The sequence below is a fragment of the Adiantum capillus-veneris genome, chromosome 13, assembly GCF_014529385.1.
Source record: "Adiantum capillus-veneris isolate H3 chromosome 13, ASM1452938v2, whole genome shotgun sequence".
Taxonomy (NCBI): Eukaryota; Viridiplantae; Streptophyta; class Polypodiopsida; order Polypodiales; family Pteridaceae; genus Adiantum; species Adiantum capillus-veneris.
In genome coordinates this window covers 103,604,105-103,676,193 of record NC_140943.1, presented here as the reverse complement: position 1 = coordinate 103,676,193, position 72,089 = coordinate 103,604,105, and the positions used below count along the sequence as shown (strand labels likewise).

The window sequence follows — 72,089 nt, the reverse complement described above, 5'->3', positions numbered from 1 at the left end:
TTGTCATCATCAGCATCCCATACCACTCGAAAAGTACTTGTTGTGCTAATCTGGACGTACTCCTGCCACAACAACAACGGTGCCAATCTGGGCGTCATCCTTACGCCACGGAAAAACAAAACTACAATATCCAGTTGGGCTAATCTGGGTGTACTCCCACCACAGCATCAGGGGTGCCATCTAGGGCGTCATCTCATGCATCGGCAACTGCTACATAATGCTAGCGCTAATAAGTAGAGAGACTTGTGAGAAACCATACCAAAGGTTTTGGACAAACATTCTTTCGTATATCAATCAGTTTAACCAGACATTCTTTCCTACTTCTCAAACATATGCCGAGTTTCTTGGGGTTAATTACCCCTTGGTTTCGGTCCGTGTTTTCTTTTCATAAGGTAGATAATACATTTCTATTGTCTCGTATATGCAATGATGCATAACGTGAAACTGCAATACTAACCTGTACCATAGCTTTGATTGATCCGATTGGTGGAGACATAGTATGTTTCGTAAAAGTTCCCCCGTTACTTGTACCGGCTTCATGATCATTAGCGCCTTGGGTTCGAGCATGCTTTGGATCCATTTTTTTGTACTACACTTATGCTATACACTTAGAACTTTAGATTGGTCAATTTCCCTAGTAATCTCCTTGTTTCCAAAGAGAGTCTGTAATTTGAACCCTCGCCAACTCGGATTCACACTTAGTGTTGTTGTTCTACATCTAGTTTCTATACATCAAATATTTGCGAATCTTAATTAATAAAAAATTAAGATTGTAAAATACGAGTGAAAGTTTAGGAATGCATTACTTTTATGCATGACATTTCGAATCCAATTCTAGCTTCAATTTCTATACTTCAACTAAATCAATTTTTAGTATTAGTCAAAATCCTACTTAATCTAATTGATAATAAAATTGGTGAATATGAATTTCATCATGTATAATAAGAATGTGATGAGTTCTCTTATGTATTAACTTTCAATTAACTATGCATAAGTTAATAGTGAATATGTACTAACTAGAGAGAGTAGGTATACTTAGAGAGATTAGAGTAGGAGAAAACATACACACACATATTTTCTAAAGTTAATTGAATCTTACTAATCCATTAGAAAGATTAGAGTAAAAGAGAACACACACACATCCTTTTCTAAAGCTAATTGAATCTTACTAATCTATTAGAGAGATTAGAGTGAGAGAAAACATACACACACATCATTCCTAAAGTTAATTCAATCTTACTAATCTATTAGAGAGATTAGAGTAAGAGATAGCACACACACACATATCCTTCTTAAAGCTAATTGAATCCTACTAATCTATTAGAGAGATTATAGTAAGAGATAGCATACACATAGACACACACATATCCTTCTTAAAGCTAATTGAATCTTACTAATCTATTAGAGAGATTAAGTAAGAGATAACACACACACATCAGTCCTAAAGTTAATTGAATCTTACTAATCTATTAGAGAGATTAGAGTAAGAGATAGCACACACACACACATATCCTTCTTAAAGCTAATTGAATCTTACTAATCTATTAGAGAGATTAGAGTAAGAGATAGCACACACACACATATCCTTCTTAAAGCTAATTGAATCTTACTAATCTATTAGAGAGATTAGAGTAAGAGATAGCACACACACACACATATCTTTCTTAAAGCTAATTGAATCTTACTAATCTATTAGAGAGATTAGAGTAAGAGATAGAACACACACATCATTCCTAAAGTTAATTGAATGTTTAATTAATATGCAGCTTATTAGTCCACTAGAGTTTTTGCTCTCTTAGTGGTTTGTGGATGTCTTCTCTCTAAGAGAAGTGGCAGCACTTCATGAGCGCTATAGAGACAATCTCTATGTCTAAAGTGTGAGCATGGATACTCTATTTATAGCAGAAAAAAAACGTCCAAATTTTTTCTCAAAAAAAAATCTTTTCTTAAAATTTTTAATTTTTCAAAAATTATACCCACGTTTTTGATACCTTTGTGGTACCCATTAGCTTGACCAATTTGTTATTATCATCAAGAGATAAGGCCACACAGCCCCCCCCCCCATTAAGATTAGCTAAGACTAGCCTCTCCTTTTCATGTGATAGTGTGTCCCACTTTGTTCCCTCCTATGTGAGTCCAGGTGAGTCCATGTGCTCTCATGTGTATTCTTTTGTCTTTATAATTATTTTATTTATTTCCTTAATGATAATTTACTTTATATTTTTAACTTAAACTTTACAGTCTTATACTAACTTCACAGTAGTAAGAGAAAATTCTACAATCAGTACATAAGTCTTGCAATAAGTTAGTTAGTGATTCATAGCTAAACATGTCAGAATTTTGTAGCGTAAATTTTATTTTCTAAGTTTTCTCAGTCTACGATTCATAATTTGAACTCGAATATCTTAAATAATGAGTGATGACTAAAACAAATTCAAATGCGTAATAGAACTTATGTGAAATTCGAAAGTAGAGACCTTACAATCTCCCCAACTTAGAATTTGAGATGCCCTCATCTCAAGAACAGTGAAGGGTAGTCCTTAAGATGGGTTGTCTCATCTTCCCAGGTAGCATCTTCTATAGGGAAATCCTTCCATAAGATAAGATGTTCTTTGATGGATGTATTCCTAAGCTTTCTCTCCCGAGTTTCTAGGATAGTATCAGGTTGGAGTTGTAAAACATCTTGAGTACGTAAAATGATTTGCTCATCATCAAGGACATGGTCAGGGTTATATACATAAGGTTTTAAAAGACTTACATGAAATACATCATGCACTTTGAGATGAGAAGGGAGCTTTAGTCTATAAGCTTGATCACTTACAACCTTGATTATTTCGTAAGGTCCACAATATCGGTAGCTAAGCTTCTTATACCTTCCGAGAGACAGATTTCTCTTTTTGGGCTTTACTCGTAAGAAAAATTTGTCACCTTCCATGAAAATCCAATCAGATCTTTTCAAATTGGCGTACTTCTTTTGTCGATCTTGAACCGCTTGAATATCCCTTCGAATAGCTTTGGTTTGAGCTTCCATTTCTTCGAGCATTTTCTTTGAGGCTTCTACCCTTATAGTGGGGTCAGAAAAGTTAAGAGGTGATAAACATTCTTGACCATAAAGAGCATTAAAAGGTGTCATTCCAATACTTCTATGAGTAGAGGAATTGTATGCATACTCTACCAAGGGTAGGTATTGAATCCACTTGTGAGGTTCTCTATTGTAGTAGGCTCTGAGAGGTCTTCAATTACTTGATTAACTCTTTCAGTTTGACCATCAGTTTGAGGATGATAAGTAGTACTAAAACATAACTGGGTTCCAATAGCTTGAAACAATGATACCCAAAACTTTGAAGTAAACTTGGCATCACGATCACTGGCAATCCTCTTAGGTAAACCATGAATTCTGAAAACATCCTTCACAAACAGACGAGCAATATCTGAAGCTGTAAAGGTTGTCTTGACTGAGATTAAGTGAGCCACTTTAGCAAGCAAGTCCACTATGACCATGATTGAATCATAACCAGCTTGAACAGATGGAAACCCGGTGATAAAGTCCATGCTAATGCATTTTCATTTCATTTGGGGAATATCTAAAGGATGTAGTTTACCTGGCATCTTTAGTCTCTCTGCCTTAATCCTTTGACAAGACAAACACTGCTTGACATAGCGAAGGACATCACCCTTGATACCTTGCCAATAGTAACTTCTGAAAATTGCATTGATGGTTTTGGCATAACCTGGATGTCCTGAAGTTGGGCCATCATGTGCTTCATATAGGATAGCATTCCTTAGGGTAGAATCCTTAGGTATGCATAGTCGATTTCTATAGTAAATTTTCCCATCTTCTAAGGAGTAATGTAGAAGTTTAGGCTGATTTGATGATACCCTCTCTTCACGTAGGATACTAGAAAGCATTCAGTAGTCTGCATCTCTGACAGCAGCATCTGAGACCTTGTCTAGAATAGGGCTGTTAGCCATGGAAATTGCCCCCAGAAAAGCTTTATAGCTTAGGGCATCTTCCACAACATTATCCTTACCTGGTCTAAATTTAATATCAAAATCATATTCGTGCATGATCTCTATCCATCTCCTCTGTCTCATGTTAAGGTTAGGTTGGGTAAAAATCCACTTAAGGCTCTTGTGATCTATTACTAATTGGAATTTGCATCCCAATAGATAATGTCTCCATAGCTTGAGAGCGTGAATAACTGCTAGCAATTCTAAATCATGTGTAGCATAATTCACTTCATGAATTGTAAGCTTCCAAGAAGTATAAGCTACAGGCCTTCCTTCTTGAGTAAGGACTTCTCCTAATGCAAGGTTACTAGCATCTATGATCACCTCGAATTCTTGGGTGAAGTCTGGAAGTTTTAAGAGAGGTTCTGAAGAAAGATACTCCTTAAGCTGTTGGAAGAAAGATTCATGTTTTTCTTCCCAAATTATCGTAGCTCCTTTCTTTAGCAGGTCGGTTAGTGGTGCAGCTTTAAGAGAATAGTCCTTTACAAAGATCCTATACAGCCATGTGATACCTAAGAACCCTATGACTTCGGTTTGTGAAGTGGGTTGAGGCCATTCCACAATATCTTTGACTTTGTCAGGCTCGACAGAGACTCCTTCAGGTGAAATGATAAACCCTAAGTAACAGACCTTAGGGGTAAAGAAGGTACATTTGCTTTTCTTTGCATTCAGCTTATTTCGGCGTAAAAGCTCTAACACTTTCCTAACATGTCCTTCATGCTCTTCCTCTAATTTGGAATAAATTAAGATATCGTCAAAGAATAGTAGGAAAAAACCGTCCAAGAATTCTCTAAAGATTTCGTGCATCAGACGATTGAAAGTTGCAGGAGCATTTGTAAGTCCGAAAGCCATCACTGTAAATTCGTAATGACCATAACGAGTGTTGAAACTTGTTTTGGAGATATCAGCCTCCTGGATTCGAATTTGATGATAGCCAGATCAAAGATCCATCTTTGTGAATATTTTGGCTCCATGTAATCTGTCCAGCATCTCATCAATACGAGGAATTGGATATTTATTCTTGATGGTAACCTGATTTAAGCCCCTATAATCTATGCAAAGTCGAAGAGAGCCATCCTTTTTCTTTTGTAAGAGAACATGTGCACCCCATGGAGATGTACTAGGTCGGATAAACCATTGCTCAATCAACCGCTTGAGATGCTCCTTGAGTTCTATAGCCTCTGGAAGTGACATCTTGTACGGCGCTCTTAAGACTGGTTCACTACCTGGAAATTTTTTGATTTCATGGTCTACCTCCCTAGGTGGTGGTAGTTCAGAAAGTTCAGCGGGAAAAACATCCGAAAATTCTTCTAGTCACGTTGGTTCAAGGTTGGAAGAAGATTTTTCTACTTTGTTTAGCTTGACTACAAAAATTTGTTGACCCTTGCATAACCCTTTCAAAAGACGATTAGCTTTGACCAAGTAAGCTTTTGGTCATCCATTCTGGCCTTGAATAGTGACTTCTTGACCTTGGTTGTTCACAAAAGTAACACTTCCTTGGGCACAATGGATATTGGCATTATGACTGGCTAACCAATCCATTCAAAGAATTTCGTCATAGATTCCTATGGGTAAGGTTCGAAAAGTAGCAGAAGTAGAGTATTCTCCCAACTTGAAATCTATTTTTCCCACAGTATACTGAGATAACACCTCCTTTCCATTGGCTAATTTAACTCTCATCTTTCTTGAAGGGTGTTGGTTAAGTCCTAACCTCCTTAAACATTTAGGTGACAAGAAAGAATGAGTACTACCACAATCAATAAAAAGCTCAAAGTTTTCAACTTGGTGATTTGCAGGTGTTTGAATGACAACATATTGTTGTCTTGCTCTTGGGTTATCAATTGCAGCATGTAGAGTTGCTCTTTCCTCTTGTTCTTCTCCCATTGTTGGTTCTCCTATGATAGCATTGACTCTGGCAGCCATTCCGCGCCCTCGACCTCTTCCTCCATGATTTATTATTTAGCCTCTCCCTCTGGCTCGATTAGGTATATTTGTTGTAGAGACTTGCCTAGGACATACATTCCTGAAATGTCCTAGCTCGTTGCATTCATAGCATCTAAGATCTGCATTTTGAGCTCCATTTGCTAAAGCTGCAACTATCGGATGAGTTTGGTGAACTGGGTGAACTTGCCTTTGGTTCCACATCATAGGTCGTCCTCTCCTTCCAGCATTCCTTATATTTCCATTTCGTACCCTTTGAGAGTTTGACATCTCTTTAGCTAAGGTTTTAGCTCTTAAAAGAGCATCTTGCAAATTTACAGGTCTCATGGCTTCTAGAAGAGTATTTAAAGGAGCATTTAGCCCTTGGAAAAATCGGGCTACTTATTGATCTGCGGTCATTGGCGGAGCATAGCGCCTAAGAGTTACAAATTTGGAGTAGTATTCTTCCACTGTAAGATGAAACTGACATAAGTTGAAGAATTCATTCATCTTAAGGGATTCGTGTGCAAGTGGAAGATAACGTCCTTTGACAACATACTTAATGTCTTCCCAAGTTTGAGTGTTTTGAGCTACTTGATTATCCTTGCAATGTTGTTTCCACCAAAGCTTGTCATCCCCCGTGAGACGAAACATAGCCAACATTGCTTGGTTATCGGGAGTAGTACCAGCAACAACAAAATAATCCTCCATCTCTTTGAGTCACACTTCTGCATCGCTCTCAACTAGGGCTCCTCCCTGTCCCCTTGAATGTCAGGCCAAGGGCCAAACCAAGGGGTCACGGACTCGGCCAAGGGCCGGCTGCCAGTGGGAAGGGGTCCGAAAGGGGCTAGGAGCCTATTAAAGGGAGGTTGGGCAGATGGACCAGGGATGGCAGTCCCTTGGTGTTTACAATGGTATCAAAGCTAAACATAGAACTGAGGCACGTTTTTGCTTTTGGGATGCATGTTGCATGCAACCTCAAGTCGAGGAGTGGAAGACGAAGCTGAAAAGCTCGAGCGTGTGCAGAGGTGCTAAGCCGGAAAGAAGGCCTCGATCGAACCTGCGTAAAATCCCTCGAATTCGGGCTTAGTTGGAGCGCAAGGGGAAGCTGCACAAGTGCCGACACTGCGACGCCCTCAAAATCGGGCCGAGTCGCGAGCTTGTTCCTCCTTCGTCATCGCGCAGTGACCCGCCCTCTGTTGCAGACAGAGAATTCGTCAATTTTTTTTTTTCTCTCTTCACTTGAGTTACCCTAAGACTCAGTGAAGAGCCTTTGCCCACGGGGTCACGGACCGGCAAGGCCAGCTGCCTTCTTTCGCGGCCCTCTTTTCCTCGGTGGCCATACATCACACATCGGTTGTGGATTCGTCAACAATAAGCAATCCGGTTGTGGTGCAACTCGGACTTATAAGTTTCCAAGAGCCGACAATTGTTTGTAATTTTCTCCGTTGTGGCTTCTTGCATACGATGCAAGCCCAATCGGCGGCAACTGCAACTTGATTTGTGTCTTCAAGTTTCTTCTTGGCTGCAAATTTTGTCACCAACTTTCTAGTTTATTTGGTGTATTGCATACGACGCAAACCAGACTATTGGCAAATCGAATTTGTTCCCTGCTTTCGAGTGAATCATCCACTACAGTTTTGCTCGTTGTTGTCAAGCTGATAGTGGTTGTGGATTGAACTTCATTTTCGAAGTCGACGTTCTTTCTTCTCAAAGGCGTAATTATACGATTCCTTGTTGCAAACGGCTATGAGCTCGTCGAGAATCTGGTATATTTCTTTCTTTTCTTGCACAGTACGTTCACAACATGGATTCGGACATAGATATGCATCATGCATTCGATTTCGAGCAGTCCGCACACGTTACGTCTACCGATGCCACGCGGACAGTTCCTCTCACGGAGAGTAATCGTGCCACAACGACGACAGACGATGCATATGAGTTGCTGGACATGCAAGATTTCCGTGCATTGCAAACACGCATGACTATGCTTCAAACAAATTTTGCACAATTAAATCAGAATGTCACAACATTATCCGATTTGATTAAGTTGCATATGCGGCAGCAGGCCATGGGCCCTGCTACATAGCCAACTCAGGAGCACGGCTCCACACCAGGCCAAGGGCCGGCTGCTGGGCAAGGCCCTCCTCCGGGACCGCTGCACTCTCTGACCCAAAAAGAGGTGGACGATTTGTTGAAAAATACAAAGCCACCAATTTTTCGGGGAGAAGAGCGTGAGCGAAACAAAGACACCATGAATATTTTTCTCAGTAAGTGGGATGGTATTCATGAACTTAGACGTACCCCGGATGCAGCCAAGGCGCTGCAGACAAGTCTGACTTTGGACGGCAAGGCCTACAAATGGTGGATGTCTCTCAAGGAGAAGAACATTCTACCATAGACTTGGGCAGCTTTTATGACTGTCTTCAGGAAGGAATTTCTACCTACCAATGAGAAGGATAGAAATTGGACCGCCTGGGACGAATGTTCTATGCGCCAGTATAAAACATTATTGGAATATATTTCCCATTATCGGGATGTGATCCTCAAGCTGGAAGGGATGGATACCTTTTAGCAGGTGCGTGGGTTCATCCGTGGGTTAACTCCCGAGCTTAAGAAGCACGTTAAAACCCAAGATCCACAAACACTTGAGGAAGCAATAGTGCAAGTTCACATCCATGATGACCCCGATGATCGGGCATTGCATAGTTCGCATGTCCATGGCACTACACCTATTTCAACACGTCCACAGCATGTGCATCATAAAAGAAAAAATTTCTCTACTGCATCAGAGACCTCCAAAAAGCCCAAGGGGTCTAGAGGTCCTCTCTCAACGGAAGAGTTTGAGAAAGACAAAAAAGAAAAGTTGTGCTTTAAATGTTTGGGAGCTGGACATAGCAAAAAGGATTGTCCCAAAGGGAAATCTGCTGCTCAAGATAAGGGGAAGGAAAAAGCAGTGCACATGGTGCAGCTTTTACCTCTTGAATCCTCTTCCCAGTTTGCTAATGTGGAAGTAACACACACCGAGGCGGTGCATGAGTGCTGTATCACGGCCTCCATGTGGCAGCAGACTTTTGGACCACATGAGTTGGTGCGTATGCATGGCTCTATCCAGGGGCATAGGGTGAGGATCTTGGTAGACGATGGTGCGTCGCACAATTTCATCAATTATAAATTGGTGAAACGACTCAAATTGCCCCAAACCCCGAGTTCCCATCGCTACAAGGTAGCAATGATTGACGGCCATGATGCTGAGATATGGGAAACTCAGGTTAAAGATGTACCTCTGTAAATTCAAGGATACTATATCTTTTTGGATTTCCAAGTCATGAATATGGAGAGGCGGATGTGGTTCTTAGTCTTGAATGGTTGCATAGTTTAGGATCATCCCTTAGACGTAGCTATGAGCATAATAGTCTAATGTTCGAATCCAATAGTGTGCACGTGCTGCTATTGGGAGAGAAGGATGTACCCTCCTCACCACTTATTTGTACAGTAGAGCTTATGAAGCTCGCTTCTGATGATGCAATAGAAGAACTCTTTTTGTGTTACTCATTGTGCCATTTTATTTCCAATGTGGATGATGTTTTTAATAATGATAAAGTTTTGAATAAAACTTCCTCAACGCCGCATTCTTCTCTCTCTCCTCTTCTAGCTATGTCTACTAATTCAAAACAAGCAAAGGTTGCTAATGAATTAAAGGAACTTTTAAGGGAATTCAAGGATGTTTTCCCAGATAATTTACCATCACAGCTACCGCCAACACGTTCTATGCAACATGGCATAGACGTGGTGGAATGCAGTAAGCCAGTGAGTAAACCGCCTTACAGAATGAGTCATTTTGAGGCTGTTGAGGTGGAACGTCAGCTTGCTCACTATCTCAGTAAAGGGTTTATTCAACCAAGTTCTTCACCATGGGCCTCTCCCATTCTCTTGGTGAAGAAAAAGGATGGTAGTATGCGCATGTGCGTAGATTACCGTGGATTAAATGCGATTACTGTTAAGAACAAATACCCATTACCACGAGTGGATGAGTTGTTTGATAAACTCACCCACGCTCGTATATTTTCAAAGATTGATTTAAGATCTAGGTATCATCAAGTACGCATCAGGCTTGCGGATATACCCAAAACAACGTTCCGAACAAGGTTTGGACATTATGAATTTTTGGTAATGCCCTTTGGGTTAACCAATGCTCTAGCTACGTTCATGACACTCATGGATAGTGTCTTGAGACCATACTTGGAAAAGTTTGTTATCGTTTTCCTCGATGACATTCTTGTATATAGTGCATCTGAGGAAGAGCACTTAGTACATTTGAAACAAGTGTTTCATTTGTTACGCCAAAATCAGTTATATGCCAAGGAATCCAAATGTGATTTCCTCAAGGAGGAAATTCACTACTTGGGGCATGTTATTTCGGCTGCAGGGTTACACATGGATCAATCCAAGGTGGATACCATTCGGAGGTGGCGCTCTCCCAAAAATTTAGAAGAGTTCCATATTTTTTTAGGCTTTGCAGGTTTTTATCGTCGATTCGTTAAAAACTATGCACATATTGTTGTTCCCATGATAGATTAGCTAAAAGCCAAGGGCAAGACTTTTCAGTGGGGATTAGAACAACAGCAAAGTTTTGACAAACTTAAGGACACATTAGCCACAACTCCTGTTTTGGCTATTGTGGATCCCTTAAAGCCATTCGTTTTGGAAACGAATGCTAGTAATCGTGCGATTGGAGCAGTCCTTCTGCAGGAGGGAAGGCCGATTGCATTTGAAAGCAAGAAGCTAGATTCAACACAGCAGAATTACTCTGCTTACGAACGAGAGCTCTATGCAATAGTGTCTGCTTTAAAGACATGGCGACATTATTTGTATGGTGCATAGTTCGAGATTGTGTTTGACCATGAAAGCATCAAGTGGTTTACACAACAAAGTGATTTGAAGGGTCGCAAGGCCAGGTGGGCTGAGATTCTTCAGGAGTATGAAGCCAAGATACGATATCCTAAAGGGTGGTACAATGTAGTGGCTGATGCTCTCAGCCGAATGCCAGAGATCAACTCTCTCCTTTTCACGGAATTGCGGAGTGAGTTTTTGGAATCTCTCAAAGGTAAGTGCGAGCATGATACTGCATACTGCAAGGTGTGGAGCTATGTTAGAAAGAGGGATCCTTCTCACTCCAATGTTGGTAGTGGTTTTGTTTCCTCCACACCCAATTCTCCTCTTTCGAGTGAGGAACTGCAGTGATGGAAGAATTTTTCCATAGATGATGGGTACCTACTCCACAAGGGGAGAGTGTGTGTACCGATGGACGCGGACGTTCGGCGCCAAATTCTTTATGAATGGCACGATAGTCCAAGTGCAGGGCACCCGGGAATTAAGAAAACTTATGCACTCGTAAGACGACAGTTTTACTGGCCAGGTTTGCATGGGTATGTTCAAGACTATGTCTTGCATTGCCAAAAATGTCAAGTTAATAAAGCAGAGCGCCTGAAAGCAGGAGGACTCTTACATCCTTTAGAGATTCCCAATGGTAAATGGGAAAGTATCTCCATGGATTTTATTGTGGGTTTACCAACCACTATTCGAGGACATGACTCGGTATGGGTGGTCGTAGACCGGCTGACTAAACTTTGTCGGTTTATTCCAACCAAGTCCACCATTAAGACTCCAAAATTAGCTAAGTTATTTGTGGATAATCTTTACTGGTTGTATGGATTTCCAAGTAACATTGTGAGTGATCGTGATCCCAAGTTTAACAGTCACTTTTGGAGGGTTGTTTTTAACGATTGGGTCCACATTTAAGTACGGCTGATCACCCTGAAACAGAATGAGCATACGTTAGCAAGAAGCAATCATATTGGGAAGATTATCTTCCTATTCTTGAGTTTGCATATAATAGTGCTAAGCATGTTATAACTGGTTTTAGTCCAATCATGCTTATGTATGGTTTTCAACCTAGATCACCAATGATGGTGGGGTTGGCAACTGAGAAGCTCCAACAGGTCAAGGAGTTTCTCCAAGATCATATGGAAATGCTGAGACTTGCTCGTCAAAATGTAGGACAAGCACAGGATCGGTATAAGAAGTATGCTGATGAGAAACGTCGGCAAGTTACCTTCACGGAAGGTGAAGAGGTATTTTTGCGTGTGCCAGAGCATTCAGAAAGTCTGAAGACTAGACCTACACCCAAATTATCTCCACGTTATTGTGGGCCATTCAAGATACTCAAGCGAGTTGGTGATAGGGCCTACAAACTTGAGTTACCTGCGCACTCGTGTGTCCATTGGGTATTTCATTTAAGTCGTTTACGTAAACGCTTGCATGGGGACGACAATGTTATCGGCCAGCAGATATTGGTTGATTTCACTGAACCTCCCACTCAACCGCATGAATCTGAACGCATTTTAGATTTTCATGAACTCCGTACTCGTCATCATGTACGTAGTGAAGCTTTAGTCAAGTGGAAAGATCGCCCTGAAGAGGGTGCCACTTGGGAAAACATTAGTGTTCTTAAGAAGAAATTCCCCACTTTTGTTTTCGAGGACGAAAACGCTTCTCCAAGGGGGGATTAATGTCAGGCCAAGCGCCAAACCAAGGGGTCACGGACTCGGCCAAGGGCCGACTGCCAGTGGGAAGGGGTCCGAAAGGGGCTAGGAGCCTATTAAAGGGAGTTTGGGCGGATGGACCAGGGATGGAAGTCCCTTGGTGTTTACATTGAAAGAGGGAAGTTTAGCTTGCTTGAGAAGTAGCTTTTTCTCTTGAATAGATGTGTACACCGCACTCGGTGCAATATAGATTAAGTGAAATTTTATTTGATATAGTAACTTTCATCCACTTTAAGACAAGACTTGATAAAAAAATAGTATAGGCAAAGTCAATATTGATCCAAACTTTATTCATATACACATTATTTGCTACCAAGGTTGGTAGTCTCTAAGTATAAGGCTTGTAATGTCTCTATATTTTGAGTTTAGTGACTACAAAAGGATAGGCTAAAGGATCAAAATAATAAGTTTCCTTTGACCCTTTGACGGGAGCAAAGCGAACCCCAAACCCGGACGGCCTCTAAAACACCGGGGACCGAATGGCGCGCCTCGAGCCTCTCATGGTAAAGCAAACAGGGGCACCACCTAGCTTCAGCGGCTAGGACGCAAACAACACACCACCATAACAAAGTTTTCATCCAAGAGAGATGGATGCTTGGGAGTAATGATGAAGAGGAAAAGGGATGAGATCAAGTGAGAGAGAGAGGGAGAGAGAGTGAGGGAGAGGGTATAGCGGCTTAGTACTTAGGCATCACAAAAGGATGGCGAATCCGCACACCCTTCACACATACACAAGCTCACTCCAAACACAAGATTAGGTGGCGATTCTGCACACCTCACATGGGAAAAACATTGCAAGAAAACATACTCACAAAACCTCAAGCTTTATTTAGAGAATAAGGCCATGAAATGGGGAGCATAGGGTAGGGGAATGAGAAGGGAGAGAGTGGTAGAGCACATGGTGGATAGGTGGGAGTTGATGGCAAAGACTAGAACGAGGGTTATGGCCATCATCCTTCATTTAGTTTCCCTTCATCTTCCATAGCCAAGGGTGTAGAGGTCATGCTCAAGACAAGCATGGTGATTGCGGTGATGGTGATGGTGTGGGTGTGTGTGTGTGCACTAGGCACACACAGTGCATAGTGTGTTCTTTGGTGATGTTGTGTGTCCTTAGTGTGATGGTGACCCCTCTTTATATAGGGGAGGAGGGGGGAGAAATTCTAGAATTTAGAAATGAAGAAATCATTATCTACATAGGCCATGTGATTGTGGGCCCCACTTGTCTGGCTGTGTGTATATGTGCCAGAACAGCAGTCTCATGAGAGAGAGACTAAGAGAGAGAGATGGGTTGATGAAAAAAAGTGAGAGGTGACATGGAGAATAAAGTAATTACAAGAGGGAAGAGAAGGGAGTGTGTTCAGAGGTGAATCTGTGTACAGATGTGTTTGAACAAAAGAAAAATCAGGTAACCACCGGGTGGGGATGGGTCTGTGGGCACCGTTTTCAGTGAAACTGAGTGTGTGTGAGTGTGGGGAAGGTTATTTAGCTACAAGACAAGAGACATGGCGCCCTTTAGAGAGAGAGGGGGGTATTTGGGTCATGGGATATGATAGGAGAGAGAAAGAGGGGGTGGGGTATACTATTTTGGAAGATAGGGTAAGTTGCATGTGAGTTAGGGTGCATTATTGGTGAGTTATAATGCATTATTGGTGAGAGGTGGGGTAGCTTGAGGGGAGAGAGAAAGGAGAAAGGATAAGGGGAAGAGAGAGGGGGTTGACCTTTTGAGTGGAGGAGAGGAAAAGGGACACCCGGCGGGGCAACAGTGAAGAAAAAGGAGGCAAGGTGGGGATGGGCTACCCCGCAGGTATGAGGTGGCCTATTTTACCTTTCTTATATATTTACATAATCATAATTTATTTTTTTTCTTACTTTTTCCAATGCCTTTTATCACTCCCTCCTTAAGAGGGGGTTTTCATGGGGTGGGGACGAGAGAAGAGGGGTATGGGAGCTTGGCTTGTGAAAAGCCCCCATCATTAGCCCTCCCCTTTTGCCTAGAGGCATTCATGTCTCTATCTCATTTGTTTGATCATTATCGTCGGAGGTGGCGGTTGATGGTGTGTCCTCATCTGGAATGTCAATTGGTGGAACCTGGTCAAATTGAAGAAAATAAGGTTTAAGTCGCCAACCATTTACCCTGGTTTTATGAAGTTTTCCATCAGCCTCCATAAGCTGGTAGCTTCCATTGGCATACTTTTTCCTGATGATGAAAGGGCCTTCCCATCAGAGCAGGAGTTTCTTATCCTTGCGCGTGTCGAAGCGATTGTCGTAGCGGAGCACCAACATTCCTTTCTTCAATTCTTTTTCCCGGAGATGCTCGTTAAAGCTAAGCCGTCTATGCTCTGCTTGTGCTGCATAATAATTTATTGCTTCTTCTGTGTCCAGCTGCAGCCTTTCCAAGTTGATGATGTGATCTCTCAAATGCATGTTGGGTTGTTGAAGGTGGCTTGCCATTACTCTGAGACTTTGTAGTTGCACTTCAATGGGCAAGATTGCTTCCTTACCAAATACTAGATGATACGGTGTGAATCCCAAGGATGTACGAAATGAAGTTCTGTAGGCCCATAAAGCTGGTAGTAGATACTTATCCCAGTCTCTGGGATGATTGTTTACCTGCTTGGTAATAATTTTAGAAACCATTCCATTTACCTTATCAACTAGGCCATTACATTGAGGGTAATATGGTGAAGAGTGCCTCCTTGTAATGCCCAGTTTTTGCATTAATTCTCCTACCAAGTCTGCTCTGAAACCTGGCCCTCTATCAGAGATGATCTCTAAAGGTGTGCCAAACCTACAGCATATGTGCTCGTAGATAAATTTAGCTACCTCTACCGCTGTGATTCTAGTGGTGGTTGTAGCCTCTGCCCATCTAGTCATGTAGTCGACCCCCATGATAATGTAGAATTTTCCTGAGTTGGCCCTAGTTAATGGCCCAATGGCATCGATACCCCATTTTTCAAATGGGCCATATGAGAGAATAGGTGTCTGTGGTTTAGGCATAAGTGACCTAGTGCTGGCCTTTTGACGCAACTTACACGTTTTGCACCAGTGGTGTACATCATGGTTGAGGCTAGGCCATATGAAGCCTTCCTGTAAGATTTTCCTACTTTTTATGTCTAGGGCAAAGTGACCACCACAAATTCCGTCATGACAACTAGCGATTACTCCCATGCTTTCCTGAGAGAGAGGGACCTTCCCGAGTATTTGGTCCTTACCCTTATAGTACAAACTGTCATTGATGAGTCGATACCTTGTGGCCTTCCGCGTCAGCCATTGCTTCTGTCCCTTTGTTAAATCTGATGGGCATTCTCCTGTTTCCAAAAAATGCATGATGTCAGGCAAGGCATCAGTACCTTGAAATAGAGGGAGCTTTAGCTTTATTGCTCCAACCACCACTTCCTGTAGTCTTTCACTTGCTAGGGCATCTGCGTCTTGGTTTTGAGCCCTTGGGATATGGTGTATTTGAACTTCTTCAAACTTACCCAACAAGGTTTTTACACCACTTAAGTGAGTCCTTAAACTAGGACTCTTGCATGTCCATGCTCCATTTACTTGCCTTACCAGAAGTAGAGCATCCCCAAATACATTAAGGCGTTGTACACCTTGTGAGACGCACCATTGTAGACCCTTGGTTAGTGCTGCATACTCAGCTTCATTGTTAGAATGTGAATCTAAAAATTGGCCCAACAAAAATACCTTTGTCCCTTTGTCATCAAAGACCACTATGCCTGCAGATGCTTTGTCAGACGCTCGCTTGTAGGCTCCATGAAAGTAGAGAGAGTATGCTCCTTCTACCATCGGTGGTACTGTAGGTAATCGGACTTCTCCTTCCTTAGATGCTTCTCCTTCCTTTCAAAGACTTGGTAGGTCATGAGTCCCCCCAAACTTGCTCTTGTCGTGCTTTCTACCTGTACCGTGTAGTCAAACTCTTGCAGACAAACTAGCCATTTAGTAATTCTAGCAGACACATCCATGTGTTGTACAACATAGGGAAATATTTCATCCGTGGTTAGAATCACAAATTGCTTAGGCAGAAAATATGACCTAAACTTTGTAGTTGCAAATCTAAGAGCTAGGACTAAGTGTTCCACATGGGTGAAACCTTTCTCTCCTGCTGTCATCATTCGGCTAGAGAAGTAGATTGGCCTCATGAAAGATGTCGTCATATCCTTTTGGAGTAGCACAGCCGCCAATGAGTCATCACCAACACTTGAGGTGACATAGAATTTTTCATCCCACTTAGGTGGTGAGATAGTTGGCAGAGTGGCTAAGACCTCCTTTACCTTGTTTTAGTGATGTTCGCTTTCCTCGTCCCAAGTGAAAGTTGATCTTTGAGTGAGTTGTTGCAGTGGTAGAACAAGTTGTGATAGTAGATGTATGAATCTACTTAAGTACCTCACCTTCTATAGAAAAGAGACCAGTTGACGTGCGGTCGTTGGTGAAGGTAGGGCTATGAGTGCGGACACCTTACTTGGGTCGGCGTTGATACCTTTTGCTGAAATTTCATGGCCTAGTAGAATGACTTTACTCTCCCCAATGTCGCATTTATCCACATTTAATTGCCCACCTAGGCTCTGCAACCTAGCCAAACCTTCAGTTACCTTTTCTAAATGTGAAATACGGGAGCTATATATACAAAAATCATCAATGAACACTCTTATGGATGTTCCAAAGAACGGTTGAAAAACATATGTGACATATCTTTGGAATGTGGGAGGTGCATTTGTGAGACCAAATGGCATAACCCTGTATGTAAAACAACCTCATGGCGTGATAAAAGTGGTTTTTAGCTGATCTTCCAAGGCTATGCGTATTTGAAAGTATCCAGAATAACCATCATAGACGGTATAGCATTCAAAACCCGCTACTTCATTTAGAATTTCATCCAAGAAAGGGAGAGGAAAGTGGTCTCTCTTTGTAGCTGCATTTAGTGGTTTGTAGTCAACACAGACCCTCCACTTACCATTCTTTTTAGGCGTCACCACTACGAGTGACACCCATTCTGAGTTTTCTACAAGATAGATGAATCCCGCCTCCAATAGTTTCCTTACCTTGGCCAAGAGTGCCTTTTCTTGTATGACCCCCAGTCGTCGTAGCTTTTGCACAACTGGTTTTACCCCTTCCTTCAGCTTAATATGATGTTCCACCACTGTAATTCCTGTGATTCTTTCATAGTTGTCAATGAACAGGTTAGGAAATCCCATCAACATTTGCAAAAAACTATCTTTCTCCTCAAGTGTTAATTCCGTAGACAACATACCCTTCAACCTACTTCCTCCTAGGCCAGGTGATTTGCTCTCCTCTTCATTGGGTTGCCCTTTTGGTGATGGATCACCAGTTGTGCTTACCCTTTGTGGATCCTTCATAATGATACCCATCACATCAATGGAACTGTCACTTTCGTCGGTGGATGTGGTCTCCTCCTCAGAATTGGAAGATTCGCTAGTGGTTTCATCTGCAGATGTTTCCAGATTCATTTGCTTCTGCTTGCCAATCCTCATGTCGTAGTAGATTGTCTCCCCTTTCTTACCGGTCATGCGTAGAAGGCCAGTACCCCAGTCCTGTTTTGCCTTCATGGCCATCAACCATGGCCTTCCCAAAATTAGTGGATAGCCCTCCCCCTTAGTAGGCATTACAAAAACATCTACCTCTACCTCAGTGTTGAAAGCTTTGATTTTCACGGCACTTACCACACCCACACACTTTACTTTTGCATTGTTTGCCATCTTTGCCTTGCATGGAGAAGGCTTGTCAACCTCGAGCCCTAATCGAAGCATCATAGCTTTGCTCATTACACAGATTTGTGCACCTCCATCAATGTAGGTGTTTCCAACCCTCTTTCCTTTTATGTTTATGTCGACAATTGGAAGGATGTCATCCATGTTGCATCCCGAAATTGCTCCGGCTACCTTTGTTTTGGAGCGTCTTGTACTTACCATTTTAGACCATTGTCGCCTTACTTTAGGTACAAGATGTAGCAGTTGTGGCCATGTAATCTTCGGTCCTTGCTTTGCCACATCCAATGTTAGATCATAGGGCTTAGAACTTTCCCCTAGCTGGAAGTCGGTGATGCCCAATTTTCGTCGTGGCCTGGATGGCCTCTTGCTAGTTTCTCCTCTCATGCTTCTCTCATCATCTGATTATGTAGCTTTCTCCCTCCTAGCTCTTTTCATAGTCATGGCTTCAAGTGGTTCTAAAAAGGTTTCCTTCTCCTTACCCTTGTCCCTCTCCTTTGCTCTGGGTGGATCCACTACTACGGCTTTTCCTTTCTCTTCTATCCTTATGATGTTTACAGGGCGATCAGGTGGTGGGGCTGGTGGAAGAGGTGTCTGGGTGGACGTAGAATTTGTGTGGGTGGGGGTGGTGCTCGGGGTGGGGGTGTTCTTTCTCTAGGGGGTGACAATTGGTTCCTCCTACCTCCTCTATTATAGTTTTGTCGTGGTTTGGGACAGTAGTACATACCGTGACCGTCTTCTCCGCAGTTGTAGCAATGATACTCCCTGTTTTGCCATCGTGATCTTCCAGGGTCTTGATCTCTTTCTTGACTCCTCCCTTGCTGCATTAAATGGACAGACAAATTCTGCAGTTGGTCAGTAATATGGGCCAACATATCTTGTTGGTCATCTCTTACCCCAAGAGCCGGTGGTGGTGGTATGGTGGTTGTCGTAGTTGCTGGTCGACGCGATGTTCCTGCTTCTATTGACTCGGTTTCTTTGGCTTTCATTCGCAGCTTCTTGTCCTTAAGGCAAGCAATCTCAACGGCTAACTCGTACATAGCCGGGAATCTACCTTTCACCTTCTCCTTGAGAAGCGGCCATAAGCCATGCGTGAACCGATCTTTTTTTAGGAAATCGGGTGTGGCTTCCCCCCTTTCCAGTGACTCAACCCACCGTTCGCACAAATCCACAAATTTGGACTCATAGGTGGCATATTCTAAAAGACCCTCCTGCTTCAAGTCTCTCAACTTGTCCCACAACTTTTCTGAAGTGGTACCTCCCTCAAAGCGCCTCTTAAAAGCGGTTTTTAAGGGTTCCCAGTCATCCTTGGTTGCTTGTGGAAGTGCATCATACCATGATCTAGCTTGTAGCTTCATGCGATGCTTAAAGATTCTAACCCGGGATTCATCCGTATCTTTGTTGCTCACTACACATGCTACTTCAAAGTCATCTAGGAAGTCTATTACCAAATCCTCCCCCTTCTTTCCTTTATATGTTGGAGATGCTACACTTTCCATGATTACTGAGAGAGAGCTATAAAGACACGCTGCTTAACTTGCAAAAGTTTTTTTCTTCTTTACAAGGAGGCGTGTATACCCTCTTATACTAGGACATAGATTAAAACTTCAAACGGTACATTGCCTTGTACCAAAGGTAGGACAAATGGTTGATCTGATGCCAGAACCTCAAAAAATCGCTCCCCACCCAGCATGGTGTCAATGACATGCTGGTAGTGAGCCTTCAAATCTAGTATCACCTTGATTGAGCGTACACGTGTTGGTATGTGTGATCTGTCTTGAGGTAGGTTGTACTGATTCATGTGAAGCTTAGAGGTGCTTAGTCACTGTCCAAGCTTGTGGGAGAGGGTGGTGTTCTTTCCTGAAACAAACTCAGTAGATCCCTAGTTTCTCTAGTGAGAGTGTGAGCCAATGATTCCGTTATCTATGCTGCAGCATCAGGTGCGACTTGAAAACTGACTGTGATAATTACCTCGGTGACTTGAGTTACCCGATTCTCAAAGTAGAATAGTGTTGATTCTCTATTGTGTAGAGCTCCTTCCATTTTGTTGTTGTGGGTTGGTTGTAGGTTGTGGACATGGTTTCGACCTTCTCCTTCTTCTTCTTGGCACTTGGCCTATGTATATCCACTGGGTTTGGCGTGTTGGTTGACTCTCCCACTGCAAATCGATTACCGTTACGCCTAGCACTCGAGATTCGATGGAGATGCGGAGTTCGTCTAGTTGTGCTTGGAGATCTTCTTCTTCTGTCGTCTAATCAGCAAATCCTGCTAGCCATTCATCCATTCACAATAGTTTAGGGGTTTCAGTCTTGTAAACTGAAGGGTTTCATGAAAAGATCCTTAGTGGGGGCACCAAATGACGGGAGCAAAACGAACCCCGAACCCCGACGGCCTCTAAAACACCGTGGACCGAATGGCGCGCCTCGAGCCTGTCATGGTAAAGCAAACAGGGGCACCACCTAGCTTCAGCGGCTAGGACGCAAACAACACACCACCATAACAAAGTTTTCATCCAAGAGAGATGGATGCTTGGGAGTAATGATGAAGAGGAAAAGGGATGAGATCAAGTGAGAGAGAGAGGGAGAGAGAGTGAGGGAGAGGGTATAGCGGCTTAGTACTTAGGCATCACAAAAGGATGGCGAATCCGCACACCCTTCACACATACACAAGCTCACTCCAAACACAAGATTAGGTGGCGATTCTGCACACCTCACATGGGAAAAACATTGCAAGAAAACATACTCACAAAACCTCAAGCTTTATTTAGAGAATAAGGCCATGAAATGGGGAGCATAGGGTAGGGGAATGAGAAGGGAGAGAGTGGTAGAGCACATGGTGGATAGGTGGGAGTTGATGGCGAAGACTCGTACGAGGGTTATTTCCATCATCCTTCATTTAGTTGCCCTTCATCTTCCATAGCCAAGGGTGTAGAGGTCATGCTCAAGACAAGCATGGTGATTGCGGTGATGGTGATGGTGTGGGTGTGTGTGTGTGCACTAGGCACACACAGTGCATAGTGTGTTCTTTGGTGATGTTGTGTGTCCTTAGTGTGATGGTGACCCCTCTTTATATAGGGGAGGAGGGGGGAGAAATTCTAGAATTTAGAAATGAAGAAATCATTATCTACATAGGCCATGTGATTGTGGGCCCCACTTGTCTGGCTGTGTGTATATGTGCCAGAACAGCAGTCTCATGAGAGAGATGGGTTGATGAAAAAAAGTGAGAGGTGACATGGAGAATAAATTAATTACAAGAGGGAAGAGAGGGGAGTGTGTTCAGAGGTGAATCTGTGTGCAGATGTGTGTGAACAAAAGAAAAATCAGGTAACCACCGGGTGGGGATGGGTCTGTGGGCACCTTTTTCAGTGAAACTGAGTGTGTGTGAGTGTGGGGAAGGTTATTTAGCTACAAGACAAGAGACATGGCGCCCTTTAGAGAGAGAGGGGGGTATTTGGGTCATGGGATATGATAGGAGAGAGAAAGAGGAGGTGGGGTATACTATTTTGGAAGATAGGGTAAGTTGCATTTGAGTTAGGGTGCATTATTGGTGAGTTATAATGCATTATTGGTGAGAGGTGGGGTAGCTTGAGGGGAGAGAGAAAGGAGAAAGGATAAGGGGAAGAGAGAGGGGGTTGACCTTTTGAGTGGAGGAGAGGAAAAGGGACACCCGGCGGGGCAACAATGAAGAAAAAGGAGGCAAGGTGGGGATGGGCTACCCCACAGGTATGAGGTGGCCTATTTTACCTTTCTTATATATTTACATAATCATACTTTATTTTTTTTCTTACTTTTTCCAATGCCTTTTATCACTCCCTCCCTAAGAGGGGGTTTTCATGGGGTGGGGACGAGAGAAGAGGGGTATGGGATCTTGGCTTGTGAAAAGCCCCCATCACCTTGAAAGCTACGAGATACACATATGGATCAAATCCTACCACCATGGATAACTTTTGTAACTTGGTTATAGACCCATTGAGTCTGAGATATCTTTTCTCCTCCCAAGGTAATGGTAGCATCCGGATTCTTATTACCAATGAAAAGATAAATTTTGATGACTTTTAATTCCTCTGCCCATCGAAGTTTCTTGAGGTTGGTATCCATGCACCATATCTTGTCAACATCCATGGTATAGATTCCTCGAGATGGACTCCAGATGATACCCCATACTCTATGCACCCTTGGGATAGGTGGTGTAAACACCCTATCCGAAATCATCATCACCGTTTTTCGAAACTGATAATTTGGTGATTGGCATGCATTTTCAAACATGACGGCGAACACCTGGAATTTCTGGTAGACTGAATGAACATTTTCTTGTACCAGGAAAGTTAAATCTTCAATACCATATAAAAACTCAAAACAATTTTTCTAGGTTCTTCTATTATTTCAAACATTCACATTCTTCAAAATCCAAACATCAATCTAAAAATCTTCCCAAGCTTTAACCTAGGCTCTAATACCAGTGTGAGGTCCCTGCCCTTGTCGAGAGGAGCAGTCTCCAATCCTGAGAAAGAAAAACCAATGGACATTGCCTTAACTATGACGTAGCCACGGGCATGAACCGTTAGTGAAGGATTGGTCCTATCTCGCTATGGAGGAGCATGACCACCATAACCCTATCTAAAAGCTATCTATATATCAATTATACCTAAAGGTATAAATCTTAGAGTGACCAACTTGTGCGCTTTTTTCCCCATGTTTTAGAAGCACAGCCGCCAAGGTTTGTCTCTTTTAAGATTTATTACTATTAAATAGCATTGGAAAGTTACCCGACTCATCGGGTCTACCTGTCCATAGAATGATACCATGAGGGTATCATTCTCCCACTATCCACACCCCACTCACCCTTCTTTTGTTATCTAATTACTACCACATTGTTTAAACATACATGTTCCTTTACTTTACTTTATTTATGATACATGTTCATTAAAACAGCCCTTCAAACAGTATTACAAACAATAATCAAGCAAGAAGTCGTCCAATTTTAAACCAACAACCCTTGGATTAGGTTCACTTAAGAATCTCTAGTGGCGCTATTATGACTGATCGGTATATACATTATTTATAAAAACCCTTGTCATCATGAGCGTCCCATACCGCTCAAAAAGTACTCGTTGTGCTAATCTGGACGTACTCCCGCCACAGCAACAACGGTGCCAATCTGGGCGTCATCCTCAGGCCATGGCAAAACAAAACTACAGTATCTAGCTGGGCTAATCTGGGTGTACTCCCACCACAGCATCAACGGTGCCATCCAGGGCGTCATCTCATGCATTGGCAAACTGCCACATAATGCTAGCACTAATAAGTAGAGAGACTTGAGAGAAACCATACCGAAGGTTTTGGACAAACATTATTTCCTATATCAATCAGTTTAACCAGACATTCTTTCGTACTTGTCAAACATATGCCGAGTTTCTTGGGGTTAAGCCCCTTGGTTTCAGTCTGTGTTTTCTTTTCATAAGGTAGATAATACATTTCTATGGTCTCATATATGCAATGATATATAACTTAAAATTGCAATACTAACCTGTACCATAGCTTCGATTGATCCGATTGGTGGAGACATAGCATGTTCCATAGGAGTGCCCCCGTTACTTGTACCGGCTTCATGATCATTAGCGCCTTGGGTTCGAGCACGCTTTGGAGCCATTTTTTTGTACTACACTTACGTTATACACTTAGAACTTTAAATTGGTCAATTTCCCTAGTAATCTCCTTGTTTCCAAAGAGAGTCTGTTATTTGAACCCTTGCCAACTCGGAGTCACACTTAGTGTTGTTGTTCTACATCTAGTTTCTATACATCAAATATTTGCGAATCTTAATTAATCAAAAATTAAGTGTGTAAACTACGAGTGAAAGTTTAGGAATGCATTACTTTTATGCATGAAATTTCTAATCCAATTCTAACTTCAATTTCTATACTTCAACTAAATCAATTTTTAGTATTATTCAAAATTCTATTTAATTTAATTGATAATAAAATTGGTGAATAAGAATTTCATAATGTAAAATAAGAATGTGATGAGTTCTCTTATGTATTAACTTTCAATTAACTATGCATAAGTTAATAGTGAAGATGCACTAACTAGAGAGAGTAGGTATACTTAGAGAGATTATAGTAGGAGAAAACATACACACACATCTTTTCTAAAGTTAATTGAATCTTACTAATCCATTAGAGAGATTAGAGTAAAAGAGAACACACACACATCCTTTTCTAAAGCTAATTGAATCTTACTAATCTATTAGAGATATTGAAGTAAGAGAAAACATACACACACATCATTCCTAAAGTTAATTGAATCTTACTAATCTATTACAGAGATTAAAGTAAGAGATAGCACACACACACACACATATCCTTCTTAAAGTTAATTGAATCTTACTAATCTATTAGAGAGATTAGAGTAAGAGATAGCATACATACACACACACACATATCCTTCTTAAAGCTAATTGAATTTTACTAATCTATTAGAGAGATTAGAGTAGGAGATAACACACACACATCATTCCTAAAGTTAATTTAATCTTACTAATCTATTAGAAAGACTAGAGTAAGAGATAGCACACACACACACACACACACATATCCTTCTTAAAGCTAATTGAATCTTACTAATCTATTAGAGAGATTAGAGTAAGAGATAGCACACACACACACATATCTTTCTTAAAGCTAATTGAATCTTACTAATCTATTAGAGAGATTAGAGTAAGAGATAGTACACATCCACATATCCTTCTTAAAGCTAATTGAATCTTACTAATCTATTAGAGAGATTAGAGTAAGAGATAGCACACACACACACACACACACATCCTTGTTAAAGATAATTGAATCTTACTAATGTATTAGAGAGATTAGAGTAAGAGATAGTACCACACATCATTCCTAAAGTTAATTGAATGCTTAATTAATACGTACCTTATTAGTCCACTAGAGTTTTTGCTCTCTTAGTGGTTTGTGGACGCCTTCTCTCTAAGAGAAGTGGCAGCACTTCGTGAGCGCTATAGCGGCAATCTCTATGTCTAAAGTGTGAGTATGGATGTTCTATTTATAGCAGGAAAAAAAATATCCAACTTTTTTTCCAAAAAAAAATCAAGAAAAGGTGCCCACTTTGCTAACAAATCACTCAAATCTTTATTTGAAAGGATCTTTCCTTCTCAATGGTCTCCAATGAGCACTGATTGCATCACAATCTCCTTAGCTATTTTTTGTTGGATTGACCTTGGTATCCCAATAGAGTCTTTAGCAACTAGCTCCGTGACCCTTGTCTTCAGCCACTGCTTGTTTTGTAACACCCTCTACCACACGATGCATGTGATACCCGACATATATCTCCTCTACTCATTTGTTTATTTTCAGTAATAGAAGGAAAACAATAAATAAGCTTGCACGAGCACTCAAAAATGCACATGGGTGACATAGAGCAAAATAAACATTTTAAACTCCCAAACCTATTTGTAATGTTGCCAGCAGGGCAAACTTTAGCTAGTTGCCAAACCCAATGCTTCTCATTTAATTCTTGTGATCGCAAAAATTCTGAGCATAGGTGATTGATGCATTGTAGGTGTCCACCACACTTTCTATTTCTTATAGTCCCTTGAAACCCAAAAAAATTGCTTGTAATCCCATCTGTCCAAACATGTCCATCAAGCTTATTCTCTATTCTACCAGTTTTGGAACCTATTACATTGAAAGGCAACTCTAATAATATGTTCCCATCATATATTTTTGGGAGTTATGTAACCTGTTGTATCTCTATCACCAATGAGAAGCTTAATTTAAGAGAGTTTCATTCAGGGAGGTTTTTGAGCATGTTTATCACACTAATACTTGAAGTCTGACTATTTAATGCACCTGTCTGCACACATGACTCTTCTTGTAAGGTGATTGTTCTTGTCAGGCTACCATGCACCAAAAAAGTTTTTCCAAATTGGCTATCAAGTTGAAACATGTTGATGCCTCCTCATTTAGTTGTTGGCATTTCAAACGACAAGCCATATGTTTCAACTCCAAAGGTCTGGTGAAGTCGCATACTATCTTCTCTGAACCCAAATACTACTGAAAAATTTGGGCTCAGAGACCTCAACAACCCCATTTTCTGTGGTAAACTCTACTTGTTTTGTTTTCCTTTAATTTCTAATCACAGCACTATTCATCTTTTGCAGGAAATTTCAACCCTTAAGAATTGTGCTCAATAGATTGTCGCTCAACTCTGCTAAATAGAGTTTTGCATGAAACTCCCACTCTACATAATTGAAATCAAATGATAAACATCTCATACCATCGTTTAAGAGTTGGGCTTTAAATGAGTGCACTTGATTCTCTCCCCACATTCATGACACATGTTATAATATTCTTTCATGTCACTAGGGATTGTTTCGACAAAATTAGCAATCTCTTAAGACTCTTCTCTCTCTCTCTCTCTCTCTCTCTCTCTCTCTCTCTCTCTCTCTCTCTCTTTCTCAATCTCCCATTCCTTGCTTGAGGAATACATGTCAAGTTCAAATCCCATTCCTCTCTTGAAGGAGTACATTTCAAGTTCCAAGCTTATAGGCCCAAGTCCTATTCCTCTCTTGAAGGAGCTCATTTTAAGTTCCAGGCTTATAGACACAAAATCTTCATTGTACAGACAAGGTGTGCAAGCACAAGATGAAGAAAAGTAGAAACTATTTTGAACATGCCACGAGGCAGAAGCAAGGTTCTCTCTCTCTCTCTCTCTCTCTCTCTCTCTCTCTCTCTCTCTCTCTCTCTCTCTCTCTCTCTCTCTCTCTCTCTCTCTCTCTCTCTCTCAAACACACACAAGCACTACTTTGCCTTGTCCTATGGTTTCCCTAGAAAAACCCTTTTGAGAGCTTTGAAAAATAGGAACAAAAGATAAAACGAGAGGCCTTTAAATGGGTTTCATTTGCAAAACCCTTCAGAAGGCCAATAAATTTTAATTTCCAGTTCAAGATTCTAGCTGTCTGTAATGCGCAATTCCATTTTTGCCTTGCCCTACCCAATGAGTTTTGCCAGCAAAAACCTATTGAGGGCTCTCAAAATGGGTGCAAATTGCGAGCAAATTGCAGAATGTGCAGAATGTGCAGAATGGTTGCAGGGTGCAAAATGTGCAGAATGCGTAGAATGTGCAAAAATTACAGGTCTAATATCCTGAATGACTGACTCTTTGAGAGTCGAAACTGTGGCCCTCTCTTGTGGCTAAAGTTGCATCCCTTGTGTCAGTCTTTCCCTTGTAGTTAGTGGAAAATATGTCCAATTGAGGTTCTAAATTGTGCTAAATTGTGTCGATGGAAAATTGAGTATTGTCCTCAATAAGAAATTGAGTAAAGGAGTTAGTTTATTCATATACACTAGTACCAATAGGCCCAAATTGTTGCATCTTAGCAAACATGTAAAGCCATTGAGTAACACCTTTCATTTGCCTACAAATCAAAGCATGAAGAGGTAGTATAAGTTCAATTATGTTAGAACATTGTTAGACATGCTGGTAGTGGTTATGACCCCATGGTTAGCTTTATGCCTAGCTAACAATACTAATACACAACTAATAGATGAGATTAAGAGACAATACAATATGAAACAAGACAGCATGGAGCTAGAGATAGGAGAAAAATTATGATAAGGGCAAGCTTTGATTTACCTTGAGTATACTAGCTAGACATTGTATTGTGAGCTTGGGGTTGCCAATCATGAATCTAGATGGGTCAACAAAAGAAGAGAGAATGTGGGCCAAGAAAGGATATGCTTGAGTACTTGCAGGAGTGTTGGCCTTGACTCAAAGAGATTCAGTAAAGTGTGAAGGATGTGAGATTATCATTAATTAGGAAAAATGGTATGTTTATTACTACATTAATTTGTAGAAGAATCATGCTATATACAGATTGCATTGTTGAATTGAGTATTAAAATGCGTTGTTGAATGCCTAACACGTCATTTAATAGTCCACTCCATTTTCTCGTCTGGTGACTTCGACTCTAGACGATTGATTCCCAATGATTTACTCCGGTTCTGGCTCTGAATTTGACTATTAATGATTCACAAAAAAAAATTTAGATATGATGACATGCCTAGTGGGTTTCACCAGTGAAACCTTGATTCAACATTAATTTTTCTCAATAGCACTTTTTTGGAAGACACTTTTGCTCAATTTTTTGGTTGTTTTGATGATTTTAATTTTTTAATGTTGTGGTAATGGTAGTGCTTTGGCAAAAACTGATCATTTCCTTGAGAGTTCTCTTGGTGAAATTCTCTTGAAATTTGGGGTCATCATAAAATGCATTTCAAAGAACATGTAGAACTATTAATATTTGTTTTTATTTTTGTCTTGTTTGCAGTCAAGTCCATTAGGAAAAAGAAAGAGCACAAGTGGAACCTCAAACAAAGGAGAAACAAAAAAGAAAAACAATGTTGTTGATGTCCACATTGAGCAGGAAGTGGAGATCATAGATCCCGATAGTCAAGTCAAAGATGGTGAAAACAACAAAGATCACAGTGTGACAAGGATGCGGTTTCTGAGAGCAATGAGAAAGAAGAAGATTTAGAGTATGTTATTCCAATGTGTTTAAATAAATCACAAGGTTCAGAGTTTTTAGAGGGTATAACAATGAATCATGGCATGATGTTACTTGTTCCTTTATGTCATTGTATTGTCAAAGAGAGGGTGAGGGGGCCGAGGCAAGACCCTCTTTGCTTAAAGGAGTTCTTGAAGATGACGGGTACTTTGTTATGAAGGGTAGTTTCATTTTTTTTGTTAATATGATCGATGGAACAGTGAAAGATGTGGATGATAATATTGTTGAAACATAGGATAAAAATTGGAGCTTGGTTAACAAAGAGGCTGAAAAGGAGCTCAAGAAGGATGAAAAGTGGTCACATCTCAACAAAAAAAGTGTTCTTCGTTTGGGAAGGCAACCACAAAATAGCGGCTTGGATGCAATTCATAAATGAGATATATCAAAACAACAAAAGAATTGCATTTACAAGTTCAAGATCAATTCATAGTACCTTCTTCGAATGATGAACTCAAGTTAGTGGCTACTCTACAAAGATTGAACATGTGAGTTATCCTTCTCTTTCTCTTCTTGGTTGTCAAATTGATTGCTATAAGTATGATGTTGTATTTTATTTTTATAATGAATGAAGAAGCCATAGTTAAGACCAATTTGAAAGACTATTTATTCCATACCAGTACACTATGTGCTTGTGATGAAAAGAAATTTTCCCAAGATTTTGATGAATCTGAGCAAAAGTCTATTGTAAGGGCAAGAGCACAAGAGGCTATTAGTGGAAAGAGAGTTTGGTATCCTCTTACTCAACCAATTCTTGGTTTTTTGGTTTATGGGGTAAAAATTAATGTGCTTTATTGGTTTTTCATTGAACTATTGTCTATGTATCTTTATAGCGAGTTGAATTTAATGCCTTGTTTTTAATTGTAGGGAAAGTGAAGAAAAGATTATGAGTTGGTTTGTAACAAGATACCTCCAAATTTACCAAAGGATGAGCATTTGAAGGAAACTATTGTAGCACAAAAAAGTGTGATAAAGACTTACAATAGAAAAATGACACGGGTGAAGTTTAAAGTTTTACACTTGATAAGAATGTGTTTCTCAATTTACTAGAGTATTTTTTTGTTTTTATTGTAGAATCTCTCAGTGGTTAATCCTGCTAATGGAAAGGAATGGTTTGAAATATTTTGGAAGCTTCCTTTTGAAGATGAGCGATTCAAAATGTCTATTGAAAAGTTGTACTCCATTTGTCCACCTCATGTTGAATTGAGCTAAAATCGAGGATGCTAAAAATGTTGGGCCAAGATGATTTTTTTTTTCAAAGCTATGGTATGCCGCTTGGGGACCATCAATACATTTCTTGGCTGGTCAAAGAGGTATGGATGGATCAACTTCTAGAAGATGCCACTAGACTTTTGCAACAAGTCTTGGATTCTACTACAGGCACTAATAAAGTCGAGCTTCCCATGGTTGTGAGCTTGCAAGCATATTTTAGTATATAAATGGTGGGAAAACACGCTTTAGTACTGTCATTTATCAAAAGAGAATAGGAAGATTACAAGTGTAATCTTGTGCTAAAGGATATGCAAAGTGCGTAAGCTAGCACCAAAAAATCCAATTAGCAGGCATGTATTGTTCTCGTTGGAGTTTTCTTACCATAAGGTAAAGCATGTTTGCGACTAGGTTTAGTCTTTCATGTGTAAGCAAGGCTCTCAACCTTGCACACTAGTTATGGTGGGTTGTGCATTGATGAGAACTGATAGAAAGTCAAGGACTTATACTTTGCTAATAGGTTATGTCAGCCAATTACTTTCATGGAAATTGAAAAGAGGTACTCTTTTGGGTACATCTTAGTTGTGATAACTCGTTTAGCATAATCAAATGAGTTCTAAATGGAGTCTACAAACTATGTTGGATATGGGACAATTACACTAGGCAATTGCAAAGGAACAACAATGTGGAAAATCAAGATGTTATTAAACCTCCTACTGAACCATGTTTCAGTCAAATGAGCAAATGGACCCATGAAGGATGCCACTGTGGAAAACAATAGTGTTCTTTTGAAGATACACCCACTTTTCTTTCTGAGGATGAAAATGATTCTCCAAGGGGGGAGTAATGTCAGACCTAGGGTAAGACTGGGTAGGCCAAGGGCCATGATGAACATGGAGTACAGGGGCCCCCTTTTATTAGCTAGGCAAGGCCCACTACAAGAGGTCACTTAAAATTCCGACAACCCATTACTGGCATCACTAGCGGGCGTCGGTATATGTGTGTGTATGCATGGAGGGAGATAAAGTTTTTTAAAAAATTCAATTTAAAATTTCCAACGCCTGTTCCGGCAGCTGTTTCGACGTTAGCACGCATGCACTTTCTGGAACTCGCTCCGACGGCTATTCCGGCACCTAAGCCAACTTCTGTACCGATGACACCTGCAAAAAACAAAACCGTGGGCTTTCTCTGCACATTTCTCTTCTTCTTGCGCAATTTACCAAGCTCTCTTCTTCCTCATCTCTCATAGATCTCGTGCGAAACAAGCCGTCGGAAGTTCTAATCTTGCTTGTGGGTTAGCACGTACATAACACTGAGGTGAGATTGTTTTCATGTTTACTTGTAGATTTAGGTTTTAGGGTTTAACTTTGTGTTTGTGTGTGTGTTTTTGCAGGTTCAGGACTTTTACAACAACTTTCATTGCTCAAATAGGACGAATGTGGTGCTCGACTCTTTAAATGCATATTAAATTTATTTAAATTAATTAGTATATTAATAAAAGAAAATTTCATGCTTTAAACTTTGAATGCTCTAAACTTTCAATTCTTTAAAAGAAATTATGGTTTGTGATGTGAAATTTCAGTTTAAATTATGAAAAAAAATTGTTTCGGTTTATGAAAAAATCTTGCTTTGAAGAAATTTTGTTTTGAATTATGTCATTTGTTAAATTATGCAATTGATGGGGTTTATGTTCTAAGTTAAGTTAAGGTTATAAGTTAAGTTAGATTAGGTTAGGTTAGGTTATGTTATACATTAGATTACATTAAGTTAAGCTACGTTCGGTTAGGTTAGGTTACATTAGGTCAGGTTATCTTATACGTTAGGTTAGATAAGTTAAGTTACGTTAGGTTAGGTTACGTTAAGCTACATTAAGTTAGGTTATCTTCTACATTAGGTTAGGTTAAATTAATCTACGTTAGGTTAGGTTTGGTTAAGCTACGTTTGACAATACGGCAAGCCATAGAGCTTACCCACAACGCATATTAAAAACAACACAATGGCAATCCGTTCCTCAATACAACAAGCCATAAAGCTTACCCACAATGCATATGCATTGTGGACAAGATCTATGGCTTTCCGTATTGCTAACGGCTTGCCATTGTGTTGTTTATATGTCCGCGAGCGGTTTTCAAGTCCTAAAATAGCTAAGCGGTCCTGAAAATAACACCATGGCGAGCTGTTTGGAAATACGACAAACCATAGAGCTTGCCCAAAATGCATATGTGTTGTGGGAAATCTCTATGGCTTGACATATTGCCAAACGGCTCGCCATTGTGTTTTCTATATGTCTACAAGCGGTTTCAAATCCTTAAATAGCTAAGCAGCCCTAAAAACAACACAATGGCAAGCCTTTTGGAAATACGGCAAGCCATAGATCTTGCTTACAATGCATATGCATGGGCAAGCTTTATGGCTTTCCGTATTGCCAAACGGCTCACCATGGTGTTGTCTATATGTTTGCGAGCGATTTTCAAGCGCTAAAATTGCGTCATGTCCCTAAAAACAACACAATGGCGATCCGTTTGGCAATAAGCCGAGCCATAAAGCTTGCCCACAAGGCATATGCACTGAGGACAAGCTCTATGACTTTCTGTATTGCCAACAACTTGTCATTGTGTTGTTTTTATGTTCGCAAGCGATTTTCAAGCCCAAAAATAGCTAAGCAGCCCTAAAAACAACACAATGGCAAGTTGTTTGGCATACGACAAGCCATAAAGTTTTCCCACAATGAATATGCATTGTATGCAATCTCTATGGTTTTCCCTATTGCCAAAAGGCTAGCCATTGTGTTCTTTACATGTCCACGAGCAATTTTCAAGCTTTAAAATTGCCTCGCGGCCCTAAAAACAACACAATGGAGATCCGTTTGGCAAAACCGAAAGCCATAGAGCTTTCCCACAATGCATATGCATTGTGGGAAAGCTCTATGGATTTCCACATTGCCAACAGCTGGCCATTGTGTTGTCTATATGTTTGCGAGGGATTTTCAAGCACTAAAATTGCCTCGTGTCCCTAAAAACAACACAATGGCGATACGCTTGGCAATAAGGAAAGCGATAAAACTTTCCCACATGGCATATGCATTTTGGGCAAGCTCTATGGCTTTCCATATTTCCAATGGCTTTCCATTGTGGTGTCTGTATGTTTGCGAGCGGTTTTCAGTCCATAAAATCTCTTCGCAACCCTAAAAACAACACAATGGTGAGCCGTTTGCCAAACTGGCAAGCCATAGAGTTGTTGACATCGCATATGCATTGTGGGAAAGCTGTATGGCTTGCCATTTTGCTAACACCTCACCATTGTGTTATTTTTATGTTAGGTTAGGCTAGGTTAGGTGAGATTATAGGTTAGGTTAGAGTTAGCGACAAATTAATAGTAGAAAAAACGCAAACGGACTTCGAAGATGACTCATGTACTTCTAAAAATGCAAAGGACTTTGGTTAGGTTAGGTTATAGGTTAGGTTTAAGTTATAATTTAGGTTACATTAAGCTAGGTTAGGTTTAGGTTTTAGGTTAGGTTAGATTATATGTTAGGTTAGATTATAGGTTAGGTTAGAGCTAGCATCAAATTAATAGTAGAAAAAATGCAATCGGACTTCGAAGATGACTCATGTACTTCTAGAAACGCAAATGGACTTCGATTAGGTTAGGTTATAGGTTAGGTTTAGGTTATAAGTTAGGTTAGGTTTATGTTATAAGTTAGGTTAGATTATAGGTTAGGTTAGAGCTAGCGTCAAATTAATAGTAGAAAAAATGCAATCGAACTTCAAAAGTGTGCACAGACTTCAAGAACCTTAATATATAGTCATTGACCAATAAAGACGAGATTATTACCCTGTGGTCCTAATCTTCGTGCACCTCTAGATCGAGGTGTGGGGGGATCGGGCCTGGCTAGAGAATGTGAGGTTGTCATGTATTGTCATGTACTTAGTAGTGTGTAGTTATAACAAGTAGAGTGTTTTAATTATTTGTTGCATCATTGGTAGATAAAGTATGGATGATAGGATGGCATGTCCTTGTGCGCATTGCAAGCATAAGATCTTTTGAAAAAGAAAAATCTACGACAAACACATATGCAATCACAGTCTCTTTTTGATAGAGCAACTACAAGACCTGCGTTATCAATCGGCATGGTTTAGAGATTAAAGGTCAAATTTCGCAAGTAGATACTGCTCCAACTTCATCCCAGAGAAGACGATTTTCAAACGAGCAGCCATCGACTGAGTCCTCCCAACTAATACTGATGCGGCATTTCAAGAAGTAGAGATGGAGCAGATGTTGGACGGGTTCTTTGACATGGATTCCAACATAGAAGGTGATAACATTGAACGCAGTACTGTGGACCAACCTCAGTCATCCCGTTCATATCGATGGCATGATAGCAACGATGAAGAAGGCGAGATGATGCAAAGTCGTCCATGCATGCCGCTCTACACTGGTGCAAAAATCTCAGTTCTTTGTACCACGTTCGCAATGCTTAATTTGTAGTCTATCTACGGTTGGTCTCATGCCTCAGTCACAGAGCTTTTCAAGTAAACACGTTTTATCCTAAGCATGGTAACGTGCAAATTACAGTTTATATAAAGTGATCAAAGGGCTTACTTGTTCATGTAACGACAGGCTGCTCAATGAGCAAATCTTTCCAAAAGGGAATCACATGTCCCCTACCCATCCAGCCGCTAAAAAGCTTGAATTATTAGAAAATACTTGCATGTCCTAATGATTGTATACTTTTTTGCAATGAGTATGCAAACTTGGAATAGTGTCCCAATTGTGGATCAAACAGGTACAGGGAGGACACACAAGGAAAATTTATCGCTGCAAAGGTCGTTTGACACTTTCCTATCATTCCAAGAATAAAGAGTATGTTCAAGTGCAAGTCCATAGCCACTTTGATGACATGGCACTCAAATACTAGATCGACAGATGATATGATGCGGGTACTTGTTGACTCTCGTGCATGGAAGCACATGAAGAAAAGTTGGCCTACATTTAAGAACGAGCCTTGATGTATCTGCTTTGGTCTGGCAATGGATGGAGTAAACCCATTTGGATTACGAATTTCATCATGGAGTAGGTGGCCTATTTTTCTGGTTAATTATAATCTTCCACCATGGCTCGCAATCAAGAAGGGCCCTTTGTTGTTGTCATTGATCATCCCAGGAAAGTACAAAGCAAAGAACATGGACGTCTATTTGGCACCACTTATAGAAGAGCTCCAAATCTTGTGGACAAGAATCGATGTGGTTGATATGTCCCAACCAATCAAACGATGGAATGTACATGTGCAAGGAATTCTCATGTGGACCATGCATGATTGGCCAAGATTCGGTGAGTGCTCAGGTAAGTGCCTTTAAAACCCTCACACGCATGTGATTCATGGCTATGCCAATGCTTTTATATTTTTATTTTGTGATGTTTCAGGCTTGAGTTACTCGGGAAATCATGCATGTCCGAAATGTGGTCCTGGACTTGGCTTCTACCGCTCTCAGCATTTAAACAAGACAGTTTACGAGGAGCATGGTAGATTTTTTCCTAAAGTACATGAGCTACGTGGACCAAACATATGCAAACATGACATGCATCCACCGAAAGCAAGCGATTGGAAAAACATGTGGCTGGAGAGGGAGATTGGATGCCACCTGGAATGAAAAGACTTTCTATTTTCCATGAACTCTTGTACTGGAGTGACCTATTGATTAATCATTTGCTCAACCCAATGCACATCTTCAAGAATGTGGGAGAGATCATATGGAAAACCATCACTGCGAAAAGGGAGAGCAAGGACGAAAGAGATGACCTGCACGGTGTGGGTCGAATGCCTGAGATGTGGCCTTGATTTAAACCCAATGGAAAATTTGCTATACCAAAAGGTCCATGGGTTTTGAGTCACACAAAAGAGCAACAAGTGAAGAAGACTAAAGCTTCATTCAAGACTCCCACAGGGTGCATGCGATGTTTGAAAACAACTTTTACGAGAGATGAAAATCTCAGTGGTCTTAAGTCCCACGATTGACACAAATGTTTACAGTTCATCTTACCAATTTCCATAAAGGGTTGTTTGATATATGACATTAGAAAAAACAATCTACAAAATCAATGAGTTGGCACACTGGATCAGTTCAAAAGAGATAAGAGAAGATAGCATTGATGCAGCACGCTTAAATGCTATTGAAGCAGTGTGCATGGTGGAGAAGTACTTTCCAACAAACATTCTTACCATCCAAATGCATGTGGTTGATGAAGTTGCAGTTGTTGGGGCGGTCCATAGCAGGTGGATGCTCTTCTTGGAGAGATTTATGAAGACTTTAAAGGGGTTTGTTCATCAAAGGGCTCGCCCCGAGGGTAGCATGGCCAAAGGATGGCTTGTACAAGAGTCTCTTGTCCTCATCAGTGAATTTTTTGTCTCAATTGATCCAGAGATGCCCCGAATGTGGATTACTGAGGTCAACGTCAAGGTGACAGGGGACAAGCCGCAAGGACAAGGCATTGTTAGGAAGATGGACATCACAATGCGAGAAAAGGTTATGAGATTTTTCCTTCTCAACTCAGACATCATGCAAAATTGCCTAGAGAGGTATGAAGGGGAAAAGCAACAATGATTGACAGATCGCCTTCAATCCAAGCGCAACCGTGCCACTAGAAACCTTCCTATTCCAGATCATCTTCAAAAATTGCCTAACTTTCCAACTGGGCGGTGGTTAGATGCGACACTCTTAGAGGCAAAGAGGAATGGATTTTTGATTTACTGAAGATGAAGAGGAGATGTCAAGGGGTTGCGCTTGGCATGTATATTTCACAACTGCATGTACAAAGCTCCACATGAAGACTAGTTTGCTTTAATAACTTTTAGTTTGTTTCAATTTTGTGGATGCAGTATCACAAATATGGAGCTTTGTGGCCAGCATGGGAAACACTTCAGAGTGCAACAGATCAACAAACAAAGGTCACTTTCGACAGTGGTGTTAGGGAAAGCTTCATCCAAAAAAGTAGGAGTGGTGTCAGGGATGAGAATACAGAGACTAGCCAGCTTGAATACTTTGGCTACATCCAAGACATCTTGAAGATTAGATTTAGAAAGTTTGATATGTTTATCTTTACTTCGTTAGCATAGTGGAGAAAATCACAAATCTCCCCTCTCATTCACCCACGTGGAGTCGCTTTCTAGCGCTAAAAAAAACTCCTGTCAAAAGCTCTTGCGCCGTCAAAAGCTACGCGGAATAAAAGTAAACAGCGGAGCGGTTCAGAGGTTGACAGTGCGCACGATTGACGGCAGGTTGATCTTCTCCAGAGGCAGGTTCTCTCTCCACAGGCACGTTCGTAGCCTTATGTTCTCTCTCTCTCTCTCTCTCTCTCTCTCTCTCTCTCTCTCTCTCTCTCTCTCTCTCTCTCTCTCTCTCTCTCTCTCTCTCTCTCTCTCTCTCTCTCTCTCTCTCTCTCTCTCTCTCTCTCTCTCTCTCTCTCTCTCTCTCTCTCTCTCATCCACAATTGCTCCATAGTCTGCGGCAGTTCTACGCGCGCTGGCTGAAGCACCATGTTCCACAAAATGGGATGGAAGGTGGGAGTGTCATGATCGTCTCCTTTTCTTTCTCCTTCGTCATCAGCCATGTCTGCGCCAACAGGAGCTGGACCACGAGGAACCATGGGAGCTCGCAGGAGAAGGGTTGGGGGAAGCGGTGCAGGCAGCACGTCCCTTGGCAATGGAAGTGCCAGCGGTAGCAACATGCTGCATTTCTACACAGACGATGCCCCTGGCGTCAAGATGAACCCCACCTTTGTCCTCGGCATGAGCGTCTGCTTCATTGCAGCTGTCGCACTCCTCCACACTGTAGGCAAGATCTATGCATCTCGATCTGCTTCTTAGCTATTATGGCCTCTTTTCTTGGTTTTAGTCATATTTTTGTAAGGTTGTAAGGATCACACTACTTCACTTATGCTCGTGGGTGACTCTGATCGGCCTTAACATGAACTCTCAGTGTGCTGTTGTGTATTTGCAAGATCGATTTTCTCAGTAGCTATGGGTAATTTGTTTGTCTGAGGAAATCATCATATATCAAATGCAAGATGTTTGCCGATCTCATTGCCACGTACATGGAAAATACCTCTATTGATACGATGCAGTCAGAGGGTAATCGCCTCTTTTTTGAGTGCACGTGGCTCTACAGATATGGTGCTTGAATGTCAGAACTTGAGGATTTCCCCTCAGTGAGAACTCAGCATGTCCACTGTACTCGTCGCTTATGATGTGATTATGATGCAAATATGGAGTGATGGCAGAAGAGTTGCAAATCTTGCAGGAAGCAGATCTTCCAAGTCTTTTGCTCTCCAGACATTGTCGATGGCGATGCATACAGATGCTCCTGATGTTTGTAGAGTTTCCAGACTTTCTTTCAATTTTCCTTTCCCCGCCAGCACACTTTGGAAGTATGTGGCTTGACCTCCTAATTTCCACAGCAGGGATGATTGCGTCTCTCTGATCCCCATACTATTAGGGTTTTCATTCACAAACTCCACATGTGCCACACAATTGAATGCACATTGCGATTGTTGCAGCTCTTATAAAATGTGAGCCAAGAGCGTCTCTTTGACAAGCCCACCTTGGCCCACTATACCCACTAGACAGAGCCGTGGTGCCCTAAAACTGGTTGATCCTGTGATAAATTGCAAAACCTCGCTAGCTCGCTCCAAGCCTATTTTGGTGATGGGAGCTTCATCAGTGAACGTAACATCAGAGGGGAGCTTGGCAAGGGAGGAAAAAATAAGTGTGATACGATTTACAAGAGAGTTTAGCTCGGCGCGACTGCAGCGTTGAGCTCGTTATTAAGACTGTGACTGTGTAAAAGGCCATAGAAAGGGAATGAGAGTTTGCTTCACAGCTTGTAGACTTATGGCAATACCTGATGCCTCTTCATCGAGGCGTGTGCATTTTGGAGTTTTCCGTCTAGCAGTTTTTGCACCCGCACCCAATTTGCATAGTGCCATAATTTCTCAAGCTTCTGTGATAGCCGAGAGCTGTTCATGGTTCTGCGGTAAGCACACTGGAGAGCTAGATTTGGTTTCGTAAGCAATGTCAAGATGCTCAAAAGCCGGTAAGGGGATTGGGATGACAAAGAGCCTCTATAAATCAAGGTGTCACAGAGCTAGTCCTGGCCTGAAATAAAACACACGTCTCATCATTGTCATCAAGGTGCCACAGAGTTAGATTTCGTTTCATGAACAATGTCAAGATGCTCAAAAGCCGGTAAGGGGATTGGGATGACGAAGAGGCTCTACAAATCAAGGTGTCACAGAGCTAGTCCGGGCCTACAACTCGACAAAGAGCAATACTCTCGAAATATGCTTCTTGCGTTCTTGAGTTCGGGCCTGCAACTCGACAAAGAGCAATACTCTCGAAATCTACTTCTTGCGCTCCTGTTCTAGAGTAGCCGTGAACATGCAAGTGTAGGTGATTATCGTTGTGGATACGTACGAGCTCTAAGGGGCTCAACTGGGTGACAATGCATTGCTGGCTTTTCCAATCAGATCTTGTGCAATTTTTTGTCCCCCTTTGCACTATTTATCTCTCGAAAATTCAATGCTCCAAGGTTTGTGGCGATGATGCAGGGTGTGGTAGTAGCATTGGTGCAATACGATCTACTGCATGTTTTCGGTAGGAGTAGTTGGAGGACCTTGAGGGACATGGAGTACACAGATGGCGTTAGCAGACCAAGGCTAGTCACAGCGCACAACACTACTAGCAAATACCTCTTATCAGCTCTTATTTTTTGCTTGGTGATTCCTCGTTTAACAATGCTGCCAATTATCTTGTAGATCTTCATTACTTGCTAGTGCATCTTGCATGGATAACTAATTTAATGTTTTGAGACCATGTTCACCTTGTCCAACGTCTAGGAGGGGAGAGTTATTATGCACGGGTAGGGGGTGTCCATGCTGAGGATAAAGGGGTGTCACTAGCAATTATAGCAGCTATCTTTGTATGTCTACCTTCAACTACCTTACTCATCTTGTTTTTGCAGGCACAACTACTTATGGACTAACTCTACCGTGTTTCATTGTTTGCAGATAGATCAAGAGAAACTTGGACATAACTCCTCTACATTTGCAACGGCGACATATTCCAACGTGCGGTGAGTACAAAGTGCCACATTTTAATCTTGAACGCTGAGGACACAGTAAAAAGGAACACACCAAAAATTGCATGCTGCTGTGGGAATGGCACGTTCCCTCGTATTATAAAAATTGGGGAGGACTGTGCAAACTCCCCCGTGCAGGGACACCAACACGTTTTCTTTTTTTTCTATAACATAAGAGATAAAGAACATATACAAATAATGAGATTACTCTCAGAACCTTAAACATTGTGCTATTACTTTTCTAACGCTTCGTACTTATTCTTTGCAAGGGACATTCAAGAAATCAGCTACCGCTTGCCTCTTCTCAGTCCGAAACCCCACAACAGCGCAATCCAGCACTAGGTACTAGTTGTTTCAAATGCTTGAACTGTCCGTTGCTTAGCCGTGACTAGTAACTAAATATCATAAGGTTCTGATCGCATTGAACCATTAAGATTGAGTCCGACTGAAGCCTTCAATGGACCATCACCGAAAGCGTAGGATACACCTCAGCAGATCGAAAGCGAGACATCGCACTTCAATGAAGAAGAAGGCTATATTTCTACCATGCTCACAATCATGGATTGATATCGTCAATTTAGTACACCGATGGAGTTCAGAAATAGCAACGACATTGAGACCTTTAAGCATATGCTTTGTTTGTGGTGTAGTTTTCATCCAAAGAAGTGCCTCTTTTCATTATACTCGAGCTTCAGACGAGACATTGGTTGCAATGTTTGCTAGTAGTCTACTGGTATCCAGCTTAGAGGCTACACAAATAGAAACACAATGGGTGCAGTGCTCCGCTTGTGAGAACTCAAGTGCACGTCACAGATATTGTGTGCCGTTACTTCCAGACTACACAAGAAGAATACTAAACGGAAATCAGCTTCACATACAGCTACTGAGCGTCATTGACATATCTATCAATGCCATCTCAACAGTGACAACAATTGCACGTGGTACACTAGACAGACGTTCAATATTAGATAACCCTCTGCTATCATGGAGTAAAGATCATAGAACAACCTTAATAGAGCAAGACCTAGCTACATCACAAGTGGCAGACATACTTGCATTTATGTCCCTTAAGAACAACTTCGTACTACAAAAGTACATGTCGATGGCTGAATGACCGAATAAGAAGCTTGGCCTCTGCATACTAAGTCAAGATAGTGTGAGCAAGATCATTCAGCACCAACAAGACAACGCACCGTTTGCACTGATGGCACAACTTGACACGAGTTTGATGTTTGGTATCATCGAAAACATCGTTGAACTAGCCAGGAGAAGAGCATTCACCGCTAGCGATACTTACGAATTTGCTTCTCTACAGCTCCGTGGCCGTCAACAATTGCTTGAGAGAACAGTTACTTTCAAGCCCAACGGCATGCCTGCTGCATCAAGCTCCATGAATGACATCACAATAGAGATGGCAGTGTTTACATTCCTGTTCCCTTTCAAGAAAGGCCAATATGATGGTAAAATCAACTTTAGTATATATGTAAAGATACGTGCATCGACTCTGTTCTCTGTTTACACCCTGTACAAGCCATACCTGCTCATAATGTACCAACTAAAGCAGGCTCTTATGTTGGCTAACAATACACACATGAGCTTGTTGCAAAGGGACATTGACAACTACAAGAAGGCCAATCGTATAGCATGATGAGGATACTGTGAGACATGTGCTTCGGTACAGCGCCCCTTCGAGCATGCGAGGCTCCTGATCGTGGAACCGCAAGAACCTAAAGGACTTGATAGCAATGGTGAACGAATGGGGAATGCTTGATTTCTTCTTGACTTTCACTGCTGATGAGGTCACAGACACAAGATGGCCTGAGATTGACACGATCAAGCTAATTGCACGTCATTTGAACGCCTCCTTCACTTGGACAGACTACCCATTCGAATGCACCCTCACCTTCCACACTAAATTCCAAATGCTTATGTCCAAATATATACTTGCGAAAGGTGTGTTGGGCTGTGTGCAACACCACTTGGTTAGATATGAGGTCCAAAATAGAGGATCACTACATGCTCATGTCATACTATGGATGCATGAAGAAGACAAAGAGCAAATATTTGTTGAGATAACCGCATACATCCCGCCAGAAACTAGCACTGTGGTTTTTCCAGAAGTGAACCTCCTCCGACAACTCGTGCTCAGGTTGTTACCATGGTCAAAGAGATGGAGTATGTAAAAACGGTTTCCCATTTCATGCGCAACCAAATCCAAACCCAGTCTTCAACGAACAAAATCACAGATGGCAATACTTCAGGCCCCGGCATGAAGACAAAAATGTTGTACCGTACCACCCTACACTGCTTCTACTATGGGGTGCACATATGAATATACAGTGGGTCTCCAATTCATCCTTGTCCTCTTACCTCCCGAAGTATGCACTCAAAACTGAACCAATGGGCCATCTCAACATCCGCTCAGAAGATGCAGAGCGCTTAGGCCTAGGTGGCCTTGACACTGTGAAATTGAAGCTGATCTCAGCCTCTTTACTGTCGAAGCCTATCTCAGCAACAGAAGTGGCATTAAATTGTTTGCAAATCCCAATCATTTCAAAGAGTGACACCGTCCAATACGTCGACTCATCACCCCCGGCACTACGACAACGAATCATTTCTCACAACAATGATGTCGTGCTGCACCCTGTCGATCTGTACTGCGCACGACCACAAAGTCTGGAGAATCTTACCTTCTATGACTTCCACAAGAATTACACAGTGACGAAGGGAAAAAAAGTATTTTAGAGGAAAACACCTACGGCCAATCGCTGGAGCAGCAACACTAACTGGTCCGTTTCATAGACTTCCACCCAGGGCATCATCCAGAGGCTTTCTTTTACAACGTGCTGCTAAAGAGAATCACCTTCAGAAACGAATCCCAGCTGCTCTCACCGAAGAACACATCTAGGTCATACTATCTTGAGTGCAAACTTAGAAATTTTATTTTGACAGATGAGGACCTTGAGATGTACATCACAGAGTATACACAACGAAATATTCTCACGACAGATCGAACACACCAATTTCACAACATGATACTACAAAAGACATCCTCAACAAAGGCTGCCTCATTTCAATCTCCAGATGTGAAAACAGACTACGAGCAACAGGACACGACTTCTCGTATCTCTGTCCTTCTAAACGAGCTTCAAAACGTCCAGAATGCGTCACTGACATCTGAACAAGCAGAGATCTACAAGAAGCTCACAACAGCAAATGGTGGTCTGCATGTGATCACAGGCACTCCTGGCAGTGGCAAAAGCTTCCTCACAAGATATATCACAAGCCAACTCATAATGCAAGGGAAAACTGTCACACTCGCTGCTTTGACTGGTGCAGTGGCCAGGAGGTTAAGCAGCATCGCAACAACTGTCCATTACCAATTCAAGATACCAGTGCGCACACAACAGTATCCCCTCTCAATCTCCAAAACTGATGACAGATACGTCAGTATCAAAGAAGCAGACACGATTATCATAGACGATATTTTTGTGTTGACAAAGCAAACTTTTTGATCTCATAGTACGACAAATTGTGAATGTCACCAACGGCACACTGCTAGACCCATTCAAAGATAAAAAGCTCTTCTTGTTCGATGATTTGGCACAGTTTCCGCCGGTATGTAGGCATCAAAGTGATCATTGCTACTCATGACACATCACAAGCTCCACTTATTGGTCCACTGCTACTACGTACATTATGTCTTGCTCAGTGCGCCATGCAAAATATATCTCTTTCATAGAGTTCCTCAATACAATAAGAGTGAGGCTCCCCACAAAGAAAGAGATCCACGATGTGCTCGGTGATCGCATCATAACGCAAGATCAAATAGAGCAACACATCGATAGGAATATGACAATCATTTGCACACACAAGAGTGACCCTCGATATTATAATAACCTTCTCTTGGAACGCTTCCATCGGCATAGTCACATCATCCAAATCAGCCTCAAGAAAAATGCACACAACGTCCCTGATCTCCAAGCATGGCTTGAAGATCTCTACTTCCATGCAATTGATAGAATAGCAGAAGGAGCAAAGGCGATAATAACAGAGAACATAGACTTAACAATTGGAGCAGCCAATGGATCACTATGTTGCGTAGACGGAATCCTCCAAGATGAAGAGGGAGGTGTCAAAGAAATCAAAGTCACACTCGACACATCCAAACAGGAACATACACTTCAATGGTCAAAGCATAGCAGACGGACATTCAATGGGCACTGGTACCATAAATCCACATTCCCACTAGCTCTCGCCTACGCTATGACTGGACACAAGTCCCAAGGCGCAACAATCAACTCCAACGTCTTGCTCATTGTAAAAGAAGTTTTCGCCCCTGACCTTCTATACGTGATGCTATCACGCGTCACTGAGCAAACCCGGCTACATTTACTAGAGCTACCTGTGCGAGAGATGTTCACACCATCTAGATTTTTGAACTTCTAGCTGGGAATGTTTCCTACGACCTCTTCAGTATCAATTCCTCTTTCTATTTTTTTAAAAAAATATCCTTTGCAATATATATTAGAAAAACAATCACTAAGAAAGCAATCAAATCTACACAATATGAGATTTGCAATGCACTCTAGTCAATCTTCATATTGACCACATATGTTGTGAGTGAACATACACATTTGCAATGTACTTTCTACATAGCATTATGCATACAACAATGCTATGAAATTCTCAATGCAATTATAAATATAATGATTAGCTATACATCCTCTGTGATTTGAAAACAACTAGACACATCTATTTTTACATGCTACAAAGAATAATCAATTTTTCACATTGGAACGATGATAATTATTTGCAAAATACACATGAAATCAATATATCTATGATTGGACATCTCATGCACTAACAATATTTCACAATACATAATGCACATCCTATATAAACCAATGCAATGCAATCGTCGATACAATTACACAATTGTGGACTACTTGTACCCAATCAAGGATTGTAGCCCCCTTATGCATCAAGTTCAATATATAAAATCTAATTTCATTGAATTAAGGATTATAGCTCTCATATTGTACACTGACAATGTATATCAATTCAAATCTATGATGGTTAAAAATGTAAGACTTCAAGGATCTTTATATACCCAATGCACTAGTACAAGAAATTCGACCCTTGACTATCAAATCGTTATTTAAATATGCTCACCTTCTAAAACCAACTTCGGCCCTTTTATGGACCAATGGCTTCATCACAATGAGCCCGCACTCCAAAATTTCAATTGTTCTAGCTTCATACCTTTGTTTTCAGTGAAGGATTTAAATATTTTCAGAAGGTGTTATCGTATTAAGAATCACGCTCGGCCCCGAAAAAGGGATGACAAGCAATACAATTTAACTTTTACTATAGAATTATTTGCATAAGCTCATGTACCAAAATGGAGCTAACCAGTACCATAAGGGAGCTAACTAGTACCAAAAGTTGGCACTATAGAATTCTTTGCATAAGTTCATGTACAATATTGTGAGAATTTGGTGCAAGAAAATGGATCCAAGCTACAACTTTCTATTTGAAAATTTAGGTGACCAAATACAAGTGATGCACACTAGGGTCTCCAAAACCTAATTGTAACAAAAACAATATGGCTCACTTCCAAAATGGAGTGAATAATGTCAAATTCTTAGGAAAATCTAGTACTAGATAGAACCAAGTTTGGTAATATTCTAGCACCAGTGAGATGAAATCTGATAGCTAAGCTTCTTGAGCTATCTATTTCAAGATTGGGAAATCTAAGGATTCTCAATAAGATGTACAATCTGGAAAGGTTGATTTTCTTTCCAAAAACTCGACAAGGTCGACTTTTTTTGCATTGACATATGTGTGTCACTAGGAGCACATGTTAGCTATGAGTGCTCGTTGCATTCTGTCTCATCTTTTTGATAAAATTATGCAAAGCAAGGCTTCACTTCAGCGAACCTTGAATAGAAATTTCCAAAGTTTGGAATATGCTATTAGCATACAGAATTTGAGAAACTTGCCACCATGTCAACTTGATTTTCTCTTAGAGGTTGGTATGACCCAATCCACGATGGCATGTTGGGTACATCCGATAGCTCTACATTACCTCAAGCAAAGACAATTGCTCTCAAAGAGGCAACAAGGTTAGTACATTTTTAATTTGCAAAAGATTCCTCCATTGTGCAAAGCAAAGTGCTTTGCCAACTTTCATGTGAAGCAAGGCTTCTATTCTATACCAAGGTACTATCCATTGCCTTCAAATCAAGGATAATGTCACACATATTTGGCACTAAGTGGATATAAGCTCACAATTTAAGTTTTGGCAATGACGCACTGTGATGTATCCATGCCCATGTAATCGTGCAAGGCATGTATATCAGTAGCTCAAAAGGCTGAGACTCCCATTGAAACCAAGGGCTTACCAATCATTTTTTCTAATATGCATACATGGCATGTGAATAAGATGATAGTATAGCCACCCAATCAATGTATATGCTTCCTCAATACCATCATCTACTCTATCCACAAAGATTTGCAATTGGTAGATGGGCTTCCAATTGTTGTATATGTATACATCAGTGAGCACAATCCATCATTGGATCTATGCACAAGGTCCCAATGATGGTATCTGGGTAGAAAGTAGGCATGTCCTAGTTATCAAGCAATTGATTCATAGGAATACATAAATGCATTAAGAGAGTCTCCAACAAGTAATCTCTTCTATAAAAACTTGAGAAAATCCAATATGACTATTTTCTTTGAAGGTATTTGACATCTTTCCCCTTTGTTCATGGAGGGAGAAGATTCTGTCACGACTTATTTGTGAATAAGATTCCAACTAAAGAAGATATGTTGCTTAGTTGCAACACTAATTAGGCCTCTACAAGTGGCATTCTTAGGGATATGACCCTTCTAATACATAATCACTCCATCAGTGTTGACAGACATGATTTGAGCTTAGCACAATTGTACTTTCAAGGAAAGAAGTCCACAATCTACCCAAAAGTAGTGGACAAATTCAACTTTCTCAATTGATTCCAAACATTTTTGAACACGAAGCTAATCAAGGGGTTTGGATTGCAAAGGCAGCACCCACAGTTACCATTTTGTACTTCTTGTTCTTCCAGTTGTTTCTTTCAAATTTGCAAAGTGCACGTGACTATAAGTGAATGTTTTGTTTGCACTCTAGGTATGCATATGATCTGGTTTTATTACATTTTTTAATATGCTTTGTTTGACTTCAAGCTGGATGAATAAGCTCATTTTTCTCTTCAGAGACATGACAAGGCCATGTAAGAGCAAAGAATTTTGGGCCTCATTGTCCCAAATAAATTCCTATATTATGGAGCTATGGACCTAGATGTAGCATTAGGAGAAAGTTGGGGTGAATCACTTTTGGGCCCTGTAAGAAGTGCCACGTCGGCTTAGAGAGAGAAAATGAAAATGTTAAATTGTGAATTTTATGTGATACTTTTTTGCGCAACAAAAAGCCAAAATGACATTCTTTGGTAGGTAGCCACCGTCTTTATCATTCTTATCCTTCGTTCTCTTGTCAAGAATCCAACTAACCGTATGACTAATAATTTGAAATACCAACTTAGAAGCGTTCCCTCCAGAAACATAAGCCACACGAACTCTATCAACTCTAAACTTGAGAATATGGTCTTCCCTCCCAAAACCTGAGATATTTCATGAGTTTCGAGTCTCTGTCTTTTTCGCTATCAACTCTAGGAATGGAGAACACTTCTTTTCCTGATGAAAACACCAATTTGAACTTGCAATCCTCAGGCCCTTCATCTTTAACACTTACCCAAAGAAAGAACACACATCATCTTCATGTTGATGTATTGCAAGAGTACGCACCGTTGCAGAAACATAGGAGGGAGTCTTTCTTATCTCAACGGGAGAAAGAGCTTAGAAGTGTTAAGTATGGAGCCTGATTTACCCTTGTAATTTTATGTGGTAAAAGCGCACATTTGTAAGGCCCCCATTATGAGGAGAAGCCATCGTGCGTGAAGGAAAATCAAAATTTTCACGGACAAGAATCAGGGGCAACTTTAAAGGCCTCGGGGGCGGAGGCCCCCGAGCCTTTTTTTCCCGCCGGAATATTCTTTTTCGTCGGAATATTATGGCCGGATGGCGGCCGAAAAGTGGTCGGAAAACAACCGGTCGGTTGGCCGGTAGTCAATGGCCGATGGCCGGTGGTCGGAAGTCAATGGCCGGTGGCCGGTGGCGGAATTCAAAAGCGGACTTGTCTTCTCAAGGGCGGCCACACATGGGCGGATTGGAGGGTCCGATTTGGACTTATTCGCACAAGGGCGGCTACACATGGCTGTCTCTCATAAGAGAGGGAAGCCCTTTTGTCCTATAGAAGGAAGCCATTTCTACACACATTTCATAGTGTGACGTTGATGCAACAAGGTGAGTGTGAGGTGGTGAGAGTGAAGCAAGGCGGGAGCTCCATTAAGCGTATAATCCCTTTGTAAACTACTTCTTGTTTTGAAGTACTAAAGCCATTGAGTGGCTGCTTTCCCGTGGACGTAGCCCACATTGGGTGAACCACGTATATCGTGTGTACTCTCTCTCTCTCTCTCTACTCTATAATCTCGTGTATATAAATCTGTCTCTCTCCATTAAGTAATCTACTCAATTATCTATTTAGCTACGTCTTATTTCCTAACAAGAAGGACAAACAAGGGACATCATTTGGATTTGTAGACCGATGGGTCTATTTATCCAAAGGACCCTACGACAAATGCGCCACCTCCCTTTGCTAATATCACTAACCTCTTACATTTCACAGGCGATGGCAAGGATGGGCTATTGGGATACACCGAACATTTGGAAATGAGAGGATTAAATGCGGAAAGGCAAAGAAACTTCCTGGCGATGGAGAACATGCAGCTAAAGAAACTTAATGAAGCATGCTGTCAAAATATTTCATCAAATAAAGAGACAATCAAAGGCCTTGAGAAGAAGATCACAAGTTTGCGAGAGAAAGACACCTTGCTTGGTAGTCGGAAAAGAAAACGAGATCTGTGCAACATTGAAAACATGAAGATTGGTAGTGGTGGCCTGAAAAAATGAATACAAGCTTTAAGGTAGCTCGAAGTTTGTTTCTGATTTTGTATCTTCAATGTGATTCACTAAGAAACGGATACACTTTCCTATACATGATCATAACACATGGTGCTTTTTTTGTAGGTCTTTACTTCATTCAAACTCGAATGGTGCTGGCTTCAATGTCGGAGTGCATTACAGCCGTCTAGTTCCAAAAGAAGTAGTTGAAGAGATGATAACTCAAAAAAAAATTTGTAAGTTGAAAGGGAGGCTCCTTACCTCCTTCATGAACAAGAATCAGCTGGAACCAATGGAAGTGCAAGCAATACTTGATGAGAGTGGCATCTCACAGATGGGATACAGGGCACTCTTCAAAGCATTAGCTAAAAAGTCTCAAAATAAACTACAGAGAGGATCGTTTCTGCCAAATCCATCACATGTAAAGGCCTCTCGCCGGCACGTAAACTATGAGGTGTTTGAGAAACTTGGGTCACCATTCCATATTGAAGCAGCTTTCTTAGGCAAGGGTGGCAGAGAGGTACAGTTTAACGAGCACAACAACCTCTTCGTTGATCTCAAGTTTGTTCTGAAGCTCAACGAGTGCGAGGTCCTGAAGAACAAGAATCTGGAGAGAGTCATCATTACCCTCATGAACAAAGCTCTGGATCCATCAATAATGAAAGAGGATCCACGATACTTCAGCGTGCAATCCAAAAACAACATTCTAACTCTAGGATCATTTCAGGTATACTTTGTTCACTCTATGATAACAAAAATATTGATTATTTGGTTGTTGATTTTGTGTTTTCATTTTTCGCTGCAGGTTGATAAGGAAAATTTTGAAATCCTCGATTGGGTTTTTAGTCAAACCCAAATTCCTTCTATCATTAGGGAACAAAGAAACGGAGCCGTTCTTTCAGTGGAAGGATTTGGTGACTATATAGTGGAATGGCACATGGCTGGTGACTTAAAGACTCTTAAGTGTATGTACAACATAACACACAAAGCAGCTGTGGCAAATCCATGCTTATATTGCATAGCTGATGCACAATCTCTTGAGAGTGTGCAAGGGAATAGAGCTCCCAACAGACATCTTCAAGATAAAACTTTTAGACCAGTACTTGATATTCCTCTGAGTAGAGTTTTGTACATATGTTTCGCATATGTTCATTTGTACATATGTTTTGCATATGTTCATTTGTACATATGTTTTGCATGGAGATTAAAGCCATAGAGTGAGTCGAAAAGAGAGATCAAAGCATTAGAGGGAGTGCTCTTAGACATTGGTTTGCATGGAGGCAATGTCAAAATTGAAGAGGACCCTAAGATGTCTCAAAGTCATTACAAGGTACCTAGGAAAGCATCGATAGGCGGTGTGAAGGCAAGAAGGTTTCTTGGGTTTAGCCTCAAAGATTCAGATAGAGAAGAAAGGAGAAACCTGTTCAACAAATGGAAACAGTTACATAAAGTGATTAAAGACAATGTTGGTGGTGGAGCAATCCAAAATCACAAGGAAAACGAGTGGAACTCACTAGATAAAATTTTCCACTACCTTGAGCAGCATTCTTGGGACCAAAGTAAGCTCACATCATTTCAAGCAGCCTTGCTGGATTGGAAAAAGACTTACCTTACAGGGTGGGGTGGGCAACATATCACACATTACATGGTGGGTTAGCATTCTACGTATACAAAACAAAATTTTAAATTGTACTCTCCTGACCATTTTGTTTTATTTAAATGCAGCACATACTGTTCAACCATGGTCCATATTTTGCCAAGACATACGGCTCACTATCAATATGGTCCACAAAAGGCATGGAAAAAACCCACTACATGGCAAGAATAGGTTATTTTAAGCACACTAGACATGGGGAGGAAAGGATAAGGCCAATAGCCTATTCGAGTTACACAAATGGACTTATAGACGACTAATTCATAGAGCAAGGCAGAAAGAACTTCTTAAGAGTTCATAAATTACACGGTCTTTACAACACATCCGCAAAGAGAAGAAACAGATGGCTTGGGGAGCTTCAAATGTAGGGGAGTGCCATGCAAGGTGGCGACAGTCACGAGTCAGGAGTGGGAGAAGATGGACTTGAGCCCGTCGTTTTTATCCTCTTTGATGCACCTCCTTCTTCCTCACTTTGTACCTCTTCGATGTGAAAGCTCTGTAGATGAGCTCGTTCCTCTGTTGATGGCAGCATCCCCATGGGAATCAAGTGTCTTATTTCCCTCAAAAACAATTGCTTGTTGTATGGATCTAAGATCTCCGGTTCTTCAACCCCTGTAGCCAGAGCTTGAGCTGTGTAGGACATGAAATAGGGGGCTCTGAGTGCTTGGCACCCATACCCAATGCCAAATACGCGTAGAGCAAACTGTTTCTCAATCAAAATTAGTCTTTCTGCGTTTAGTGGGAGGGGGTGCTCACCACACAATCTTGTAATAACTTTCATTGCAAACAGTGGGAACTTTGCATTTTCCTCGGAGTATTCCTTGTGGTATATTATGATCTACATAAAAATTGTAATGAATTTATGGGCCGTAAGTGAGATGAGTACAATTGCCAAGTACTTGAATTGTTTCTACAAACCTTTTTGTGGTTGAAATGCCCAATGTAGTGAGACAACGCCCGATGTAGCGAGACAACGCCGCATCCTTGCCTTGGACTCCAATGTGACAAGCCCTTGCCATGAGCCTCCCGCTCTTCTAAGGAAACTATCGTCATACACTAGCACCTGTCAACAAAAAAAATGATCATGATATTTTATCACTGGGCCATCTCCAATACCATATGAATGCACGAAAAAAGTTACCATATGATTCTCGTCCATTTCCAGCATCGACCTTCCCCAGAAGTGAATAGACTATTCATTACCTAATCTCTGGGTGCCACGGGCCTACCCATGTTTTCCAAGCCAAGTTGTTTTGTTGTCGATTCAAACTGCTCATCTGTTGGCAAATTGGCCTCTCCGGACTTCGCTTCATTGAATGTATCTTTGATCAGTTGCCACCTTGAAGTGAATTGTGAGTCGCGGACAGCCGTGTCAGCAATAAGATGTTGGTCCACTCCATCATCATCCACAAACCCCATGTCCGCCTCACAAAAATTTGCAATTGCAGCTATGCAGTAGTCCTCCCGTATATTGAGCTCATGCATGATGTCTGTGAGCAGAACATAGTGGGTGTCACCCGCCATAGAAAAGCTGGGAGCGCAATTCAGAGCCAAAGTCACTTCCTTACTTGGGCTTTCTTGCTTGCACCCTATTGCTGCATCTTCAAGAGAAGCAAGAGTTAAGCCCGCATCAAATGTTTTCTTTAATACCTCTACCCGCTCTTCTTCAGGGTTGAATTGCACCTCCACATCCTCTACCTCTTCCTCCAATGCCAATGGACAACTACTGAATGTTGTTGACTGGGAAGTCTCTAACTCACCATCCATCTGCAAGTATAAGTAACAGACAAACCCATGGTAGAATTCCACTAAGCGACACTTTTTGAAGTGCTTCATACACCTGTCTTGTACAAGCAGTGCATTGGAGGGACACTTTTCTAGACAACGATTTAGTCTCCTTGAAGCACTCTTGTCAGGGTCATGGTCGGTTGAGTGCACATATCTCATGCCATCAACTATCATGCAGTCATCACAAGTGACTGCCTCATACTATTGCAAATGGGTTTGTAGGTACTCAAATGACCAATATATAATCCTCTGCATTAAACATTCCTGATAGTTCTGGTGCACGGTGATGAGCACAGGCATTGTATAAGAATGTGAATAGTTTTTCTTCACATGTATCCTCGCTCACAACGTCTGTCTCTAGGACTATGATCCCCATGACTGAAAGAAAAATCAAGCCAAAACTATTTGGTGTCATAACCAAGCAAATATTGAGCCTCAAGTACCCCTCAAGGTCTCTATTCGGTTGGTTCTATCCCGTGTGCTAATGTCATAAAAGGTGACGTCACTTGAGTCAGAACCAAGTGAATAGGGGCCCCAAGAATCTCTAAAGGGCCCAAGCATTTAGAACAGGTGGATAAGAACAGAGCATTTGATGTTACCAGTGATAGATATATAGGCCTACTCACTCACTATGCCCAAACTCAGGCACGGTCACATAAGGAGTAATTATTCCAACCATGCGGTGCGAGACTTCTAATCTTACCCTAATGCAGTGGCTTCGGTGCGCACATAGTTAATAGCACACGGGAAGGGGAGAGAGGCAGGGAGAAAGAACCTGTCTCTGCAATATCCAATGGCGCCGAGTTGGGTGGTGATGTTGCAGGCCGTCGACAGCAAGAACTTGAAGGTGGCGATGGTGATGGCAATGTGGCAGCAAAGGACTCAACCCAATGGAGGTCGCTTAATGCAGGATCACGAGAGGTGGCCAAGGGGAAGAGTGCAGAAAAGGCAAAGGCTACGATGATCTGTTTGTTCTACTTGGAGATGGAGATGGCGACTGCAAGGGCGATTGGCGTCTGACTCTAAACGCAGGATCATGAGAGGTGGCCAAGGGAAAGAGTGAAAAAAAGGCAAAGGCAGCAGCGATCTGCGACTGCAAGGGCGATTGGCATCTGTCTGACTCTAAATGGTCACTCAAAAAATGCACGTGGGCTGCGCTCACAAGGACAACCAGTAATAAATGGGCTCAGATTTCCATGCGGTACGATTTACCAACCACAATCTCGGGTGTATTACACTTTTTTGAGGTCAGTACTAAGAAAATAAGGGGAAGGTAAACCCTGTTTGTTGCGGGTTTAGGGTTTTTTTTACCAAATACGCGTTTTGAATTTATAAGGGAGAAGCAAAATTACAACTTAACACCCATGTAGGGGGTTTTGAGTTAGAAAACACTAGGGACAGGCGCAAAGGCCAAGTGGCCTACTAATTTCCGGGGTTTTAGGGTTGCAATAACCAGTTAGAAGTTAATCCTTTTCCTTCATAGCTAGACTATCTCTTCTCGAAGCTTGTTGGCAAAGTTTAGGGCTTCCTCATATTTACTGGCTAGCTCAACCACTTCATCCTTCATCTCTTGTAGCCAATTATAGATAGCATTTAGAGAGCCATTCTCGGCGAGCAATCTCTGCAGGTCTTCACGCCTTCTTGCTTCCAGAGAGTCTTTGAGGATTGAGACTCTATGCCTGTAGATCCTTATTTGTTCCAGCTTGAGGCTAGCATCCTGCATAGAGCATTTAGCAAATAAGATCTTCAAACTAGGAGTTTGGAAGTTGGGAACAAAAAGTAAAGAATTACCAGTAGCTTACCTCGAGGATTGACTCCCAAGTTGATAGCAGCCACTCCTGGGTTGTGTCGATCGAGAACGCTAAGGGTACCATCAGGGGAGGGCCAAGGGGGGACCTCATGAGGAGGGCGCAGATGCGGTCCTGCTGGCATTGCGGGAGTGTCCCTTGGAAAGGCATCACCACTATCCTAAGATTCCTGTAGTTGATCTTTAAAACCTTGAGGGAGGTTCTGAAAAACTCCTGGTTAAATAGACTAGATGGACATGCCTGAAAAGCAGGGCCTGAGTTTTGGTTGATGAGTGGTCTGTGAGGCGGTGGTACCGCCATGCATTTTCATGAGAGGTAGACGTGGGAGGGTCTTGCACCAAACATCCGATGCTTGGTACCGACCTCAGAAAATATAAGTGATGTCTGCTATTACACTTTTCTGAGGTCAGTACCAAGCATGTAAGGGAAGGAAAACTCTATCCAATGCACCTATTCGCTTGGTACTGACCTTTTCTGAAATCTTAAGTCCATTGTGCTGACAAATGAAATGTCGTTTTCTGTTATGCTATTTGTAGAGATGCCTCGTGCAAAGGCCACACTTAGGAGGGCAACAGGTGAATCTTTGAATGCTCAAGCAAGAAGACGCCGATATGAGGCGCACAGAGGTGTACTGCAAGAGCTACGAAGGATAGAACGATACGTTCAACCTGCTATTCCATGTCTCCCTTTCTAGCGAGTAGTACGAGAGATTTGTGAGCAGTGGAGAGTCGGCATGAGATGGGCCAGCAGTGCACTACTCTGCCTTCAAGAAATTGCAAAAGATTACCTCATTGAATTCTTTAGCGATGGATATATCGTTGCTGCCCATTCACACCGCGCTACTATCATGCCGCGGGATTTTGATACTCTTCGGAGGCTACGTTTCCGCTACGATGGGCTGCTTCAGCCAGTACCCATCCGGGATAGTAGAATCATGGATATTCTCAACATCCCCCCTCTCCATCCTCGTGCACGACAGATAGAGCCGTCTAGGGCTGAAACAAACAGCAGAAGGACACGATCACGGGTCGAGAGAAATGACATAGATGGGCAGGCTGAGATAGCCGCAAAGGGGCATGAGCAAGCCAGAGTGGACCCCGAGGTAGTCATGGAAGAAACAGAGACAGTTATGGAGGAGCTAGCTAGGCACCAAACTGAGCAAGTCATGGAGGATCCGCAGCCCAGTAAGGGCTGATGAGGGGCAAGAGCAGGCTAGGGTGGACCCTGAGGCATTTATGGAGGAACCAATATTGAACGAAAATGATCAGGAGCTTGTGCTTGTTAGGGAGGACCCTACGGCTATTAGGGAGGACCCTACAGCTGTTAGGGAGGAGCCTGAGGCAGCGAGGGATAAAGCTCAAGAAAGGAAAGTGTAAGGCTCTGCATCACAAGGGCCATCCAACGAGGAGCCTTTATCAGATGAGTCAATTATTTTAGAGCAAATCAACGAAGAGAACAAAGAGGATTTGCAAGTTCTGCTCAGCGTAGCACCTCTGCATGCATAGAACTGTTGTCTGGAAGGTCAGAGGAGGCCTGCATTTTCAACCTCAACCTACAAGACTTCCTATGCATGCGCAATTTCAGCAACTCCAACGCAATGAATGAGGTCGTCAACATTGCTTTGTGGTAATTCTCATGCTCTTTAAAAGTCACGGTTGGTTCATTAAATGGCTCTCTACCGAAACATGGATCAATACCAAGCGAGACATGGCTTATGGAATTGGATAGTGATACTACTCGCTCGGTATTGACCCATGTCTTTGCGGCAGTCGTCAAGGTTTTCTTTATAAGTCATTCTTGATTCATTAAATGGATGACTACCATGAAGACATGGGTCAATACCAAGCGAGTCAGTGGCTTATGGAATTCGATAACTGTCCCACTCGCTTGGTATTGACTCATGGGTTTGTGCAGTGATAGCCCGCTGAAATACCTTACGTCTAATCTCTGCCATTGATTCATGTTAGGCACGTTGTCTCGCTTTTTCCCCCTGAGGTTCAAAACAAAGTATACGTCATAGATCCGCTGATATTGTCTATGTTGCAGAAAAACTCAGTTTCCTTTTTTGAGTCTGATAAACTGGTTTAGCAGAGTCAACTTTGATCTAGCGTGCTTTCTGGTCACTGCATACAATCAATCGTGAGTTTTTTCTCGCCTTGTAAAAACCATGTTGCATTTAGAATCTTTCTCCTCATCTTTGATGGTGTATTTGTAGTGATCATTGGAGTCTAATGTTATTTGACATGGAAGCTAAGATTGTTTACTACGCAAACTCCGGGCAAAGCAGGTGTTTCACGGTCGTGTAAAAACGTAAGGCCCATCTGGGTACATTTGGAAGTAGTCTCTCTTTGTAATGTGCTGCTGACTCAAGTGGTTATGTATGGAGTGCCACAAAAAAATTTGTATGCTATATAGAGCATGTTTTGTTAGAACATGATTTAGGAAATACCATCCGACAACAACGGGTAACCGTGCCCACACAGATTGATGACTATAGCTATGGCTGGCGAACTTGTTTGAATGCCTTGTTGCTCCTCAGTCGAATTTTGGATGTACCGACGTAAGTAATCATGTTGTTTCATTGTTTGCTGCAACATTTGTATGAAGCAACATCTTTACTTACTTTCCTATTATCACGCTTCTACAAGAACTTCAATTACATAACTACATCCCCAACGATGTGGGACATTTTTCTATAATGGCCATCCAGCATATTATAATCTCGGTAAACAGACGCACAAGAGAGGAAGTGGCGAGAGCTGAGGAGTTCGAACAGGATCGCATTAACGAAATGACGTAGCGCTACAATCAGACTCAAGAAGACATTCAAAATATGCAAGAAGCAATAAATCAACATTATGCGGATGCCACAAAAGTAGAGGAATGGGCTACACGTCGACGGCAAGAGCAAGAACAGAGGGAAGCTTCACAGGTGCAAGATGCATGGGAAGCCATGGAAGAGGCCCAGGATTTTGACCGACACAAAAGGATGCACTAGACCAGCGTCCCTAGAGGCAGAAGTAGCAGCAACCGGAGCAGAGGGCAGGGGAGCAATTGGAGCAGAGGGCAAGGGACCAGTAGCAGCAACAACTGGGGGAGAGGACAGGGGACCAGTGGCACAAACCAAGGGAGAGGATAGTAGCAGGAAAAGGGAGCAATTTACTTGTATAAATCTTGACAGAAACAACACAATATGTAAAGTTTTGAGACAATGAAAATGTACATTTTTGAAACATTGTTTGAGCGGCACAAAATGTCTCTGCATTAGTCATTTTAAAGAGTACATCATGGTTTGCATGGCATCAAACCTCTTTGCATGCACAAGGTATGTGACCTAGCTTTCGGTGGAAACAATTAAGTGAAGTGTATTTGTGAGTAACTCCTTGCACAATGTTGTTTTCTCCTTGCGTCTTGGAATCTGAAAAGAAGAAAAAGTTAGATTTTGTCTTAATGTACTAAAGACAATCAAAATTCATCCATTTAGTAAGCACCTTTCTATTGTTGAGACTGAATGCATACAATTCCGGCAAAAGTGGAAGTTCTTCACATGTAAGATGTACCTTGAGCTGTGCAAGAGTTGTGCTTGACATTGTCTCCATAACAGTAAGTAGGCTGTCTCAAAAGTAGATCTCCATTGATAAAGGTTTATTATCAAGGCTATTCTCTATATCTTGGTCGAGTGGAATAAGCTACACACTAAGAAGATGATATCTAATATAGTAAAACGACACTAAGAAATTTTGAGAGCTTATAATGAACTTGCAAATTATGGACTTCTTTTGCAAAATAAAGATTTTTCTCTGTGATTGTTTACTATCCCAGTTATCATCTAAAAAGTCCAAATAGCTCTCAGACTTGCAAATGAACATTGTTGTGGTAGTTCTTATTTGCTCATCAAAGAAAAAATCTACAAACACTTCAAGAGGCATAAATAGTGCGAGCCGAACTATTTTTGTGGTAATTGAATACTTGAGAGACTTTTGTATATCCTGAAACAACTTATTCCTAAAGATTTCACTAGTTTGCGAAGCTGGCAAGGACCAATCCTTGCTGTCAAAGGATGGAAGTGACAAAGGAGCTACACGACCCCAACCAATGGAAGTTCTCGGTTCCACATATGACATATCATAAAATAAAATTACATTATTTGCAAGTTCCTTATGTTGTCTTCCTCAGTACATTGCTCACCAATAAATGCATGTAAAGCATCAAAAATCCCAACTACGCTCTCAATTGGTTGCCAATTTGTCCTATTCGATGGATACATATCTGAAACATACCAAAGATGATATCCACCACTTAACCTTTGAATATAATCATGCACTAAGAGAGATTCTCAAAATAACTTACAGTTGGGTCGATGCCTTGGAAAACTTGGAGGAGATGTTTGCAACCTCAAGTCTGCATGCTGGAAAGCATGTTGTATGAGGACCTCTTTCACCCGCTTGATTTGTGCACACACTTTAAACTCTTTAACTTGTCCCTTGAAAGCCTCCACGAAATCATTGTGTTGCCTCCTCTTCCTCCTCCTAGTTTGCAGTAGAACCCAACTTTCGATAGTTATTCGAGATGGTATCCATGCTTGATCATCTTTAGTATAACTGTTAAAAATGCTAACAGAGTCAATGGTAGTGCTAGGCCTTCGAGAAGTAGTCATGGTGTGCACTAGAATACAAAGAAAGGTTAGCACAAATATGAAAAAGGGAAGTAGTTTTGAGAGGGAAGTAGAGCTACTCAAAGTCATATTTGGGCGGGAACAAAGATACTAGATAGAGTCTTCAATGAAAGTTCTGAAACTCCTCGGTACAGAGTTAGTACGACTTACGGCATTTATGCCTTGAAAGCGTGAAATTGTGCAATTTGATGAACAAAAATAATATTTCCTCCCTTTTTTAAAAAGAGCTTGACTCCAAAATGTCAATTTCCAGTGTAACGTTAGCCTCTTCCTCATTGGTCCAGCACCACTCTCTCTCTAGAACTGAAAGGCCCAAAAGTGAGTCCAACTTTCTCCTAATGATTTTTATTTGAAACATGTTGTCAACAAATGGGATACAACATGGTCTAGGAAGTAATTTTTAGACATTCTTAACAGAGACATATTCCACATGTGGAGAATATGAGTCTTTGGGACTGACACTGGTGCTCATTACTTGGCTTATGTTTCATGACAAAGTCCCTAAGTGCTAGTCCAATCCGTTTATCACACCATTTTGAGCACATCATATCAGGAAAAATTATAGCGGCCAATTTTTTTTGGATAACTTGTCTAAATTGCTACGATACAAGTGCTACTAAACAACATTAATGGATGCTTGTATATGAATATAGAAAGGCTATGTGCTGTTAATGAAAATGTTTCATTTTTTGTATCTATAAGTTACTTATGTTTAACATTCTATTATGGTTAAAACATTTCAACAAGGCTTGCCAATGATTGTTGTAGAGAATATTTAGTAAACAATTTGTGCCATTACTTGCCATTACTTGCTATTGAAGAAATGACTCTTTGTTAAAGGAAAGAGGTAGATGGAGAATTAAAAGCACTCAAGGACAAAGATGATCAAGATGATCAAACTGTTGGAAAGAAGGGTGGCCGTCCAACATCCACAAGAAAAGTAGAAAGTTCTTTGAATGGTGAGTTCCCAACTATTCTAGAAAAATGATGATTAAGTTGTAAGGTCTCCAACCCGCCGACACCAAAAGCGGGATGGTACCATTGACAGGTCTCTAGGCCTACTAAAGTCAAAGTCTTTAAACAAAAAAAAATTCCAGGGAATTCACGCTTACCATTGGCAGTGGTTTAGGTTTATAGCCCTAGAAGAGACCTAGTCCTGTCTCGTAGTGGAAACGGAACCCTATAAAAGAATTCCGGCCCTAAATCTTCATCCTTTCGATTGAGGTTTCCTTAGCCAACGCTTTTTTCCCTCTAGCATATGTGAGGGCATAGCCGCTGGTGGATTCCTCGTCCAAGTGGAAGAGACAAGGTATTGTCATTTTAAAGTATCACTGACCAGTACTAACTTGTCTCAAGACCACCTATACAAGGGTGAAAAACGGCACCCATTCCTTATTTATATAACCGGGGTGGAAAAAGTCTTCACCCAAAGTCCGAGCGCCCATACGCCAAAAAACCAGTTGCCCATACAACCGGGCGGTTCCTCTAGGATAAACTTAAAATTACTATCCATAAACATAAACAAGCACGGGGTAAAGACTCCACACGTGCCGAGGTAACCGAATCCTCCATGATGGTATCTCCATCATTACTCATTACCTGGAGTAAAATATTTCCAAGGAATCAGAGGTGTCTTGAGACAAGCTGTCTTAAGGATGGTCAAACATTTATTTCCTAAGTCAATCAATCATAACCCAATCATTCCTTTCCTAGTTACAATCATTGCTCGTGGGTTTCGTGGAAGTTACCTTCCATTTACAACCAGTGTTTTTTTTCCTTCCTAACCTTACGTATGCAATGCTTAACTTAAAATAAACTCTAAAAGCTATTAATGACATAATAGAAATCCACCTGGGACTGATCGCCAATGTATTGTGGGGTAGGTGCCCGTATACTCTCCTCTGTTGGCCTATGGCTAGGCCCTGCTTCATGGTCATTAGTTGCTTTGTTGCGCTTGTTACTAACATCTTCTTCTTAAGTCAAAGGATTCCCCCTGGTTCTCTTGGGAACCATTTCGGTAGCCTTATAAAAAGACTTACTCCATTAGAAGATTAATTGAATAACCTTTTTTTTCCGTGTTTACCAAAAATAAGGATTTTTGCAATAGATAGGGATCTTTAATCGTTGATTTGATAGGTTACTCATCCCATAACTTAATTATGCTATAAGTAATTTTTTTGCCATCCTTCAATAAGTATTTTGGACCTCTGTTAATTATTTGGAAATTAGATAAATTTAATTCCTAATTTTTCTTGTCCATTAATACCAAAAATTGGTTACTTTTGACCAAGATGCATACCTAAACTATTTATCTAAGGTTAGGATAATTATCATAGATTACTCAAGGTATATTCCTTCTCTGGTATTGATATCAAAGGTTTTCAGTTTGTTTTACTATATTTCCCTTTTTATTTTTCTTAAAAATTAAAGTAATTTTATTGGGATATATAGTTAAACTAATTTTCTACTAGTATCATAATTACCACGGGTTCCCTGATGTTTAATAAACCTCTGATATAGATCTCAATTCAATTTAAATTTATTTTTTAATTTCCCCTATTTAATTTGTCTAAAAATCGGAGTTTTTTTACTAAAATAATTATCTTCATTAAATATCTGAGCTTCCCCTAATTATCATGAGTTCCTTAATACCTAATTAACCCTTGATAAATATATCACAGCATTTTAATTCAATTTACTAATTTTCCCTATTTAAATTACTAGAAAAATAGAGTAATTCTGCTTAAGTAATTAGCTAGATTTATTTTCTGAGCTTCTACTAATTATCGTGGGTTCTTGAACACCTAAGTAACCACGGATAAATATATGAAAACATTTGAATTCCATTTACTACAAAATAGGATATTTTTGCTAAATTAATTAGCTAGATTAGTTTTCTGAGCTTTTCCTAATTATCACCAGTTCTTGAACACCTAATTAATTACTGATAAATATATCACAACATTTTAATTCTATTTACTAATTTCCCCTATTTAAATTACTAAAAAATAGAGTATTTCTACTAAATTAATTAGCTAGATTAATTTTCTGAGCTTTTTCTAATTATCACGGGTTATTGAACACCTAATTAACTACTGATAAATATATCACAACATTTGAAATCCATTTACTAATTTCCCCTATTTAAATTACTCAAAAACAGGGTATTTCAGCTAAAGTAATTAGCTAGATTAATTTTCTGAGCTTCTACTAATTATCACGGGTTTTTGAACACCTAATTAACCACTGATAAATTATCACATCATTTGAAATTCATTTACTAATTTCTCCTATTAAAATTGCTTTAAAAACAGAGTACTTAAGTCTAATTAATTAGGAAAACTTCTCAAAAAATTATAGGATAATTTTTCTAGATTAATAACTGTCTAATGCATCTTTGATAGTTAATTCAACTTAATCTAATCTTAATTAATATATTTACCATTAATTCATGGTTAATTTGGCTAATTTCAGTCCTATTATAATAAGATAATTAATTAGCTTAGTATTACTAAGATAAATTCTAATAATCAGTAGAGATTCATTAATTAAGAGAGGTTTGAGGAGCATACATAGGCCTAATCTTTGATTTATTAACAAATATCTTAAACTAACCTTGCTAATTAAGAAGGATTAGGCTAATTACCGTTAGGGTTAATCAATTAGAGATTAAACTCTAATTCTTTCTGCGTAGTGTTCTCCCTAGATGAGAGAGAAATTCTCAAGGCTTCGAGACGGCCGAATTATGAAGAGAAGGAACCCTTTTATAGCTTTTTTTGAGCACTTGGCAGTTTTTGGCAGTTTTCCCACAGTCCAAGCAGCCCCCCAGCTTGCAACTTACGCCATTTTCAGCTATCATTGTGTTTGGCAAGTTTCCCCAGCTTCCACACTCACCCCATACCTTCCAGAATTTACCTGGTTGATTTTTGCAGATCCTTAATGATGAAAATTGGAATTTTCTATCTAATTCTAGAACCGTAGTGTAAAGAGTCTTTGCTAATGATTAATAATGGAACCATCCAGTTTTTTTTACTAATTAAATTTCTATTGTAATTTTCCAGGACCCGTAACTGTTCCCGTTTTTATCAGAATCAGATTCTTAAAAATTCTAAACATAGTAAAGCTCTGCTTATAATTCCAAAAATACCAAAATTAATAGTGTTTGGAGTCCTGCAATAGTGTTTTCTATTAAGTTTTGCAAGCTTTGTACAATCTTTAAGGTTTCGGAAACTGGAAACCTTACAATCACCCCAACTTAAGGATTTTGAGATGTCCTCATCTCAACGGAAATTGGGAAAAACCTTGTGAAGGGATACTTCATCCTCCCAGGTGGCGTCCTCGATAGGGTAGTCCTTCCATTTGACCAAATATTCTCTGATAACCCTGTTTCTCAGACTCCTTTCCCTAGTGTCGAGAATACAATCTGGTTGGAGTTCAAGAATTCCTTGCTTCTGCATCACAATTTGTTTGTCATCTAGAGTATGATTTGGATTTGGGATGTAAGGTTTTAGAAGACTGATATGGAATACATTATGGACTTGAGGTGCTCCGGCAATTTTAGTTTATAAGCTTGATCACTGATTACTTTAATCACTTCATACGGTCCACAATATCTGGGACTTAGTTTTTTGTATTTTCTCAAGGATAGAGTGCTTCTTTTTGGCCGAACCCTTAGGAATACTTTATCTCCTTGTTTGAAAACCCGATCAGACCGTTTTTTATCAGCATACTATTTCTGGCGATCCTTGGCTGCCTGAATGTCTTGCCTTATGGATTTGGTTTGGGCATCCATCTCCTCCAACATTTTTTTTGAATCTTCTACTCTTGTAGTAGGGTCAGAAAAATTTAGGGGTGATATACACTCATGCCCATAAAGAGCATTGAATGGTGACATCTCAAAGATTTGATGAAAGGAAGAGTTATAGGTGAATTCCACCAGAGGAATAAATTGGATCCATTTTCGGGGTTGCCTACCACAATAGGCTCTAAGGATGTCTTCAATAACTTGGTTCACTCTTTTTGTCTGTATGTCTGTCTGGGGGCGATAGGATGTACTGAAACATAGCTGCGTACCTAAGGATTCAAACAAAGCTTTCCAGAATTTTGAGGTGAATTTTGCGTCTCTGTCACTGACTATTCTCTTAGGAAGCCCGTGTAATCTCAAGATCTCTTTGATAAAGAGACGGCTTATGTTTGATGCAGTGTAAGTTGTTTTTACAGGCATCAAGTGGGAGACTTTAGTCAACATATCTACTACCACCATAATGGAGTCGTAACCCCCTTGAACAGTGGGAAGACCTGTTACAAAGTCCATGCTAATGAGTTCCCACTTCATTTGAGGAATGTCCAGAGGTTGAAGTTTTCTTGGCATCATTATTCGTTCAGCCTTAATCCTTTGACAGGAAAGACATTTTTGATGTAACGCAGTATATCTCCCTTCATTCTTGGACAGAAATAGCTTTTCCTTATGGCATTAAGGGTCTTTGCATAGCCAAGATGGCCGGCAACTGGAGCGTTATGTCCTTCATAAAGGATTAACTCCTTTAATGTTGGATTTTTAGGAATGAGAAGCCGATACTTATAGTAGAGAAGCCCCTCCTCAAGTGAATAATCCTTGATTCTGTCTTTCTCTTTATCTTTTAGGTCCTGTTGATTGATAACTTGTAGAAGTTTTTGATAATCCTTATCTTCCAGGGAAGCTTCCTTAACCTTGTTGAGGATTGGATTTTCAACTGTGGAAATAGCCCCAAGAAAAACCTTACGACTAAGAGCGTCAGCAACCACATTCTCTTTCCCTGGTTTATATTTTATCTCAAAGTCATATTCCTGTAAGAGTTCTATCCATCTTCTCTGCCTTATGTTGAGTGTTGCTTGTGAGAAAATCCATTTTAAACTCTAATGATCGGTGATCAATTGAAACTTTCCTCCTAGAAGATAGTGCCTCCAGAGTTTTAAAGCATGGACGACAGCTAGAAGCTCCAGATCATGAGTTGGATAATTCAGCTCGTGGATTCTTAATTTTCGCGAAGTAAAGGCGACTGGTCTTCCTTCTTGGTTTAAAAATCCTCCTATAGCAAGACCGCTAGCATCTGTTACTACTTCAAACTCTTGAGTGAAGTCAAGAAGTTTGAGTACAGGAGCTGATGTGAGATTTTGTTTTAATTTGAAGAAACAATCCTCCTGTTCTTTTCCCCATGTAAGTTTGGCTGTCTTTTTAAGTAGCTGCGTCAAGGGTGCGGCAATAACTGCATAATCTTTGACGAAGATTCTATACTATCCTGTAATGCCCAAAAATCCTCGAATCTCACTAGCTGTTTTGGGTTGTGGCCAGTCTATTATATCTTTAATCTTTGAGGGGTCTACTGAGATTCCTTGAAGGTTTATTATAAAACCAAGATAACTGACTTCTGGTGTGGAGAACACACATTTACTCATCTTGGCATATAATTGATGTTGGCGTAGAAGATGGAGTACTTTACGTACATGGTCTTCATGCTCTTTTTCATCCTTAGAATATACCAGGATATCATCGAAAAACACCAACACAAAATCATCCAGATGTTCTCTGAATATATCCTGCATGAGACGGTTAAAAGTGGCTGGAGCATTCGTAAGACCAAAGGGCATCACTATGAATTCATAATGCCCATACCGGGTATTGACAGCAGTTTTGTAAATATCTGCCTCCTTAATCCGGATTTGGTGGTAACCTGATCTGAGATCAATTATTGTGAATACCTTGGGTCCATGTAACCTATCAAGAAATTCATCAATGTGAGGAATGAGATACTTATTCTTTACTGATACCTGGTTAAGCCCCCTATAATCAATGTAGAGACGTAAGGATCCGTACTTCTTCTTTTGGAATAGAACAGGTGCTCCCCAAGGTGAAATGCTTGGTCTTATGAATCCCTGCTCAATAAGCTGACGAAGCTTTTCTTTTAATTCAATAGCTTCAGGGAGGGACATTTTGTAGGGTCTTTTTGAAATTGGCTCACTTCCTGGAAAGGTTTCAATTTCGTGGTCTATATCTCTGGGAGGAGGTAAATTCGAAAGATCTTCCGGAAATATATCCAAAAATTCTTTAAGCCATTATGGAGTTGGGTTGTACCTTGAATAGTCTGCCTTATTAAGTTTTACTACAAAGATCTGTTGTCCTTTACGTAACCCCTTCAGAAGTCTACTAGCCTTGACTAAATGAGCTAAGGCTTCCCATTTAATCCTTGTACTAATGTTTCTTCACCTAAGTGATTTTTGAAGGTTAAGTTCCCTTGAGCACAGTGAATTTGAGCTTGATTTTTGATTAGCCAATCCATTCCTAGGATACCATCATAGATTCCTACTGGAAGAGTTCGAAATTAGGATGAAGTCAGGGTTCCCCCTAATTCAAACTCAACTTTCCCAGCTGTAAATTGAGATAGAACCTCTTTCCCATTTGCTAGCTCTACTACTAATTTCTTGGTAGGATTGGTTCAATTTAAGTTTCCTTAAACATTTAGGAGAGAGAAAAGAGTGTGTGCTGCCACAATCTATAAGTAGTTCAAATTTTTCACCTTCTCTGTTTGCAGTGGTTTGGATGACAGCATACTGTTGCCGAGCTCCAGGGTTATCAATGGCGGCAAAAAGAGTAGCTCTTTCATCTTCCACATCTTGCAAGGTAGGCTCTCCTACTGCAGCATAAGCTTTGGTTCCTCTACCTCTTCCTCTTCCTTGTCCTCTATTGCCTCTACCTCTTTGATTATTTCCTTGTCCTATTTGAGTCTGAGAAGGGGTTCTGGTAGCAATTTGAGGATTTTGCCCCTCAGGACATTGAATCCTGTAGTGTCCCATTCTATTGAATCCATAGCATCTGATGTTCAGGAAAGTCTGCTCTATAGTGGCTGCAGCTGACACTGCCCTCCGTTGACCTCCTTGATTATAATTCCCCCTTGCTCTTCCTCTAAAGTTATTGTAGTTGTGATAGTTCCTGGCAGGAGGATTTTCTTCAGATGCAAGTGGTTTAGCTCTTAGAAGAGCATCTTGAATAGAGGTGGGTCTCATAGCTTCCAGCCGATTACTCAAAGGTTTGTTTAAACCCTGACAGAAGAGAGCAATCTGTTGTTACATAGTCATTGGTGGTGCGTAGCGTCGTAAAGACACATATTTGGTGTAATATTTTTCCAAAGTAAGACCTAACTGTTTGAGGGCGAAGAACTCATTCATTTTGATAGCTTGGTGAGATGGAGGAAGATATCTTTCTTTCACTGCCTGCTTCATTCTTTCCCAAGAGGGACTAATGGAAGGATTATCTCTACAGTATTGTTTCCACCAGAGTTTGGCATCTCCGGTGAGTCGAAACATTCCTAACATTTCTTGATTCTCTGAAGCAGTTCTTGCTGCCAAGAAATAATCATCCATGGCGTCGAGCCATGCTTCGTCGGCATCACGTTCTAAGTTGGTTCCTTCTCCCTTGAAAGTTGGGAGTTGAACTTGTTTTAACAGTAGTTTCTTTTCCTGGGTGGGAGTATAGAGACTTTTGTCACTTCCCTAAGTTTGTAATTAATGAAAATGCTTTAGTGATTACACTACTTTTGTTTTGTCATGCAAGTTCTCTAATTTATATACTTTTTTAAAAAACTCAAAACAGAAATTTGACAATCATCATCACCATTTCAATTTAAACTACACAAGCATGTCATAAAACCATGGTATATACAAAGGTTGATACAACACTGACTCATACTATGTACAAGATGGGCTCATACTATATACAAGATGGACTCATGCTATATACAATGTGTGATTCCCTAAATCAACAGCCTCTTTACCACTGGTGGGTCTGAGAGGGGATCAAAAAAGATGATGTCTTTTGGTCCCCTAAACCTTGGGCCTACCCTCATGGGCCTGATCCTACCTGGGTATATTACTGTGGCTATCTGATCATAGACCCACTGATTTTGTAACACTTCTACCCCATCTACAACCATGGTCTGATCTGGATCTTCAGTCCCACTGAAGAAGAAAACTTCGATGGTCCAAAGTGTTTCTGCCCACTTGAGTCTTTTTAGATTGAGTGTCAACCCTTCTAACTGTCCCGCATCAATAAGGAAAATTCCGCCAAACTGTGACCAGATGATTCCCCATGTAGGTGGAGGAGAAAACATTAAATCTAACAATTGCATGATGCTCTTACGAAGTACAAAGTTATTGGAGCTGCAAGCAGCCTCTAACATGATGTTGAAAATCACAAACTTTTGGTAATCTTGGCGGATATTTTCCTGTATTGATAGGAAAATTCTCATTTCACAATAGACCATGATTAAAAATGCAATACAACTTGTGCCTATTTCCCAAGTTTTACCCTCCTAAGGTCAAGACTTTATTAAACCATGCTCTGATACCACTTGTAAGGTCTCCAACCCGCCGACACCAAAAGCGGGATGGTCCCATTGACACGTCTCTAGGCCTACTAAAGTCAAAGTCTTTAAACAAAAACAAATTCCACGGAATTCACCCTTACCATTGGCAATGGTTTAGGTTTATAGCCCTAGAAGAGACCTAGTCCTGTCTCACAGTGGAAACGGAACCCTATAAAACAATTCCGGCCCTAAATCTTCATCCTTTCGATTAAGGCTTCCTTAGCCAACGCTTTTTTCCCTCTAGCATATGTGAGGGCACAGCCGCCGCTGGTGGATTCCTCGTCCAAGTGGAAGAAGTTTTTAAACGTTTTAGTGCGCGGTAATGGATAGTTACCTGACTAATCAGGTCCACCCGTCCATGATTGACAACCTTAGTCAATCCCCACTTACCACCCCGCACTCACACATGATTCTATTGTTGTTTAATTACTACCACATTCTTTCCACAATTATAATAATGATTCCATTTTAACTTTTCAAACTGCATTTCCTTAAGACAACCTTTGAAAACAGTATTGAAGAAATTCTTTCGAAAAACAGACATCTTTAAACTTAAGACAAGGTATTGTCATTTAAAGTATCACTGACTAGTACTAACTTGTCTCAAGACCACCTATACAAGGGTGAAAAACGGCACCCATTCCTTATTTATATAACCGGGGTGGAAAAAGTCTTCACCCAAAGTCCGGGCGCCCATACGCCAAAAAACCAATTGCCCATATAACCGGGCGGTTTCTCTAGGATAAACTTAAAAGTACTATCCATAAACATAAACAAGCACGGGGTAAAGACTCCACACGTGCCGAGGTGACCGACTCCTCCATGATGGTATCTCCATCATTACTCATTACCTAGAGTAAAATATTTCCAAGGAATCAAAGGTGTCTTGAGACAAGCTGTCTTAAGGATGGTCAAACATTTCTTTCCTAAGTCAATAAGTCATAACCCAATCATTCCTTTCCTAGTTACAATCATTGCTCGTGGGTTTCGTGGAAGTTACCTTCCATTTACAGCCAGTTTTGTTTTTCCTTCCTAACCTTACGTATGCAATGCTTAACTTAAAATGAACTCTAAAATCTATTAATGAAATAATAGAAATCCACCTGGGAGTGATCGTCCATGTACTGTGGGGCAGGTGCCCGTAGACTCTCCTCTGTTGGCCTATGGCTAGGCCCTGCTTCATGGTCAAGTAGCTTTGTTGCGCTTGTTACTAACATCTTCTTCTTTAGTCAAAGGATTCCCCCTGGTTCTCTTGGGAGCCATTTCGGTAGCCTTATAAGAAGATTAATTGAATAACCTTTATTTTCCTTGTTTACCAAAAATAAGGATTTTTGCAATAGATAGGGATCTTTAATCGTTGATTTGATGGTTACTCATCCCATAACTTAATTATTCTATAAGTAATTTTTTTCCCATCCTTCAATAAGGATTTTGCACCTCGGTTAATTATTTGGCAATTAGATAAATCTATTTCCTAATTTTTCTTGTCCATTATATACCAAAAATTGGTTACTTTTGACCAAGATGCGTACCTAAACTATTTATCTAAGGTTAGGATAATTATCATAGATTCCTCAAGGTATATTTCTTCTCTGGTATTGATATCAAAGGTTTTTGGTTTACTTTACTATATTTCCCTTTTTATTTTTCCCAAAAATTAAAGTAATTTTACTAAGATATATATTTAAACTAATTTTCTACTAGTAGCATAATTACCACGGGTTCCGTGAGGTCTAATAAACCTCTGATAAATATCTCAATTCAATTTAAATCTATTTGTTAAGTTTCCTTATTTAATTTGTGTAAAAATCCGAGTTTTTCTACTAAAATAATTAGCTAGTTTAATTATCTGAGCTTCCCCTAATTATCATGGGTTCCTTAATACCTAATTAACCCTTGATAAATATATCACATCATTTGAATTCAATTTACTAATTTTCCCTATTTAAATTACTAACAAAACAAAGATATTCTGCTTAAGTAATTATATAGATTTGTTTTCTGAGCTTCTAATAATTATCATGGGTTCTTGAATATCTAAGTAACCATTGATAAATATATTAGAACATTTGAAATCCATTTACTAATTTCCCCTATTTAAATTATTAAAAAAATAGAGTATTTGTGCTAACTTAATTAGCTAGATTAATTGTCTGAGCTTCTCCTAGTTATCACATGTTTTTTAATACCTATTTAATCACTGATAAATATATCACAACATTTGAATTCCATTTACTAATTTCCCCTTTTTAAATTACTCAAAAAATAGAGTATTTATGCTAAATTACTTAGCTAGATTAATTTTCTGAGCTTTTACTAATTATCACGAGTTCTTGAACACCTAATTAACCACTGATAAATATATCACAATATTTGAATTTCATTTACTAATTTCCCCTATTTAAATTACTAAAAAAATAGAGTATTTCTGCTAAATTAATTAGCTAGATTAATTTTCTGAGATTTTTCTAATTATCACGGTTTCTTGAACATCTAATTAACTACTAATAAATATATCACAACATTTGAAATCCATTTACTAATTTCCCCTATTTAAATTACTCAAAAAATAGGGTATTTCAGCTAAAGTAGTTTTCTGAGATTCTACTAATTATCACGGGTTTTTGAACACCTAAATAACCACTGATAAATATATCACATCATTTTAATTTCATTTACTAATTTCCCCTATTAAAATTGCTCAAAAAACAGAGTAATTAAGCCTAATTAATTAGGAAAACTTCTCAAAAAATTATAGGATAATTTTCCTAAATTAATAACTATTTAATGCATCTCTGATAATTACTTCAACTTAATATAATCTTAATTAATATATTTACCATTAATTCATGGTTAATTTGGCTAATTTCAGTCCTATTATAATAAGATAATTAATTAGCTTAGTATTACTAAGATAAATTCTAATAATCAGTAGAGATTCATTAATTAAGAGAGGTTTGAGGAGCATACATAGGCCTAATCTTTGATTTATTAACAAATATCTTAATCTAACCTTGCTAATTAAGAAGGATTAGGCTAATTACCGTTAGGGTTAATCAATTAGAGATTAAACTCTAATTCTTTCTGCGTAGTGTTCTCCCTAGATGAGAGAGAAATTCTCAAGGCTTCGAGACGGCCGAATTATGAAGAGAAGGAACCCTTTTATAGCTTTTTTTGAGCACTTGGCAGTTTTTGGCAGTTTTCCCACAGTCCAAGCAGCCCCCCAGCTTGCAACTTACGCCATTTTCAGCTATCATTGTGTTTGGCAAGTTTCCCCAGCTTCCACACTCACCCCATACCTTCCAGAATTTACCTGGTTGATTTTTGCAGATCCTTAATGATGAAAATTGGAATTTTCTATCTAATTCTAGAACCGTAGTGTAAAGAGTCTTTGCTAATGATTAATAATGGAACCATCCAGTTTTTTTTACTAATTAAATTTCTATTGTAATTTTCTAGGACCCGTAACTGTTCCCGTTTTTATCAGAATTAGATTCTTAAAAATTCTAAACATA

The 72,089-nt window shown here is 40.5% G+C and overlaps 2 protein-coding genes and 1 pseudogene across 2 annotated transcripts; all 3 read left to right on the top strand.

The window, feature by feature from the left end:
• Positions 1-37,661: 37,661 nt before the first annotated feature.
• Positions 37,662-37,919, top strand: LOC147444558 (protein transport protein Sec61 subunit beta pseudogene; annotated as a pseudogene).
• A 354-nt stretch (positions 37,920-38,273) lies between these two features.
• Positions 38,274-40,530, top strand: LOC147444557 (uncharacterized). The gene is made up of 3 exons (XM_086527884.1): positions 38,274-38,420; positions 40,118-40,182; positions 40,458-40,530. Exons 1-3 carry the CDS (start codon positions 38,274-38,276, stop codon positions 40,528-40,530), a joined length of 285 nt encoding a protein of 94 aa, XP_086384010.1.
• Positions 40,531-43,887: 3,357 nt separating this feature from the next.
• Positions 43,888-44,637, top strand: LOC147444556 (uncharacterized). Its single transcript, XM_086528118.1, has one exon. It carries the CDS (start codon positions 43,888-43,890, stop codon positions 44,635-44,637), a length of 750 nt encoding a protein of 249 aa, XP_086384244.1.
• The last annotated feature ends 27,452 nt before the right edge of the window (positions 44,638-72,089 follow it).

What these genes read in the sequence shown, in the direction of transcription:
- LOC147444556 (XM_086528118.1), top strand. Translation starts at nt 43,888, where the DNA reads ATGTCTTGCTCAGTGCGCCATGCAAAATATATCTCTTTCATAGAGTTC.
- LOC147444557 (XM_086527884.1), top strand. Translation starts at nt 38,274, where the DNA reads ATGTCCACTGTACTCGTCGCTTATGATGTGATTATGATGCAAATATGG. An exon ending in TGCATACAGATGCTCCTGAT is followed by an intron (nt 38,421 to 40,117) that starts GTTTGTAGAGTT and finishes CATTGTTTGCAG; the next exon opens with ATAGATCAAGAGAAACTTGG. An exon ending in GCGACATATTCCAACGTGCG is followed by an intron (nt 40,183 to 40,457) that starts GTGAGTACAAAG and finishes ATTCTTTGCAAG; the next exon opens with GGACATTCAAGAAATCAGCT.